Below are 72089 nucleotides of genomic sequence, written 5' to 3'. Positions count from 1 at the left end.
TTTTTATAGTTTTTTAAATAAAATTAAAATATCTTCAGGGTCCCTAGTATATTCAGTGATAACATGAAGGTTGTTGTCATTTCTTTGTTTACATATCTACCTATCTACCTATCTTTATCTTCAACTAGATATCATTTTTTACTGGTGTATTAAGAATATGCAGGTGAGTCCTCAGTTACACAATAAACTTCTTACATGTAGGAGACACTTTTGAATATATATTTAGTTCTTAAACAGTACTCATTAAGTGGGGGCCGGGCACTAACTTCCCTCATCTACCTGTTGAAATCAGATAACTTAACCTGCCATTAACTTCATGATTGTGAAGCTCTGGTGTGTTAACACTTTATTCAATTCCAAAATATGGTCCCCAGATCAGCATTACCTTGTACTATATCAGAAATGTGAATTCATGGGCTCATCTCTGGAACTATTGAATCTGAAATTCTAGGGTAGGGTTTAGCAATTCATGTTTTAGTAAGCCTTCTCATTGATTTTGATGGACACTATAGTTAGAAAAACTCTGCCTTAAGCTACACAGGTTCATGGAATTTTGGAGTCCAAAGGAAATGTAGTAACTAACTCTCTCATTTTCTAGGTGATGGCAGTAATGATTTAATGACTTGCTCAGGGAAGCTCCATAGCTAGCTGAATTTTTAAACTCCTTGTCCCATGTAAGCTCATCCAAGCATTGAAGAATCTTTAAAATTGAATACACAAACATTCACATGTGCATGCATAAAGTGTATCTAGAATTTACTTTTTAAAGGACTTTCTAAAATTTTTATTGGCCTCTTAAATGAATTAGACTTTATACTTTATAAGCAATAGTCAATGTCATTTCCTATCTTAAGAGGTAGACTTGATAAGGCTTAATAGTCCATCTGTGAATATACCATATATCTACGAAGAGCTTTGTCAGTATCAATCAAATTTATTAAATAATTTATATGTGGGAAACATTTAGGGCAGAGATAGCAAAAAATCTCTTCCGACATAAATCATTCTCAAAAGATATTTTAAAATAAAAAATTTACACTCCCACCTATATATAATTGATTAAACTTACCTATTTAAAGCAGAAACGGGTTAAAAATTTTATTCTTTCTAAAGGCTTCATTGCAATTGCAATAGTTATTTTAATGCTTATATATAACCTTTTACATAGTGTATTCAAATACAAAAGTTAGTCAGTATTCTCCTTATTTGTGTGTTTCCATGAATAGACATGCACTTCCTCAGAAATTAAATCGTTCACAGTGCAAAACCTTTGTTTCCCTAAAGAAAAGATAGAAGAAATGAATGGAGATAGAGCCCCTGTAAAAAGTTGAAGTTGTGCCAAAAGGAAATTGCATTTTCCAAAGAAGTTCTTGTTGATGTAGAAAACACAAAACACCAGCTAAACAAGTCGAAGTCCCATTTCAGTGAACCCACCTGAGTAAAACTGCATGCCCTAGATTCATTACTTTGGAAGATAAGTGAAATCCATGGGGTTTCCCAAGGAGATCAAATTTGATTTTCAGTCTTATTCTGATTATTAATATGTTTGGTCAACTAAGGAATTAAAATATCTGTTTGAAAAAGAGTCAGAAATATATATGCTATACTTAATTGGGCTTCCCTAGTGACTGAGTTGGTAAAGAATCTGACTGCAATGCAGAAGACCAGAAGACCCAGATTCGATTCCTGGGTCAGGAAGATCCCCCAGAAAAGGGAATGGCAACCCATTCCAGTATTCTTGCCTGGAGAATTCCATGAACAGGGTTACTCTCCATGGGGTTGCAAGGCGTCAGACATGAATGGGTGACTAACATTTTCATACTTAATCAGACCTATTACTACCTCCTCACCCCCACCCCCAATCCTAATAACCAAATCAATATGAACAAAATACACTGTGGTTTTGCTTAACTTGCCCATTTCATATCAAGTCACATGCTGGTAGATAGTCATGTACAATGAGTCAGATAGTTCCATAGGATTAGGTTAAATAATGCTGGATCTCCCAGTAGTAAATTAACAATTCAACTTCCCTGGGACCTAATGTGCTTTCAAAGATTGGGCTATCAGTGTAAATCTGACTGTGAAAATGTTTCTCCTTGAGGACAGTTAGGCCCTGTTACAATATTCTAGGATCCAGTGGCATCCCTTTAGTAAACAAAGATAGGAAAACTGTCTACAAATTTTCTGGAAATACGGACCTCTGTTTCCTACATGTAGCAATGCATAGGACTGTATGTATGCTATGCTTAGTGAAAATCAGTTACCTCCCACCTGTAGATCAAATCTTTATGATAATGATATACTGGTCTGATCTAGGATTATAACTTGTTATTTCTGAAATTTATGGAATATATGCTGTTATAGTCTCCCATGCAATGTAAACAAACCCAACTTTGAGGTAGTTATATCTCAAAGATAGTTTCTATCTAGTTCCTTATAGAGCTACAGATGTTTGAGTGGTGAAATAGCATTTAACTATTTACAACTGAACTCTTAGAATTTATATCATGTATTAAACGGGAAACATGTGGAAAAAAATCCCAGAGATATCTCCCTCTTCAGAATACATGTAGTAATTTAAACTTTCTCCCTGTATGCAGTCCCATAAAATTTATACAGGAAGAAATTAAATGTATAAAATGATTTATAGGTGGATTAAAAAAGCTTGCAAGTTTGGGATTTCATACATCTTCATGAAAACTGTTATAAATCTCTGTAAGCTAAATTGCTTATCCCAGTTCTACAGAAGCAGCATAAACAGAGCAAGCAATTATCTGTAATAAACTTTTTCTTTAATATTGTGGCAATCCCATTTTCTTAACACACTTGTCATAATATATCTTGTGCTCTCCTAGAGTCAAACACTGCATCCTACCATCTCCTACTTTTTGCAGCTGGGCAGATACTAAAGTTACTGTGAGTCAACATGGTAGAAACATTGATAGCAAATTATTAGGAATGAAATTTAGCTGTATCCTTTGAGGTCTAACACATTTTTCACATGCCAGAATTAAAGGTTTTGCTACTCATATGGAAACTTTCAAAGTAACATGTTCTGTTTGTTATTTTCAGAATATTTGTTAAATCCCAGATTCTATGAAGCATTACATGCAATTTGAGATATTTAATGAGTTGAACAATACCATAAACAAAAACTACTGATATAATTGTTCAATCTGTGTCAATAAAAATAATAATCCATAATTTAAAATTTGCAATTTAAACATAGTAAATCATTAAAATGTTCCTAGCTTTAATGCTGAATTTCCATTGTCCATGCTGCAGCAGAAGTTGGAAAGTGAAAGGCTAAACTCATCACAAATATTTAGTTCAAGGAGTATTTTAGTGATTTTTGAGATAATTAAAGGACATATCCAGGATATCTCTTCAAAACTTTTTACTTGTATACATTCTTTACAATTCTGTATTATTTTTTTTAAACGTTAGTACTTTATGCAGGCTTACTTAATGATAGTTGTACTGATATTCTGGGAGGAAGTAGGAAGCAGATGAGATTTATTTCTTGGATCACAGCTTGAAATTGGATAGAATGAGGTAGAACTGAATTCCCATTGAAATACTTGTTTCATTTCTTTAAGTTTAAAGAATAAACTAGCCCTATATTTTTCCTTTTATACTACGGTTTTCCCTTTAAATCTGAGACAAGGAGCACTTCTCTCACATAAAATTGCAAATTCACTTGCTCACAAGGACAAGGCAGGAAACTCATTTGAGTGGCAAGAACCAGATAAGTCAGAGAAAGGAGCAAACAAGAGAATAAAAGGGTTACCCACATGAGCAAGCTGATTTTCATCACCAACTGGGTAATGACATTTGGTAACAACTGAATTTTCCAGTAGTCCAGAGAATATAAAAATGCAAATTTAAGTAGTATCTTATGGTAACTCGGCTGGTAAAGAATCCACCTGCAATGCAGGAGACCCCAGTTTGATTCCTGGGTTGGGAAGACCTGCTGGAAAAGAGATAGGCCATCCACTCTAGTATTCTTGGGCTTTCCTGGTGGCTCAGCTGGTAAAGAATCTGCCTGCAACATGGGTGACCTGGGTTCGATCTGTGGGTTGGGAAGATCCCCTGGAGAAGGGAAAGGCTACCCACTCCTGTGTTCTGGCCTGGAGAATTCCATGGACTATACAGTCCACGGGATCACAAAGAGTTGGACATGACTGAATGACTTTCACTTTATGGTCATTAAATGTTGGTTCAATAAAATTTGAAAAATGTGCTGGCCTAACAAAATTATGTACCTCTGTTTTTCAGTCTCTGAGTTAGTCTCAATTTCTTAGTACATAAAAGTGAAGTATTTATGACATTGAAGGTTATCATGATATTCTAATGATACTTCTTGTAGTTCACTATCCCTTAGCACATTTATATTCATATTGAACCTGATCTGAATGTTCTTTTAAGAACAATAAGTACTTATGTGTGTGTGACATAATTCTTGGTGTTGTAGCTGAGAATAAAGATAGACTTAGTATCTGGCATTCAGGTCGGCATTCAAGTTTAAGATATACATGAGTCATAAATCAATTTCTATGCTTTATGATTATAAATTATACATAAAATGGACCAGTATGTGCAATAACTTTGAAATGTCTTTTTTTCTTGTTTCTTTATTGATATATTACCTTTGCTTATCAAAACACATTGTGTGATACTCTGTAATCACACAATAATATTTACTATGTACTGGCTTTGTGTGCTAGCAGCAGTATATCTATATTTGATCAAACATTTTAGTTTGCATAATGCACAGAATAAGATAGATGAAAAGCACAAAATTTGAGGTGAGCAATTTCTGTTACTGTCTCAGATTGGTGTGTGATCTTGACCCAAGCTATTCATTTCTGAGTTAAGTTATCTAAGCTCTTAGGTGAAGATCAAAATTATTCCTTTCTAACATGAGACAGTAGAGATGAACGTTTCTTTGTAAAATGTGTGAAATTATGGAAATCTTCATTACTATCTCTAATCAGTCTTCTAACAAAACCTGTAGGGGGAAAAAAAAAGAAGTGGATGTGGCCATAGACTTAAAAAAGATCTCAATCTTAATGGAGAAGCACCTCAAATATTTCTGTTCATTTTTTGATATTTAAGTAGAATTGGTTCTGTAGTCTGTCATACATCATTATTTAGGACAACTTTCTTCTCTCAGTAGATCCATAACTCTTAGAATGACTTTCTCAATATTTAGTAAATAGTTTTGTGGGGTCTTCACATTCTCTAAGCTGTTATCTAAATGTAGTTACTCTAAGTGATCATTTTTTACATTGAAGAGAAAAAAGCATTTTTCAGAGTTGAATACAGTAAATAATCCTCAGACTTTTTCCTAATATCTTTTTGTGGCAAAAAGTACTTATTTTACTGCTAAGACCATTTTTTACCTTTGTGTGGTATATGTGTTCAGATGTATGAGACCTGTTTTTAAAAGTGATAGTGTATATAATGCTACAGCTCATTCAGATTCACCAAGATGTCAACTCAAAACCATAACAATTCATATGTTGTTGAAGACCATGTTACTGATTCCTTATGGAGTTTAATAGGCCTTCACTCTTAGTCCTGAAATAACTTACATCCATCATCTCATGTTTACAACAACAACAAAAATTAAATCAAATAAATGTGTTTAGAAACATTTTTCATTCACCCAAAAGTACAACAGAATAGAAATGGTGCATGGCAAACTTTAGGTCAACAAGAATTAAAATTGATATGTGATAAATCACTGCAGAATGGAGACTTCAATAGAAAGCAGTGAAGAATTTACTATCAGATCCCACCTTTGTGAATGTAATTAGAGGAAAAACTGTTCCAAGGAGTAGATCTGGTAATTGTCAAAGTCAGTAGCTACATGACATGAGAACATCTGGAGATGATGGATTGTGTTTGTCTTTTCACTTCTAATTCAGCTATGTTAGTATCAGTTAGACAGCAATAAGAAACATTTAAAAAATATAATGAGTTCTTCAGGCTAGAATTTCCTGGGTGAATCAAATCAATATTAGCAAATTGTTCAACCTAGATGCCTCTCTACTAAGTGAATAGAAATTGCTAGGTGAAATGATATGGTAGATTTTAGCTACTCCCATCTGAAGAAAGCAGCGTGGCATGAATGAAAGGGAGTAGCCTTTAAAATCACTCTCCTGGTTTGGATTCTCAAAGCTGACATTTACCAGCTATAAAATTGTGGATAAATAATCTCTCTGATCCTAAATTTCTTCAGTTTTAAAAGAAGGAAAATACATACTTCAGTAGGTTATTTAGGATTAAAAAATTAAATTTGAAAAAAATAGTATTTTAATTGCCACTGGTTATAGGCAGTTTTCATCATCATCATCGTCATTCCCAATATAGGTCATAATTAGAAGTAGTTAAAATATGCTCTGCATCCCAGTTTATCACAATTGCTATAAGAAGCTCAGCCTTTTCAGATCATCTTTATCTTTATGTTCTGTCCATGTATCTCTTAAATTGACTCAAAACTCCATGAATGATACCCTGGCAGTAAGTGTTCCATGGTGCCCCCATGACCCATGTTCCATGTGGACCCCATGACCCATCACTGGCAAAATTTCCTATTCAGTAGGCCATGCTGTCTTTCTAGTAGTTGTATCAAACAAATATACATTGGACAAGTCAACCTTATTTTGTGCTAAATATAATGCATTTTTTAATTTAATGTTTATCTCAATTATCTATTTTTTAAAGATTTTTAAACTTATTTTATTTGAGTAATTACAGATTCACAGAAAGTCATAAACATGGTATAAAAGAGTTCTTAACCACTTGTCCTCCATGGTTACATCTGACATAAACATAATATGTATCAAATCCAAGAATATGACATTGGTATACTATGTGTACAAAGTTCTATCTCATTTCATCACCTGGAGATTCCTGTCACCAGCAAACCAGTCAAGATAAAAAATAATCACAATCAAGACTAAGATTCCTTGTGCTACTACTTTATAATAACCATCCCTTTACCACCACTCATAATCCCTGACCACCAGGGATTATGTTTTCTATCTCTATAATTTTATTATTTTAACTATATATATAAATACAATATGCTTTGATATATGGAATTTTAAAAGGTGGTAATGATAACCCTATATGCAAAACAGAAAAAGAGACACAGATATACAGAACAGACTTTTAGACTCTGTGGGAGAAAGCGAGGGTGGGATGTTCAGAGAGAACAACATTGAACAAGTATACTATCAAGGGTGAAACAGATCACCAGTCCAGGTTGGATGCATGAGACAAGTGCTCGGGGCTGGTGCACTGGGAAGACCCAGAGGGATGGGGTGGGGAGGTATATGGGAGGGGGGTTCAGGATGGGGAACACATGTAAATCCTTGGCTGATTCATGTCAATGTATGGCAAAAACCACTACAATACTGTAAGTAATTAGCCTCCAACTACTAAAAATAAATGAAAAAAAAAAAAAGAATATGCTTTGTGTGACCTTTGACCTTTTGAATTTGGCTTTATTTTCTTTAGCTTAATGCCCTTGAAATTCATCTAAGCTCCCTTGTGTATCAATAGTTCATTCATTTTTATTGCTGAGTTGTATTCCATATTTCAAATGTAATTTATAATCATCTTTTCCTCAGTATAAAGCAACAAAAGTCTAAGAAAACATGATTAAATGAACATTTTGAAAGGTAGAAGCAGATTCTAGCTAGAAAACAGTGTTCTTGTAACCAAGTCAAAATTAATAGAATTCTAATAGAGAAGTCTACACTTGGACATCACCAGATGGTCAACACCGAAATCTGATTGATTATATTCTTTGTAGTCAAAGATGGAGAAGCTCTATACAGCCAGCAAAAACAAGACCAGGAGCTGACGGTGGCTCAGATCATGAACAAATTATTGCCAAATTCAGACTTAAATTGAAGAAAGTGGGGAAATCCACTAACCATTCAGGTATGACCTAAATCAAATCCCTTATGAATATACAGTGGAAATGAGAAATAGATTTAAGGGACTATTTCTGATAGACAGTGTACCTGATGAACTATGGACGGAGGTTCGTGACATTGTACAGGAGACAGGGATCAAGATCATCCCCAAGAAAAAGAAATGCAAAAAAGCAAAATGGCTGTCAGAGAAGGCCTTACAAATAGCTTTGAAAAGAAGAGAAACAAAAAGCAAAGGAGAAAAGGAAAGATATACCCATTTGAATGCAGAATTCCAAAGAATAGCAAGGAGAGATAAGAAAGCCTTCCCTAGCAATCAATGCAAAGAAATAGAAGAAAATAGTCGAATGGGAAGGAGTAGAGATCTCTTCAAGAAAATTAGAGATACCAAGGGAACATTTCATGAAAGGATGGGCTCAATAAAGGACAGAAATGGTATGGATCTAACAGAAGCAAAAGATATTAAGAAACGGTGGCAAGAATATATAGAAGAACTGTACAAATAAAAGATCTTCATGACTCAGATAATCACGATGGTGTGATCACTCACACTCACCCAAAGCCAGACATCCTGGAATGTGAAGTCAAGTCAAGTCAATGTGCATTAGGAAGCATCATTACGAACAAAGCTAGCGGAGGTGATGGAATTCCACTTGAGCTATTTCAAATCCTAAAAGATGATGCTGCACTCAATATGTCAGAAAATTTGGAAAATTCAGCAGTGGCCACAGGACTGGAGAAGGTCAGTTTTCATTCAAATCACAAAGAAAGGCAATGCCAAAGAATGCTCAAACTACCGCACAATTGCACTCATCTCACGCTAATAAAATAATGCTCAAAATTTTCCAAGCCAGGCTTCAGCAATATGTGAACCATGAACTTCCAGATGTTCAAGCTGGTTTTAGAAAAGGCAGAGGAACCAGATATCAAATTGCCAACATCCGCTGGATCATTGAAAAAGCAAGAGAGTTGCAGAAATCATCTATTTCTGCTTTATTTACTATGCCAAAATCTTTGACTGTGTGATCACAATAAACTGTGGAAAATTCTGAAAGAGATGGGAATACCAGACCACCTGACCTGCATCTTGAGAAACCTGTATGTAGGTCAGGAAGCAAAGTTGGAAATGGACATGGAACAACAGACTGGTTCCAAATAAGAAAAGGAGTATGTCAAGGCTGTATATTGTCACTAATGAAAGTGAAAGAGGAGAGTGAAACAGTTGGCTTAAAGCTCAATATTCAGAAAACGAAGATCATGGCATCTGGTCCCATCACTTCATGGGAAATAGATGTGGAAACAGTGGCAGACTTTATTTTCTTGGGCTCCAAAATCACTGCAGATGGTGATTGCAGCCATGAAATTAAAAGATGCTTACTCCTTAGAAGGAAAGTTATGACCAACCTAGACAGCATATTAAAAAGCAGAGACGTTACTTTGTCCATAGAGGTCCATCTAGTCAAGGTTATGGTTTTCCAGTAGTCATGTATGGATATGAATGTTAGAGTTTAAAGAAAGCTGAGACCGAAGAATTGATGCTTTTGAACTGTGGTGTTGGAGAAGACACTTGAGAGTCCCTTGGACTGCAAGAAGATCCAACCAGTCCATCCTAAAGGAGATCAGTCCTGGGTGTTCATTGGAAGGACTGATATTGAAGCTGAAACTCCAATACTTTGGCGACCTGATGTGGAGAGCTGACTCATTTGAAAAGACCCTGATGCTGGGAAAGATTGAGGGCCGGAGGAGAAGGGTACAACAGAGGATGAGATGGTTGGATGGCATCACTTACTCAATGGACATGGGTTTGGGTGGACTCTGGGTGTTGGTGATGGACGGGGAGGCCTGGCGTTCTGCATTTCATGGGGTCACAAAGAGTCCAACACGACTGAAGGACTGAACTGAACTGAATAGACATTACATAGACATATTATCTTCAGAATGATCAGTAACATATTTTAGAAAGTCAAGATTAATTTTAAATAAATTAAGAGAGTGTTCAGAAATGCAAGCACACTTAAACATAAAATCAGAGCTGTCATCTGTTGAGACTCTAAATTTGCAGTTGTGCTTCCCAGGAGGTCACTGGGTGCTATCTAGAGTGAGCACATGCACACAAAAACTGTCAGATGAGCCTAGCTGTGTTGAAATGCATAGCATGGACAGTTATCTTCTGCATATGGCAGATGACCTCAGCTCAGGTTACTGTCTTGGAGAGGGAGGGCAGGGTTTTGGAAGTCTAGGCAGTGTAGGTAAAGCCGGGAGCTTCTAGAGTGCTGGGTGCTGGGGAGGGTACATATTGGACAGTATTCAGTGTGTTCAGAATAGATTGGGATGGTTTGTTTCTAGACTGGTCTTTTATGTCTGTGGTTGTTGTTGAGCCACTAAGTCATGCTCAACTCTTTGAGACCCCATGAACTGTAGCCCACCAGGCACCTACTATCCGTGGAATTTTCCAGGCAGAAATTCTGGAATGCATTGCCATTTCCTTCTCCTGGTGATCTTCCCGACCAAGGGGTCGAACCTGCATCTCCTGCGTTGGCAGGAAGATCCTTTACCACCGAGTCACCGGGGAAGCCCCTTTGTGTTTGTGTCAGTCCCTGTGGCCAGCATTGTCAGGATTGTGTGCATCAGTTTCTCCATCCTGTTATTTTGTTCAGAAAATCTGCATGCCCAGTTTTAATATATCTTCAGTGTGATGATCTGTTCAAGACCTGAGTTATCCTCTGAATGACATCATCGTGGTCCTGAATGAAGCCTTACTTCCTTTTCTAGGAGCTGAACTCCATGATGCCCACAGCCAAAATCAGGATAAGGGGTCACTGCTTGCTCTTGTTGGAGCTCAGATTGCCATTATTTCAATTCTGTCTCATTAGCCTGGCAGTAAAATTTCCCCATTGCCTATAGACTGAGAAGCTTTTTTCTCCATAGCTAACCAAACTGTAGAGTTGGCAAGCCACTACTATTAGAGGCTTAACAGATATAATCACTTAATAAGTCTTGAGTCTCAGCTTTTTCATTTGTAAAAAGAGAGCAGATTTTCTTACACATGGTAGTTCATATGTTAAATAACCTCAAGTATATGAAATATATAACCCATCATCTTCCATGGTGAAAGCATACAAAGCAGTGTTTAAAATGCATTTTATATATTTTAAAAACAGAATGCTTAGCTATGTGTCCATAAGATTCACCTGGACATATATTTTTTTACATGATCTTTAAATGCTTGCAGTTTTATTGGCATAATAATTACATAAAAACCATGCCAAAAGGCATCCTGGAGAGAGAAGAAAAACCACACTCAGCCCAATTTCAGAGAATACATACTAATTTTTTGTATGTAAAAGTTAAGATTATTATTATTGCTAGTTATGCCATAACATTGTTAAGATGTGAAAGAGTTTTTTTCATGTTCTAAATCTTATTTAAAGTCTTATTAGCATTCTGAATTAAATGTTATCTCAACCTATACACTTTAACTACCATAATTCTTAAACTATAACAGTAATTTGAAAGAGAACACAAAAAATAGATTCATAGCAGCATCAAAAAAAAAAAAAAAAAAAAACAAACAAGAGGTCCATTAGTATATTTCAGTGTTAAAAAAGTTAGAAGGTTGATGGAAGGCTGATAATAAGTGACAAAAATTGAATGAGATTATTGATATGCTAGCCAGAACACAGTGGGAGGGAGCTCCAATAAATGAACTCTAGAAGGACTTCAGTCTTGTTGTCCACAGTGATGGGTGATTGGATGAGAAAGGGGTTGGAAAAAGGGAAGGTCTTTGGAAAGCTGCCTGTGAAACAGGTGCTCTCAGGCTTTCCTCTCCTACTCTTCACATCTCTCTGCCAGTCCCTAGTTATTCACTAATAGCTACCAGCATCCTGGTGTTTTCTCCTGAGTGAAAATCAAAAGACATTACACAAAACATATTTAACAAACTGTGGAGAATTAAGACTCCCACTGTCAGCATAGACATCAAAGAATATAACTCTTTATTCTACAATTTTGAGAGTAAGTAACCGATAGATGTGAGAGTTGGACTATAAAGAAAGCTGAGTGCCCAAGAATTGATGCTTTTCAACTGTGGTGTTGGAGAAGACTCTTGAGAGTCTCTTGGGTTGCAAGCAGATCCATCCAGTCAATCAATCTTAAAGGAAATCAGTCCTGAATATTCATTAGAAGGACTGATGCTGAAGCTGAAACTCCAATACTTTGGCCACCTGATGCGAATAACTGACTCATTTGAAAAGAGCCTAATGCTGGGAAAGATTGAAGGCGGGAGGAGAAGGGGATGACAGAGGATAGGATGGTTGGATGTCATCACCAATGCGAAGGACATGAGTTTGAGTAGGCTCCAAGAGTTGATGATGGACAGGGAAGCCTGGCATGCTGCAATCCATGGGGTCGCAAAGAGTTGAACGTGACTGAGCGACTGAACTGAACTGAACTGATCCTGGTGTTTTCTCCTGAGCGAAAACCAAAAGATGTTACACTAAACATATTTAACAAACTGTAGAGAACTAAGACTTCCACTGTCAGCATAGACATCAAAGAATAAAACTCTTGATTCTACAGTTTTGAGAGTAAATAATCTGATGGCTAGTTCTCTGCCAGCTAAATTCATGCTGGTTATCAAACCCTACTCATGCTTGTGGCATTTCCCCTCTTCTTAGTAAGAGGAAGTATTTTAAAAAAGGACAAATTCTGATATTAGGGCTTCCCAGATGGCATTAGTGGTAAAGAAGCCACCTGCTAATGCAGAAGTTGTAAGAGGTACAGGTTTGATCCCTGGGTCAGAAAGATTCCCTAGAAGAGGGCGTGGCAACCCACTCCAGTATTCCTGTCTGAAAAATTCCATGGACAGAGGAGCCTAACAGGCTACAGTCCATGGGGTAGCAAAGAGACAGACATGACTGAAGTGACTCAGGAGGCAGGCACACACATTAGGGCTGATTGTCAGAGAATACTAGCATGAATAATCTTGTTCTTCATCTTACATATAAATGGATATCAAAGGTTCACAAGCAGAGTGAGAAATGCTATATAAGCAAACCAAAGAAAGAAAACAATTGACTGGGAAGGAAGGAGAGATTTTTATAGTAAATAGAAAACATTTTTTTTTTAATCCTAATTACTATCATCAAAGGGAAGGATGCTATGAAAACCAACAGAGACACAATGGAGGTGATCAACAGATTCAAGATCCAGTTTGTTAAAATGCCAATAAAAAAGTAAAAACTCTAAAAAGTTTGATCAAGAGAAACATAGGCATGGCAAAAATTTTAAATACATACATACACATAACTGTACACATATTTATATACATAGAAGTATACATACTTTGGAAATGTAAAAAAGTAGGTCAATCCCTTAAAGCTAGCACATGAAAGGAATGTGAAAATGTAAGAGTGCAATTACTTTCATCTTACATAATAGGAAGCCAAGTGATAATGTGGAAAGTAAATGGAACATGAAATACAGGTTTGATTATACAAGACCTCAGATAAACTATTTAGATGAGGAAGAAGAGGAAGGAAAAAGGAGGTAAGATATAGTATAGGTGAAATTATACCTTACATAGAGGGAGAGTTTTATCTAAATTAGGACATAGTAGTTTAAACTTGCACTTTTAAATTTCTGCAGGGGCCATCAGAGATTAAAATAGGACAGTAGTGTTGGGGTTGGTGGGAAGAATATGATGGAAGAGTAAGTGTTTATTATAAGTCATCTTGTACTATTTTTTTCACTGACATTTAAATATTTTAAAAACTAAAATAAAAACACTATTTAATCCGATAGATTTAACACAATAAAATCCATTACATTTAACATAACTTGACAAAGTGCCTAGTAATCTGATCTTTATCTCACTGATTCTGCTATTAAAGATAAAGAATAATCACATTCATAGACTGTGTAGCCATAGCTCAAAGCTGTGTCTTTATAGTACATTATGTAGTCTAATGAATATTTACTGAGTTTAGAGGATACTTTCTGTTGCAGTTCACTTAAAACATGTTATTAAAAAAGAAATGCTTGTTTATTGTAGAAACTGAAAAGAAAAAAGAACAATAACATTGCTTTTAATCCAATGGCTCATCCTTTTAAACTACTGTTTTACTTTAATACAATTATTTTCCTGAGGAAGTATTCTCAGGAGAGAATTTGGCATCTTATAGTACTGTGCATAAGCTCACACATTATTTAAAATAAAATTTATAATTTAGACATATAAGTCATTCCAGCTCTAAATTTTCAATTTTTGAATAATTTAGCCTTTTTTTGCTATGCAGTTTCAGAAGAGAAATATTAACTACAGCAATAGTTGCATAGGAGATCTAATAAAAGAAGTGAAATATTTTAAAAAAATAATAAATGCAAGTTATTTCCATTTCAGACATACATGGCTTTATTCATTTAAAAGTATAATTTCTTTTTTTTCCTTGAATATACAAAATAAGCATTAGGGAAAAATTGAAATTTAGTTCTTTGGCATTCTACTGTTAGATCACATGTCAGTTTAAGAGGCTTATGAACAATTAATCATTACTCAATGGAAATGAAAACAAAGTAATCATCATTGCAGTGGTATAATTTTGCTAATTTCTCACTGTTGATTGAGTTAGCATTTGCAACATACCTCTGTCATCATAATTCTCTTTTTATGAAAATTTGCTGTTTTTTACCATATCACTTGATTTCCAGATCATCTGGGTCTTAAAACCCATGAAATTTGATCAATCACCAACTATAAGACAAGCACACTGCTGAGTTGAAGATACCATTGTATGTAAATATAGCATCACTAGTGTAGTAGTGTAGGGAAGCTGCTCAGTCATGTCTGACTCCTAGCGACCCCATGGACTGCAGCCTACCAGGCTCCTCCGTCCATGGGATTTTCCAGGCAAGAGTACTGCATCATTCCTCAATTTAAAAGAAAGTATAAACATAAATTAATGCAGGAGTATCTGAATAAAATTCATATAGCTTTTTAGGAGAGAGGGTTTACTGAAACCTGATTCCCTACGTAAGCTTCTTAAAATACACAGGGAAGCAGAATAAAGGGTAGATGAGAACACGCTCTGAGGAGAGAAGAGCACGGGGCACAAAGTCATGAGAAGGCAGATGTATAGATTCTTTATATTTGAACTGAAAATTTTAAAGCCTGTGCTTCTCAGACTTCCATGGAAATATGAATCCCATGGCATCTGGTTAATACGCAGGCTTGAATCAGTCAGGTGGGTAGCCTGAGATTCTGTGTATGAAACAAACGTCCTTATGTGACCTATGCCACTGGTCCAGGAATCACAATTGGTTTAGTCAAGGCTGATTCCGTAGAGATTCAAAGCAAATGGTTTGAACTGTGTGTATTTACCAAAGCAATGAAGAAGGTCATGTGTAGGAAAATGATTCAGGGAAAAGCTGTTCCTCCCTCTGGACTTCTAGCGTCTCAGTTGTTTGCGTTTAACCTTCCCTAACTGACTTTCAGAGAGCAGGTTCCACTGGTCATAAGTCCTTCTTATACACGGATGCTTGCCTTTGCTCTGATCCTTACTTCTCAAAAAGCGATTCTGCCAGTTTCCAGGCAAGTATGGCTTGTTTATTTTATAAAGCGCTTGTTTATTTTACCTGTATGTACTAAAACAGACATTACTCTCCTCCTCAACTAGTTTGTGTTGTTAATTTTAACTGAGCAGAACTTCAGCTTGATGGTTCATACAGTTTTTATTTTAACTGTTTCCAGTCAGTCTATGTATCACCCATAACCTAAACCTGAAAATATGTGATCCTATATATGTGGGCACTTAGTTACAAGTTAAACACCTTTGGTGGGAAGTATTTCTCAGTATGAGAAATAAAGTGGTCTAACCACTGACTTTACCAATTATTAGTGCATAAGAAAATGATTACCTTTGAAATATTTAAAATGTAGCTTTTATTGTACTGCACTAAAAATGTAGGTTTTCTTGCTCTGCGTTCAAAGATTTATATTTGGTACCCCTGACATAAAACTGAAGAAACCGTATTTTTAATTAGCACCTAGGTGAGTCCAGTTTTGTGTGAACCTCTCCTCAGGAGTTTTCCCTTACACCACCAGGACATCAGCACAGTTGATGAGCTTGATAGAGACATCTGACAGCATCTCTGCAGGTGTTGATTCTTGAAAATGTGATGTTATCAATTGGAACCAATTGGAAAGGCTGTAATTGAGATTGCATTAATGATCTGACCATAAACATAATGAGTTATTTTGTTATTAACAAAGAAAGAAATTGACCTTCAAATTGGGTTCATTTTTGGACTGTAAGGTAGAATGTCACTCAACTAAATACTCATTATACCTGATCCTTAGATGAAAGATAGTTTTTCCCCAAAAGACATGAAAAAATGTTATGTTAATTTCACACGTTCAGCAGTGGGTAATGCTAAGATGTCAAAATGTCTCTGGAATAGCAAAGTAACTAATATGTACACTAGAAATATTGCAAATACGAGATGATTGCCACTGGGAATTTGTAAGAACCTGAATCTTAAATAGTTCTTGTCTTAAAACTGCTCTCTAAAAAAGAAGTTTGAGAACAGAGAACAGGACCTCCATGAGGTATTATACTAAATTAAACTAATTAATCATTAATTTTAGAAACACGAATCCAAGGTAAATCTCTTATTAAAGCAGTATTGAATATGGCAACTTTACGTGACTGTGTAACAATCACCAGTTTCTCTGTAAATGACCATTACCCAACTTAATGATCATTTATGCAATTTAAAATTATAATTAAGAATGTTCAAATATAGTCAATCTGACTATATTTTTATACATTAGTGATAAATTTCCAGTTTTTAAAAATATTATTAACCTTTCTTTAAATGAGGAATTAATGTCCTTACTGAGGATACTGTAAGATGAGATGAATAACTAGTATCAGATTTAAACAAAAAGGTAACACTTTTTCTCCCCCCAAGTCTACTCTAGATCTGTGTTTTACTTGTATTGATTCCTGAAGATCAGTGATATACAAATTCCAAAGTTATTATAAAATGTATTTCATATTCTAGTTGGTTGATGGATAAGAAGTTTAATGATAGCTTTGTTCATGTGGCTATTTTCAGAATTTCACAAATAAATTATTTTTAAAATAATAAAAAGTGTTCCTATGGAGAATATTGCATAATGTATGACAATTGACATTAACCACTTTTTAAAATATTGCAAATGCTTAATAACTACAAAAGCCAAAATTTCCTCTTTGAACTTAAATAAAATTACCAAAATATTCCATTTAGTTATAATGTAGACAAGGAAATTACTGTCTCTCTGAGGTACTGGGACTTTGCAGAGAAGTGATCACCAGGGAAAGAATTGCTCAGCTGGTTTCAAGGAGTTGAAAGTCAATAAAACAGGATAATAAAACAACTAGAAATAAGAATAATAATACTCATAGCTAAATGCACTGTCGTTAAAGTATCCAGCATGTAGTAGAATATTTAGTAAAATCTATAGATGAACTCTTTTCTGTATGTACTTATTCATCTGATTCCACCAACAACCCTATTATTAACCCCATTTTGCAGGTAAGATAACTAGAGTCCAAAGATATTTCATAACTTTCCCAATGTAGCTGCTAATCTGTGATAGAAACAGGTGTTGACTTCACATACATATGATATGAAAAGTTTATTCTCTAAATCACTGTAGAGGGCTACAAAAAATTTGTGAAGTCCATTTACTTTTGAATATCCTTTAACTCTTTCATAAAAGCAGGTAAAATTGGGAATCACAATACTACTTTTCAATATTCATGACCAGGCAGCACTTCTTTTGTATTGGGTTAGACCACTATTTCTAAGATGATGGGTGAGGTAGGATTTTATTGGTCTTTACCTCAAATAGAGTAGATATATTAAAATTTGAATAGTGAATCACACACTATATACCATGGCATTCACATTCTGGAAGTCACATGCAAACTGAGGCAAATTAGAATTACATGTTTACATCTCCCATCCCTTGCTCACTCTGCAACTGAATCCTCTTTGTGGGCTTTATCAGAAGCGCTAAGTATTAATAAATATATTTTTTCTCCTCTCCTTATTCTCTAAGTCCTTTTGTTCCATTTGCATGCATTTTCTGCACAGTGCAAAGCACTAGGAATAAGAATATAGGAGAAGAATTTTCTGCTGAGGCAAGGATCTAAGTTAGCCAGCCTTTGTTCACAAAAAGCTCAACAACGCATTAACCACCATCTGTAGTCTAAGTCGTGACCTAAGTACTGGTAATATAGGTAGATGGTCCATACTTTAAGCGAAATTTAGGTCAAGGGACAACCAGATGCAAAGATAATTTCAAGTTCAACCTAATGAATGCTACAATAGGAATCCATGCAGGGGACCAAGATAGCACACACAAAAAATCTCTTAGTCCAGGTGTAGAGTTCTGTCTCAACATAAGATGTTTTAGGGTCAGAGGCATGGGCTTTGTGTCTGGACAAGGACAGGTCCTAAAATTCAGTAACTGGAGATTATAGTGACAGCTCTTTAGTAGGATGGTACCTACATTGAAGCTGTGGGTAGTATAGATGTACAGAAGTTAGTTTTACATTCTGACTGAAAACATAAAAAATATTAATAAGCTGAACATGAAGATATACAAATGTGCTGTATCTATTTCCTGAAGCTTCTGGACTGGTAAACATATGCGAGTGCTGAGAGGGTGATGCTCCCCAGGCAAGACATGGGTGCTCTCCACTTCCCCCACCCCATTCATTGTCTTCTATTTGGCTGTTCTTTTTTTTTTTTTTTTTTTTTTGGTCTGTTCTTAACTTGTATCCATTATAATAAGTTGATAAAAGTAAACTAAAAACAACAGCAAAACAACAAACTTTCCATGGTACTAATCTTGTGAAAGTACTGCATATCAAATTTATTTTGATCAGAAAACACTGATATTAGTGCAGACTCAAACTACTTGCAGAAGCAGCCATAATCCTGTTCGTTGACTTTTTTGTACATTTAATTGATCATATGTGTCATTGCCTGACTCATAGCAAGGTATTATGATGCTTGGGAATGATTTAGAGTTTGAACTACTTCAGAAGAGATCATCTTTCCAAATGCTCAAAGAATACTATTATATTAATGAAATTCCCATTACAGAATTCTTGGGATGATAAAGTGGCAACAAGGATTAGCATTTCCAGGAGAAGCATTGCATTTTCATGACAACCATACTCCCCTGTGTTTCAAAAAATGGAATGGAAGGTGGTCCCCAAACAAGGAATTATTAAGACTGGAGTCAGGCTTTCACTTTGACTAATTGGATATGGTAATTTTCTGCCTCTTCTTGGATGAGATATTTTAAGATAAAGATCTCTGACTGTAATAGCAAAGTACCTTATATGTTTGTCATTTATCTGCTACTTCATGGTTACTTTTTACTATACTGTCTGGATGGTAAACTCTCTCTCCCAGGACACTAGCTGGTATACTGAGAGAACTGACTGCTGAATAATCTATTCTCGGAGAGAGTAGTCCTAGCCCAGACAAGAGGGGTGAAAAAAGAAAAGCATAGCGATAGAAATGCTTCTGTTTATTAAGGTATCAATGAGAGGGAAGTCTAACCAAAGTAAAATTTAAAACAAACAAACAGAAAAACAAAAAACACACCATAAGAACAAAAGTCTAGCTGAGGCTAAACCACAGAATTGCCTCAGTGGGTCACTGACTGGGGAAACAAATGGAAAGATAGATTTCTTCTTGGAAGTAAGTACATAATTAATGAAGTTACTTGGCTGTCTTTTCTCTATTCAAATGGTACCAAACTGGCAATTGTTTATTTTTTATATTAAATGGTTAAGTTTGATGGATGCTTTGGCTTGCTTTATTATTTCCTCTCTCCCTTCTCTATTCCTTCCAACCAAATGTTCTTTCTGATGGACTTAATATTTTATTCTATAGCTGAAATGGCAGTATTTTTCTGCCAAAAATTTAGTCAGTGGGCCCCATTGTGGACCTAAGGAGCCTTCTAACTCCAAGACTAATTAAGAATTCCGTCAGTATAGGTTTCATTCCTCCCAGAAGTGCCAGTTTCCGTCTGCACTGAGGCCAACATCTTACAGAATAAATGGTCTCTCCTCTCAATGCCTTTACAGAGTTAGAAGACAGCCCTTCCTTACCTAGACTGGTGCTGTCAACTAGAAATGTAATGTAAGCCACCTAAGAGATTAAAAAAAAAAAATTAGTTGTCAAGTAAAAAGAAGACATAGGTGACATAATTTTAATATTTTATTTAACTTAGTATATCCAAAATATTATCATTGAGACAAATAACATAAAAAATTAGATATTTTTTAGTCTTTCTTTTTTTTTTTTTACCTAAGTCTTCAAAATTCAGTGTGTATCTTATACTTCCAGCACATCTCAACACTTAGAAGCCACATCTCAGGGGCTCAGTAGCTGCATATGGGTAGTGGCTATCATATTGTACAACACAGGTTCGTAGGAAGGTAGTATTCTCAGAGAAGAGTGTTCACATGCATTTAACAAATGCATTCAATCCTGTGTCTTCAAATTGTCATCCACAAAATTAATAGGATTTAATAAAACAACAAATAAATCATATATTTGCATGCAAATATTTATGGGAATATGTACCAAAAAGAGGTATCACTTACTTCAATAAGAGAAAAAGAAAAGAAAATCAAAAACAAAATCAAAAGTGCTGTTAATTTTAAATATATCATCTAAAATATATTTCTTATAAAGCAACACAGAGAATAGTGTCATGTTATGATTTGTCAGCTTCCTCTCCTGGATATAATTACATATGATTTCTAAAGAACACATTTTTAGGTTAAAGATTACAAAGCTATGTTTACTTCTGTTAAAAATATCCTCCCTCACCTTAAATCTGTATTCTCTACCTCTCTTGACTGTAGCCCCTCTGCCACTACTACCTGTATTATTTCTTTTTCTCAGGCAGCAGTGTGGGCCTGGAAGATAAGGAAGACAAATTTGTAATTAAATCTTCTGTGAAATGGATAGCCACATTTATGACAGAGAGAGAGGGAGAAATCTTTGTAAAGGGTTGTTCATGGTAGTCAAAATAGATATTGTGTTTGCATTGGAATTCTCAGATAATTGCTTTTTAAATGCTTGTAATTGTTTTAAAGCTGCCCTGCTCCTCACTCAAGGAGAGAATCTTTAATAACTGCACAGGGTGTATGAAGCATCAAATGGCTACCCAGAACTAGGTAAAGAGATGCTTTTATAACATAAATCTGAAGGCTTTCTGTTTAAGACTCTGAAACAACTAATCTGTCACTCTCACTGACCATTCAAGTCAGTGGGGGAAAAAGGCAGTTAAATTGATTCTTTGGCTGAACAGAGTGAATGTTCATGGGCATAATTATGGCTTCAGCTGGAAAGTGACTGACAGTATTCACAGGACAGCTGCTGTAAGTATAGTGGAAAAAAAGAAATGATTAGATGGACAGTTCAGATTTATAAATGCATTTATCTAACTGTTTGGATTACTGGGTTAGTGTTCCCACTTAGTTTTGCGTGTGAAGACCCACCCTTCTATGGGTTTGGGTATAGAGTGGGGGCAGCAGGGGTGGAGAAAGTATCCCGGGAGCCATGAATTTCCTGAAATAGGAACCAAAAGTCAACAAAAGAGCAGAAAGGAAAACACATCAGCACAGAGAATGAAAGCAAACAGAAGGGACCAGAAGAGCTTAAATTGGAGGAAAGGTCAGTAGGATTGAGGTGATTCGTAGAAAAATAACACACCTGTTTCTCCACATTTTTCTCCACCTTCTTTCTCCTTTTCATGTTATTTCCTTTTCTATCTAAATTGTCCATAACGACATTTAAGGCAAATAATTCAGATGTAACCTTCAAATCAACAATTTATACTAGAGTGATTGATGTTTACCAAAATTTTAGTTTTAATTTGATAAACCTTTATCAAAAACAATTTTATAGACTAACTCAATAAATATTCACATGTAGATAGTCTATAATGATTAACACATTAGGTAGCAAAACAAAACAAAAACAGATCTAGCTAACCGATCTACCTATTTACATTTCTACTGACCTTTCTCCTCAAATGTATGTATTGGATAACAAAGCAGCCATTTCAGAGATGCTTTATTTAAGAGAAAAGAAGATCAGTCTACTTTTAATAAACTAATTCTCAGTTTTCAATGCCTTTTCAAAGTATTACTGTTGGTTTGAACAACTAACACCACCCCTCCACCATTAATCTTCTTCATCCATATTCCATTATTAATTAATATATGGCTTAAATATAAACAATCACAGTTTATTGATAATTTCATAATCTTAAATGAATTTCAGTTGCAAATCTCATTCTTTCACTAACGAATTGTAGGAACTTCAGTTCATTTCAGTCACTAAGTCATGTCCGAATCTTTGTGACCCCATGGACTGCAGCACGCCGGACCTCCCTGTCCATCACCAACTCCGGAGTTTACCCAAATTCATGTCCATTGAGTCAGTGATGCGATCCAACCATCTTCTCCTCTGTCGTCCCCTTCACCTCTAAAACTCAATCTTTCCCAACATCAGGGTCTTTTCAAATGATTCGGTTCTTCACACAGGTGGCCAAAGTATTGGCATTTCAGCTTCAATATCGGTCCTTCCAGTGAACACCCAGAACTGATTTCCCTTAGGATGGGCTGGTTTGATCTCGTTGCAGGTCAAGGTACTGTCAAGAGTCTTCTCCAACACCACAGTTCAAAAGCATCAATTTTTTGGCACTCATCTTTCTTTATAGTCTAACTCACATCCATACATGACTACTGGAAAAACCATAGCCTTGACTAGACAGACCTTTGATAGCAAAGTAAAGTCTCTGCTTTTTAATATGCTGTCTAGGTTGGTCATAACTTTCCTTCTGAGGAGTAAGTGCCTTTTAATTTCATGGCTGCAATCACCATCTGAAGTGATTTTGGAGCCCCAAAAAATAAAGTCTACCACTGTTTCCCCATCTATTTGCCATGAAGTGGTGGGACCAGTGGAATGTGAAGTCAAGTGGGCCTTAGAAAGCATCACTACGAACAAAGCTAGTGGATGTGATGGAATTCCAGTTGAGCTATTTCAAATCCTGAAAGATGATGCTGTGAAAATGCTGCACTCAATATGCCAGCAAATTTGGAAAACTCGGCAGTGGTCACAGGAATGGAAAAGGTCAGTTTTCATTCCAATCCCTAAGAAAAGCAATCCTAAAGAATGCTCAAACTACCACACAATTGCACTCATCTCAGATGCTAGTAAAATAATGCTCAAAATTATCCAAGCCAGGCTTCAGCAATACGTGACCCGAGAACTTCCAGATGTTCAAGCTGGTTTTAGAAAAGGCAGAGGAACCAGAGATCAAATTGCCTACATCTGCTGGGTCATTGAAAAAGCAAGCAAGTTTCAGAAAAATATCTATTTCTGCTTGATTGACTATACCAAAGCCTTCGACTATGTGGCTCACAATAAACTGTGGAAAATAATGAAAGAGATGGGAATACCAGACCACCTGACCTGCCTCTTGAGAAACCTGTATGCAGGTCAGGAAGTAACAGTTAGAACTGGACATGGAACAACAGACTGGTTCCAAATAGGAAAAGGAGTATATCAAGACTGTATATTGTCACCCTGCTTATTTAAATTATATGCAGAGTACCTCATGAGAAATGCTGGGCTGGAGGAAGCATAAGCCAGAATCAAGATTGCTGGGAGAAATATCAATAACCTCAGATATGCAGATGACACCACCCTTATGGTAGAAAGTGAAGAGGAATTAAAAAGCCTCCTGATGAAAGTGAAAGAGGAGAGTGAAAAAGTTGGCTTAAAGCTTAACATTCAGAAAACTAAGATCATGGCATCTGGTCCCATCATCTCATGGGAAATAGATGGGTAGACAGTGGAAACAGTGTCAGACTTTATTTTTTTGGACTCCAAAATCACCGCAGATGGTGGCTGCAGCCATGAAATTAAAAGACACTTAGTCCTTGGAAGGAAAGTTATGACCAACCTAGACAGCATATTAAAAAGCAGAGACATTAGTTTGTCCACAAAGGTCAGTCTGGTCAGGGCTATGGCTTTTTCAGTGGTCATGTATGGATGTGAGAGTTGGACTGTGAAGAAAGCTGAGAGCCAAAAAATTGATGGTTTTGAACAATGATGTTGGAGAAGACTCTCGAGAGTCCCATGGACTGCAAGGAGATCCAACCAGTCCATCCTAAAGGAGATAAGTCCTGGGTGTTCATTGGAAGAACTGATGCTGGAGCTGAAACTCCAATACTTTGGCTGCCTCATGCGAAGAGCTGACTCATTGGAAAAGACCCTGATGCTGGGAGGGATTTGGGGCAGGAGGAGAAGAGGACGACAGAGGATGAGATGGCTGGATGTCATCACCAACTCGATGGACATGAGTTTGAGTAAATTCCAGGAGTTGGTGATGGACAGGGAAGCCTGGCGTGCTGCGATTCATGGGGTCGTAAAGAGTCGGAAAGGACTGAGTGACTGAACTGAACTGAACTGATAGGACCAGATGCCATGATCTTAAGTTTTTCTGAATGTTGAGCTTTAAGCCAAATTTTTTACTATCCTGTTTCAATTTCGTCAAGAGGCTCTTTAGTTCTTTTTCACTTTCTGACATAAGGGTGGTATCTGCATATCTGAGGTTATTGATATTTCCCCCAGCAATCTTGATTCTGGCTTATGCTTCCTCCAGCCCAGCATTTCTCATGAGGTACTCTGCACATAAGTTAAATAAGCGGGGAGACAATATACAGCCTTGACGTGCCCCTTTCCTGTTTGGAACCAGTCTGTTGTTCCATGTTCAGTTCTGACTGTTACTTCCTGACCTGCATACAGGTTTCTCAAGAGGCAGGTCAGGTGATCTGGTATTCCCATCTCTTTCATTATTTTCCACATTATTTATTGTGAGCCACACAGTCGAAGGCTTTGGCATTGTCAATAAAGCAGAAATAGATGTTTTTCTGAAACTCACTTGCTTTCTTAATGATCCAGCACATGTTGGTAATTTGATCTCTGGTTCCTCTGCCTTTTCTATAACCAGTTTGAACATCTGGAAGTTCACGGTTCACATATTGCTGAACCCCGGCTTGGATAATTTTGAGCATTATTTTACTAGCCTATGAGAAGAGTGTAATTGTGCAGTAGTTTGAGCATTCTTTAGAATTGCCTTTCTTTGGGATTGGAATGAAAACTGACCTTTTCTAGTCCTGTGACCACAGCTGAGTTTAAAAATTTGCTGGCATATTGAGTGCAGCACTTTCACAGCATCATCTTTTAGGATTTGAAATAGCTCTACTGGAATTCCATTACTTCCACTAGCTTTGTTCGTAGTGATGCTTTCTAAGGTCCACCTGACTTCACATTCCAGGATGTCTGGCTCTAGGTGCATGATCACACCATCATGATTATCTGAGTCATGAAGATCTTTTCTGTACAGTTTTTCTGTGTATTCTTGCCACCTTTTCTTAATATCTTCTGCTTCTGTTAGGTCCATACCATTTCTGTCCTTTATTGAGCCCATCTTTGCATGAAATGTTCCCTTGGTATCTCTACTTTTCTTGAAGAGATCTCTAATCTTTCCCATTTGATTGTGTTCCTCTATTTCTTTCCATTGATCACTGAGGAAGGCTTTCTTATCTCTCCTTGATATTCTTTGGAAATCTGCATTGAAATGGGTATATCTTTCCTTTTCTCCTTTGCTTCTTGCTTCTCTTCTTTTCACAGCTATTTGTAAGGCCTCTTCAGACAGCCATTTTGCTTTTTTGCATTTCTTTTTCTTGGAGATGGTCTTGATTCCTGTCTCCTGTACGATGTCATGAACCTCTGTCCTCAGTTCATCAGGCACTCTATCAGATCTAGTCCCTTGAATCTATTTCTCACTTCTACTCCATAATCGTAAGGGATTGATTTAGGTTATACCTGAATGGTCTAGTGGTTTTCCTCACTTTCTTCAATATAAGTCTCAATTTGGCAATAAGGAGTTTGTGATCTGAGCCACAGTCAGCTCCCAATCTTCTTCTTGCTGACTGTCTAGAGCGTCTCCATCTTTGGCTGCAAAGAGTACAATCAATCTGATTTCAGTTTTGAGCATCTGGTGATGTCCATGTGTAGTCTTCTCTTGCGGTTTTGGAAGAGGGTGTTTTCTATGACCATTGTGTTCTCCTGGCAAAACCGTCTTAGTCTTTGCCCTGCTTCATTCTGTACTCAAGACCAAATTTGCCTGTTACTCCAGGTAGCTTTTGGCTTCCTACTTTTGCATTCCAGTTCCCTATAAAGAAAAGGACATCTTTTTTGGGCCTTAAGTTCTAAAGGTCTTGTAGGTCTTCATAGAATGGTTCAGCTTCAGCTTCTTCACCATTATTAGGGCATAGACTTGGATTATGGTGATATTGAATGGTTTGCCTTGGAAACAAACAGAGGTCATTCTGCCATTTTTGAGACTGCATCCAAGTACTGCATTTCAGACTCTTTCTTTGGCTCTGAGGACTTCTCCATTTCTTCTAAGGGATTCCTGCCCTTGAGTAGACTTTTTTCAGGCTTTCTATACCTCAGTTGCTTCATTTGTAAAATAGGGGTATTCTTTCCTGGAAAATTTCATGCACAGAGGAGCCTCGTAGGCTGTGGTCCTCGGGGTTGCAAAGAGTCAGACATGACTGAGCACACACATGCACACACATTCACAATACAGATTGGTGTGGGAACTTAATGGTACTTGGTAAAGGATAGATAAAAATGCATGAAAAAGTATTTTCTACTTTTCAGTACCCACGGGATATTCTTCACACTTATCCATTGCTATATTTATTTCTCGAGTTCCATCTTCCTTATATATTAGCTTCCAAAGGACAGAGACTGCATCTGAGTGGTCTGTATGGTCACCTTGTTGAGTAGTACCACTCTATACAACATTGCATGCATGTTCCTTCTGCCTAGAGTTGTCTTCCCTTACTTTGCACGTTAAAAACTCCTTCTCATTCAAAAATCACCTTTAGCTCCTTTTCTATGAGCCTTTGATTCCCTGAGCCTCTTTGCCCCTTGTCTATGCCCTCTTTGTATCCATCAGCGCATGTATTTTATGGATCCAATTGTCCCTTAGGAAATTCACTGAATCTTTTGAAGTTTTCTAAAAAATATTTTAATGTAATTCATTTAAGTATAAAATAAAAAACTAGTACATAGTACTTCTAAGTACTAGGTAATAGTGTAACTTCTTAACATGTTTTAAATTATTTACTCTTAAGGCAGCTTTGTGATACAAATATTATTACTGTTTCTGTTTTATAGATAAGAAACCTGAGGATCAGAAAGGTTAAGTAACCTTCCCAGACCACACTTAGAGTAAGTGATGGAGCTCAGTCCCTGGTTTTGATCAAGAGTCCTTGTTTCTTATTTCTTTAATGTGTTTCTATCTTTTATTACCTGTTACATAGAATGTTTTATAGGTTTTGGTTGAAAGAATGAATTAAAACAAGGAGTTATGTGTGCACAGGTTCAATCGGCTGAAGAAAACTCTGCCCTGATATAGTGAGAAAGTCCAATAAAATATGCTCAATATATGGTGGAAGTAAGCTTTAAAATATTCTCAATATGTGGTAGAGACAGGAGTTAGAGACTCTACATTTTTTATCGTGCCTTGCCAAACTTGTGATGGCATATTTAGGATACAATCATTATTTCTCTGCTGCTTACCAGAATTGAATCAGACAAATGGGTAGCTCAAGAATGTCAAGTTAAGGGAAGCCAGCAGTTGCACAGATAGAGGAATTCTCACTTGTTTTCATAATATTGAGTCTGACTCACCAGTGATTTCTGGTGTGTATATGTGAGTGTATGTACAAACAATGTGATTTACAACACAGAATTTCTCTTTTGCCTCTTTAGAGACATAAAAGAAGAATAATTTTGTCAAGGATTATTAATCAATTAATGTGCATTGTTGTCCTAAAGGATTTTACAGTGTAACTAGGGAGAGGATATGAAGTCATATGAATTGATTAGAAAAGAAATGAAACCTTCAGCTAATGTAATGATGGAGTCTGGTTACAAACACAAAAAGATCAGAGGAGAGGGGAGTCTTCATGGAGGAGAGACTCTTAAACTGTTTCTAAAGAACATGTCATGTTGGGTCAGGGAGAGAGGAGGCAGAGAAGGCAATAAGCGGCAGTGTTCCATGACAGGTTTCAGAAAGGAAGCAGAAGCACTCAGAAAGGCAGAATTCTGGATTTGAAGGCTACAGGTATTTGAGCCTGTGTTTGACAGTTAGTCAGTAGCCAGACTGTTTTCAGGACACATTTCACAGATGTTTATCAGAGAGAGTTGCAAAAAGGTTGTCTTTCACCACTGACAGTAATTATAATAACAATTCTTTGCAGGCTAGTGTTTTGAACCCAAGTCACTACATACAGATTTTATTTCCATCACTTTGAAACATGACCACATTTTCTATTTCTTAAACTAAGATTTTTTTTTTTTTTTTAAAGCAGATATTAAACAAGCCCAGATGGTGCAGGCAGGTTCCTTAGGACTTGTTAACTAGATGGCAATTCCTAAATCTTCTCACAATCCAGCCAGCCCAGAGAGAGGAGGAAACAGCTGATCAATAGTGACATAGCTTTACAGAGGGCTAACTAAGGAAAAAATGGACTTAAATTGTACTAAGACATTCATGTTAGACATACAAAGGAATTTCTTGACCGCTGGGAAAATTGGATACCAAAATCAGTTATCAGTGCAACTAGTGGAATCATTTTTCTGGAAAAATCATTGAACATTGAACAGACCATATGCTGAAGAGTTGTTCACTGACTTGCCTGGCTTGGATGGCAGACCCCTTAGAATCCAATCTTCTGTGGTATGACTTGATTCTTCACTTTGGCTGACAGAAGGCATTCTCTTTTACTTATCATAAGGTCTCATCTATTCTCATTTGAAGTAGCAAGATCCTTGTCTGATTGCTTTTTTTGAATAATGCTAATTCACACATATAGATGTAGATATAGACATAATGAAAAACATGTATACACACACATACACCTTTGAATGTACAAAAAAACAAAGTATTCCTAACATAATAAATCATTTTTAAATTTAAATTTAAAAGTGGTTGGCCTCCAACTAATAAAATAAAATTAAAAAAAAAAAATAAAGTCCAAAAAAAAAAAAAAATTTAAATCATTTACCGTAAAGTATAATTTCTCATATTTTGACCCTTGATTTGCATTTTAATTAATTGAATACAACTTTAATATCCACCAAGCTCTCAGACTGGGAAAAGGCCTGTTGCTAAATGAAATATGACACAGATCTTATTGTAATGAATATTTTAGATCCACACAGAGTTAAAATATGTGTAGATTGAAATTGTTAAATATTAGTGATTATCAGTTGGCTATACCTATATTGTACCACCCAATGGAGGGAAAATGAGACAACTACACCCAGAACAGTTAAATCATGGCAAAAGAGAGCACATGAGTACGTGTTGTGTTGAGTAGTAGAGACAAGAGTGCACAGAACTTCAAAGAAGGAAGAGATCAATGGAGCCTGCAGCAGTCTGGGTAATAAATGTTTATTCATCTGAATTGACTCGAATTGTTTGTCTAGTTCTGTTGAGACAAATCTTGCTTTCTGCTTTGAGGTCCTATCTCTCTCTGTTTAAGGGTCTGGATACCAATGTGAGTAATAATATGGCATCTGTAAATCCTTCAACAAAGTATTCCCATGGTAGACACTGGTGCTAAATACCTAGGGAAATATGAAAAGCAAACACGGTCTGATCTCTGCCATTGAACAGCTTACAGTTCCATTGATTAAATATGACTGAATACATGGAACAAAGTCAAGAATCATATAAATACTATTGAGCAGGATTATTCAGCAAGTCACACTAGAGTTGCCCAGGAGAGAAATCATTGTGGACTAATGTGATCAGCGAAGACTTCCCGGAAGTTTGATTTCTCTGGTCTTGAAGAATGGACATACATTTAATTGATAGAGTCAGGGGAGCAGTGCACTTGATAATTGAATGACCACAAATTTAATAATAACTCTTTTCTGGAAATAAGCTGAATATTTTCAAGCTCTAATTACTTTGGAAAATGAATGCATTTTTTTTCCTATACAAATTCCATTCAGTATTCATTCACCCAGCTGTGTTGCATAAAATTTAGTATTAAGTTCAGTCACACTATTTATTGAACTTAATTTTTTTATGGGGGGGTACAGTGCTGTGTGACAATAAAAGTTCAGTTTCCAGAGAATTAGTCTTTGATGATATGTTAAGAAGCAGTTGTATAGGGTTCTGAATAAAGGTTGGTAGTCAGTAATGAAGGAGAAGTACGTTAGGGACTACCAAAAACCAGTTTTGAAGCAGTAAAAGAAAATTGGACAACTGATTAGATCAGAAGTCATCAATCTACTGATATCTATTCAGGGCTCAAGGTTGATATTAAAAACCTGAGTAACTTGTTAACATCTATTATTTCAAAAGGATTCTGTAATTGCCTATGTGTCATTGAGATTAGTCAGAACTCCAGTGAGACTTAAATATTTTATTACATGATGGAACAAAATTCCAATTAAAAAACATATTTCGTATCAAGTAAGAAATTCAAAGATCAGAAAGTTGGTCAGAGGTGAGACCATGTTCTCTATTGAGGCAAGTCAGCAGTCCTGCAGTCCTATTCAATACTGGTTATGTTGCCTAAATGAGCCTTGGTAACTGGTTTCCCAAGGGAGTTCTACTCACCTTGGTTTCAATTATAAAACTTTAAAGCAGTTACATTTCAATAACTAAGTTTGTATGCTTTCAGTTTCATTTTTCAATTTGCCTCCTTTTTCTGTACTTTTTCCATCTTCTTTCCAACCATCCAAATTTTTTTATAAACCCATGTTATAGACAGACTACTCTTTCAGGAAATACTTAGAGACAAGGCCCCAAATAATGAACTTATACTTGTATCTATAATCATGGAAATTATTTTTTGTTAAACCAAGTACAAAACAGTCAGCCTAAGATGTGCACGAACGTCTGTTGGATATAAAGTACACACATGTGTCTGTTGGATACAAGGTGCCCATGTGTGTCTATTGGATACCCTTGCTTATTTTATATTAGAGCACAGCTGCATTAGTGTTTCTAAACAGGATAAATTTACCTTCCTGTTCGTTAGAAAGCACATGTAGTTTAGAAATACCAGACCTTTAATAAGAGGAATATCTTTATTAAAGAGTAAGAATTAAGACTCTCCCAATTTTTAAGGGTGAAAGAAAGAAATATGCTCCAACAATGGTCTGAGTCCAACAGCATCAATATATTCCCACACTGTATAATTAAAGAGCCTCAGGACTAGATGTCAAAGTACAGACTCATAGTCAGACTGCCTGGAGTTGTACCTGGCATCTCCACTTATTGGCTTTGCCTTGTCACAGTTGCTAATCCTTTATGAGATTTTTATCTATTATCCGTAAGGTGGGCTTAACAGTTATACTATCCATTTTATATGGTTACTAAATGAAGATAAATATTTAGATAGTGATGACAGTGCAGTAAATACTCAAAAGTTATTATCAGTTTCATTCAAAGTATTGTTACTGTTCTTATCAACTAGTTCCTCAAGGTTTTCAGAGCCTTCTCAAAATGGGAGACTTGAGGATGAGGCTTTGTAAGGTGATAAAGTGATAGAGACTGGAAAAATCTTTTGAGATGACTGGCTAGCAATGAATAAAAAAGGGCTTGTGTTACAGTACAGTTTGCACCTCTCAGCATCTCTTGGGTCTGAGCCTAGAAAGGAGCAGTGATGTATAATAATGCTATTCAGTTCCACAGTGCTCGATTCTCTTTTTCCTAAGGAATTTGTCCATTTTTCCACATGAAAAACTTCTGTAGAAATAATAAACAGGACTTGCTTAGTACTTACTATTAACAGTGTAATTCTAAATATGTTACTTCCTTAGCATCTAATCTGTAATAATAAATGAGATATAAATTGGAGAATGTCTGTCATCATGCTGATTACTAAGTTCACTCTCAATGTAATGATAGTTTCCTGCCTTCCTTTCTAATTGAAAGTAAGAACCCTGAGCTCACACGAAGGTATTTCATAGAATGTTACATGTGGAAGAAGGATGTTATATCCAAATTTGGGGCTTTGTAGACATTTAAAGTCTCAGATGAATACCATAAGCTTATTTTTTTTAATTCAAAGAATTGAAATTTAAATTTCCTTTTATAAATACTCCAATATGGTTTTTTTCTATAAGCAACTCCAAACTGAATTTGAAACTGGTACCTCGTATATGCAGCCATCACATTATTTTTCCAGTTTATAGGTGAAAACTATGGTCCCAGAGGGACCCCAGTAAAGATTAAAAGTTATTGTCATGAGTTATTTGTGTATTCAAACTATTCTGGTTAATTTCTGATAAATCAAAATAATTGTTCTTCAAGATATACTGTGTACCTATATGTGCAAAACCCCTGTACTTTGGGGGATATTAGTAAGGAATCAATATCCCAGAATGCAGTAGCTCAGCACAATTCTTAATACCTCCATCTACAAGGAAAATCTATCCTTTCTAAGCATGATTTCTGAGTGGTTATCAGCAACAGACATAAACATTTGTGTATATATATATCATAGAAAAAATAATTTTTAGTTATTAATCATCTTTTTAATGTATTTGCTATTCCAAAACACTATCTCCAGCAGACCTACTATCATAGGATGTATTACACTTGTGCCTTCTTTTCTCAAAATGTAATTGGAATTCTTGATTCTTGAAATGTGTTTGTGCATTCATTCATTCAATTCACGGTCTTTGACAGTTCACCCTATACTAGGCACCATGTCATTTTTTTTTTAAATGTTTGGTTATCAGGTCAGAGCCTTTAAAGTCCTATTTCAGTGAAGTTATTTCACAGAATAAATTTGTTCACTGCTATTTGCTAGAGAGTGTTTGCCAGTAATATCAGTGCTTATCAACTCAGTGCCCAAACTTACATATCACAGCACACCCATATCTCATAGTAAGTAATGACATGCTGACCTTTCTCTGCTAAGATTTCCTGAGGCCCCTTGCTGAAATAAATTGTAGCTTTGGATACACCTTTCCTTTAGGCAAAACGAAACCTAGAAACAGATCTAAGTCTGTGGAGGCATAAAAGAGAAAATAACTTGAAAATAGAGGTCAAAGAATGGATGAAATATCATAAGAAATACCTGACAGAGTTGCAAAAGCTGAAGCCGACCTGTGTTTCTTTAAGACCTGACCCCTGGTTGGATAGATTTTTGAAGCTTGGGGTATCTCTAAAACAACTATGAAAAAATTAGAGGGGTCATTTTCCACTCTCTCATAAGATTTTACTACAATGTTCAAATTTAGAACTACAGGAGGAAATCATGCTGTTACTACACTCAGCAATTGTTCAAATCCTCTTCATATACAAAAAGGGAAAGGGTAGGATTAATTATATGTCCTGTTCATTCCACAAAGATGTATGACTAAGCAGTGATTCTCAAAAGTTAATGTGCATCAGAGGACTTGTTACACATTGATTTTTGAGTCCATTTCTAAGAATTTCTGATTCAGTAGGTCTGGGACAAACAGAGAATTTTACTTTCTAACAAGTTCATGAGCGATGCTGATACTGCTCGTTCAGGGGCGACACTTTGAGAACCACCAGATTCTGTGAATCTTCCTGAGGGCCATTCACAAGGTGACAAATTGATTTCATTTTATTTTGGCAGTAAGTTAGAAATCAGTTTTGAAAGGTTGGAAAGATCATTTGTTCTTGAAGCCAGAAAAAAACATCCACTATATTTCTGGTTTCCTTTTTCTCTGCCCTTGACCTCAGAGAACTACAATTATCTCACTGCAAATTAAGATTATAGCATCTAACATCAAGGGCTATTGAGGTTTCACAAAGCATTGTATACAAAGTACCTGAAATGTGCCAATTGCTTAATACATAGTAGTTAATGATTATACTATTGGTGGTTGTGATGATATTATTTTTATAAAATACCTGCGTGTCAACCAGTTGTGAAAATAAATGGATCTTTAGTAAATTTACCAAGAATAACTGTGCCCTTGGTTACAGTGGCTGGGCGGAACACAGTTTCCACACTGGCTGTTACTTGCCTACCCACCGCAGGTTGTTGTTTGTAATACTTTTGCAATCTCCAAACACCTTTAGTGGAGCATCTCCCCAGGTGGTGCAGTGATAAAGAATCTGCCTGTGATGCAGGAGACCTGGGTTTGATCCCTGATCTGGGAAGATCCCCTGGAGGAAGGAATGGCAACCACTCCAGTATTCTTGCCTGAAGAATCCCATGAACATAGGAGCTTGGCAGGCTACAGTCCATGGGGTCTCAGAGAGTCGGACATGACTGAAATAGCTGTGCACACAACACCTTTAGTCTAGAGGGTTAAATCTGAGTCAGAATGAAATCTTGTCTTTTCTTGCTTTTACTAAAAGTTGAGGTCTGAGATCTGTTGCATTATTAATAACCAACATCTCCTTTCACCCCATCTTTGCGCAAAGCCCAAGCTTCCTAGATCTTCAGTCCTCTAGGACTGAACAACAGACATCTATCTTCAACAGACATCTATTCCCATATGGCAACAAGCATATTCTACTAAGCCTCATCTCCTATTCTCAGTTCTTTTCCCCAAATGCTTTTTGATACTATGTCCTATGGAATTCAGGATCTGTGGTCAATAGACTTTACATCCTTAAATTCATCTCCAAAAATCTCTTTTCTAACTAATGGGACCATCTTCTGAGGTCCTGGCTTCCCTTGGTTTTGGTTACCTCCCACACTCACTTCATGCACCTTCAGGCTGTAAGCATAAGGGGTTGTATGTTCCCAGTTTTCACATTGAAATAAATTCTCCTTCTCCCATTTTCACAAATTCTAATTTCTTTGGAACATATCACCAGATTTTACTAGTGTTACTCCTTGTTGATTTTGCTGTATCTTCTCCCTCATTCACCTGATAAATGTTTCTTTTCCACACAAGCCTGCCATCATTCTTAGGGATTTCAGCACTGAAGCAAATTATCTCACAAGTAGAAGATCTCTTGGCCTCCCTAGAAATAAGAATTATTTCTTCCATAGGGATTATTTCCTTCAAGCCATCCACCTGCTCACACAATCTGGGTCTCATTGTCATCAACACTAACACCACAGGCAGACATTTTTTTTTTCCCCCTAAATTTTGACCAACCCCTGCTCATCCCTTCTCCTCTGCCCTTTTCATTCACTGTCACTCCTACACAGGATTGACGTTCTCTAAAAATAATTAAAAAAAAACAAAACCTGATGCTTTCTGAAGATAGAGCCTATTCCATCTTCGTCATTAATGTTCTCTGAAGCATCAATGGCAGGAATTTCATAGATAAAGGATTCAATTAACATGTAGACCTGACCTCACACAACTTCTTAGGGTTTGATGGAAGAGGATTGAAAGCCAGAAAACTTGTTTACCTTTGAACTACAGAAATTAGGAAATTAGATAGTTTAGTTCCTGGTTGTATATCCCTGTAAAAGAAAGCTAGTCAATTTCATAATTTCTAGGAGAAAACAAGAAAGGTGAATATCATCAATTACTTCTTTCTCTCTACTCCTCCATCCTACCACCATCCTCACAGTGATAGGCCCTGGTTGAAATGGAATACAAATATCCATCACATAGATAACCAATAACGCAAATAAAAAGTAAATATTTTAGTTTCTTGAATTTCCACAACTTACTTTTTTAAACAAAACTCAGAAGACTTGAATGATGGATGATGGAAATCTTTTCCATTTTAACTTAGCAATTAGCTCTTTAAATCATATAATTCCTTCACTTCAGTAACTAATTTGAACCAGTTCCACACATGGGAATAAGTTTAAGGGCTCATGAAGAAGATGATCCTCCCCTGCTGCTTGTGCCAAGTACAAGATTATAGCCATGTGCTAAAATACGTGGTCACAAAAATTTCCCAAAGGAACTTACAATGATGTTTCCTTTGTTTGAGATCTTCCCTCATTGCTCAGCGGTAAAGAATATGCCTGCCAATGCAGGAGACTCGGGTTGGATCCCTTGGTCTGGAAGATCCCCTTGAGAAGGAAATGACAACCCACTGCAGTATTCTTGCCTGGGAAATCCCATGTACAGAGGAACCTGTCAGGCTATAGTCCATGGGATCACAGAAGACTTAGACAAGACCTAGCGACTAAACAACAACAATACATTTCTTTGTTTGTACCATGTGGTTAGATTACCCCATGTGGTGAATGACCAAAGAAGAGGTCAGAACTGTTTCTGAATTTGATGTGAATTTGATCCAGAAGGGTGATTAATGACAATACCACAACCTCCCTCATTATCATCTAACCCCTTTCCACTTTTTGGCAAGAGAACAAACAAGAACAAAAGGTGAAGGCTATAGAAAACTACCTTGACATGACAGATAGAGTCTGTTAATGTTTTGGAGCTGTTTAGTTTTCTCAGCAAAGATTACTGGAAAAGATATTTTTAAAGCTTCTTCTCCTTTATATAATACAGAGGGGATAGGTCAGGGAGAATTAAAAGTGTCCTCAAAGAAACGCCTAGGAAGACAGATGCTTGATGATCAGATTCTATTTGTTGGATAATAGATTTTCCAGGTGTACACTAGGGATAGAAGCTGGAACTCCCTGCTGCTCAGTAACTATCAAAGGCTTCATTGGATTGAGGAAATAATACTTATGAAGAATTGCTTGAATGTATCATAGTCTATCCATTCCCTTACATCCTCTAAGATAACCCATCCTTGAATTTGGCAGAGACCAACAGACAGCTTCTCATCTTAAAAACAAGGCATTACTTCTGCACCCTCCCTCCCACCTCCCCCTCCAACAGCACAAGGCTGGCTGATCAGCCATTTGCCGAATCATGCTCTGGTACACTGCCGTTGGTCTGTGTTGAAGAACTTGATAAAATGCAAGCCAAGGAAACATAGAATAATATGCTGTGAGGACATTGTTCACAAGGCTCATTATGAATTCATTGGGAAATAAAAATCTTAGGATTAAGAAAGAAGTTTTGCTTGTATTGATTCACTATTTTTTATATTTTAGATATGATTGATCATGCAATGATTTATGCTTCCCCTTTTTCACTGCCTGGTTAAAAAACTTAGAATTAACTTTCATGCCTACCTATAACAAGCGTAATGTAATTGCCTTACTTATTTGAAACATTTATTTTTTGTTGTCCATAAGGTGATTCTGGTGCAGTGCCTCTAGTACTTAGTTGCTCAATTGTGTCTGACTCTTTGCGACCACATGGACTGCATCCCACCAGGCTCCTCTGTCCATGGACATTCTCCAGGCAAGAATACTGGAGGGGCTTATCATGCCCTCCTCCAGGGGATCTTCCAAACCCAGGGGTCAAACCCAGGTCTCCTGCATTGCAGGCAGATTTTTTGCCATCTGAGCCACCAGGGAAGCCCACTTATGGTACAAATGAAAATAAAATATATAAAATATTTAAGAGAAGATAAATGGCTTATGTTGATAAGGGAAGTGACCCAGGGTGCTATGAAACTAGGTGATGCAACTCACCATTTCCTAACAGCAGCTTTTTCCCTGTGCTGGTTACCTGTACCACAGCACCACAGGAGGTGCTCTGGCATGAAATAGTTAAGAAATATACCTGGAATTGGATAGGCTATTTTAAAAATTCAATTTATTTATTTTTAATTGGAGGATAATTGCTATACAATATTGTGTTGGTTTCTGCCATACATCAGCATGAATGAGCCATGGGTATACATATGTCCCCTCCCTCTTGGACCTCCCTCCATCCCTCCACCCTGGGTTGTGGCAGACCACTAGTTTGAGCTCCCTGAAGCAAATTCCCACTGGCTATCTAACTTCATATAGAGTAATGTATATGTTTCAATGCTCCACTTCAGTTCATCCCACCCTCTCCTTCCCCCACTGTGTCCACAGGTCTGTTTTCTCTGCCTGTGTCTCATTTTCTGCTCTGCAAACAGGTTCATCAGTACCATCTTTCTAAATTCCATATATGCATGTTAATGTACAATATTTGTTTACTCTTTCTGACTTACTTCACTCTGTTTAATAGGCTCTAGGTTCATCCACCTCATTAAAACTGACTCAAATGCATTCCTTCTTCTGACTAATATTCCATTCTGTGTGTGTGTGTGTGTGTGTGTGTGTGTGTGTGTGTGTACACATCTCCCATGTCCCGGCTATTGTAAATAGTGCTGCAGTGAACATTGAGATACATGTGTCTTTTTCAGTTATGGTTTCCTCAGAGTATATTCTCCATGATGGGATTGTTGGGTCATATGCTAGTTTTGTTCCACGTTTTTAAAGGAGTCTCCATACTGTTCTCCATAGTGACTGTATCAGTTCTCATTCCTGCCAACAGTGCAAGTGGGTACTCTTTTATCCACACCCTCTCCAGCATTTATTGTTTGCAGATTTTCTGATGATGGCCATTCTGATGGCCATTCTGATGGCCATTCTGATGATGGTGTGAAGTTATACCTCATTGTAGTTTGGATTTGCATTTCTCTAATAATGAGTGATGTTGAGCATCTTTTTCAAGTGTTTATTAGCCATCTATATGTCTTTGGAGAAATGTCTGTTTAGGTCATTTGTTGATTTGGTTGTTTCTCTGGTATTGAGCTGCTTGAGATGCTTATATATTTTGGTGATTAATTCTTTGTCAGTTGTTTCCTTTGCTGTTATTTTCTCCCATTTTGAGGGCTATCTTTTCACCTTGTTCATAGTTTCCTTTGCTGTGCTAAAGCTTTTAAGTTTAGTTTGGTCCCACTTGTTTATTTTTGTTTTTACTTCCATTACTCTGAAAAGTGGGTCATAGAGACTCTTATTGTGATTTATGTCAAAGAGTGTTCTGCCTACGTTTTCCTATATGAGTTTTATAGTTTCTGGTCTTACATTTAGGTCTTTAATTCATTTTGAGTTTATCTTTGTGTATGGTGTTAGGGATCATTCTGGATAAGATTTTAATTTTTGGATTCTTGATATTTTAATTGAATTATTTTATATTTGTGACCTAATCTCTCTGAGTCAAAGTTTCTCTTTCTATACAGTGAAGATTATAATTATGCCTACTTTATGATTGAATGAGAATTTGATGCAATAGGATGTTTAACAGAAATATTTACTATCCCCTTCATTTATAAATGTACCTAACACAATGACACATATGACAATATACATAATTATGTATATATTTATATATATAAATTATAAGATAGTATAGGATAATATCTACTTTCACTTTATTGACTATGCCAAAACCTTTGACTGTGTGGATCACAACAAACTGTGGAAAATTCTTCAAGGGATGGGAATACCAGACCACCTGACCTGCCTTCTGAGAAATCTGTATGCAGGTCAAGAAGCAACAGTTAGAAATGGACATGAAACAACAGACTGGTTCTAAATTGGGAAAGAAATATGGCAAGGCTGTGTATTGTCACCCTGCTTATTTAGCTTATATGCATAGTATATCATGCAAAATGCCAGACTGGATGAAGTACAAGCTGGAATCAAGATTGCTGGGAGAAATATCAACAACCTCAGATATGCAGATGACACCATCCTTATGGCAGAAAGCAAAGAAGAACTAAAGAGCCTCTTGATGAAACTGAAAGAAGAGAGTGAAAAAGTTAAAAGGCTTAAAGCTCAACATTCAGAAAACTAAGATTATGGCATCTGGTCCCATCACTTCATGACAAATACATGGGGAAATAATGGAAACACTGACAGACTTTATTTCTGGAGGCTCCAAAGTCACTGCAGATGGTGACTTCAGCCATGAAATTGAAAGACACTTGCTCCTTGGAAGAAAAACTATGACCAACGTAGACAGCTTATTAAAAAGCAGATACATTACTTTGCCAACAAAGGTCAATCTAGTCAAAGCTATGATTTTTCCAGTAGTCATTTATGAATGTGAGAGTTAGGCTATAAAGAAAGCTGAGCACCAAAGAATTGATGCTTTTGAACTGTGGTGTTGGAGAAGACTCTTGAGAGTCCCTTAGACTACAAGGAGATACAACCAGTCAGTCCTAAAGGAAATCAGTTGTGAATATTCATTGGAAGGACTGGTGCTGAAGCTGAAACTACAATACTTTGGCCACCTGATGTGAAGAACCAACTCATTGGAAAAGACCCTAATGCTGAGAAAGATTGAAGATGGGAGGAAGAGGGGACAACAGAGGATGAGATGGTTGGATGGCATCACCAACACGATGGACATGAATTTGAGTAACCTCTGGGAGTTGGTGATGGACTGGGAAGCCTGGCATGCTGCAGTCCATGGGGTCGCAAAGAGTTGAACACAACTGAGTGATTGAGCTAAACTGATAGGATGATATATTAATTATTTAATAAATGTCAGTTTTAGCATATTATGCTTCTTCATTACAGTTGTTGCTTTTCACACATGAGCTCTGGGTGGCATTGTATGCATTCAGTTCATCTCCACCTCCTCCAGATGGAGCCCCTGCCCCCAAAGGTGACTTCACTGATGGCAATTTTATATACCATGTGATAGGAGTTTTATGGGGAAGCATGGGTTTTAAGATCAGTTAATTTTGTAAAGCATAAAATGCAAACTTTAACAAATTTGTCACACTTAAAAGTCTCTCCAGAAACTTTCAGAGGACTAGATTTCTGGAGAATCAATTTTGGGAAATGCTGCAGCATGCTAAAATTCCTTTTCTAGTGACCTCCTAAGGTGCTTGCAATTCTCACTTCTTTATGATAAATCATTCCTTGAAGAGGAACTGAAAAAGCATGCCTCCTCACATCAAAAGTTTTAGGCCTCAAAGTGTAATTATATGAGCAGTTGACAGGCTCCAACGCAGGATTACAAAAAGGACTGAGATGATGGAAACAAGGCATGTTATCCAGCAGTATGGGTCATGTTCAAGAGAGCAAATCCAGATGGAGGGGCTATGGAAGTTGAGGCATAGCCTGGGGTTACAGTGGGGAGGAAGTGGAAAGGGCAGGAGCTCTGGAAGAAAAGTAGGTAGGAGTGCCTTGGACAGACTCTACGAGCTGCATAATAATAGGTCATGGACAGATGTGAAAGCTACTTCTTGTTCACTTGCTAAGTTTTGTCTCTTTGCAACCCCATGTATGATACCCCACCAGGCTTCTCTGTCCATAGAATCTCCCAAGCTAGATTATTGGGGTGGGTTGCCATTTCCTTCTCCAGGGCATCTCCAGACCCACAGTTAGAACCCACATTGCCTGCACTGGCAGGCGGATTCTGTACCACTAAGCCACCAGTGAAGCCCGAGGCTACCTGCCACATAGTATATTAGGTGGTAATGGAAGGGTTAAACATCTATCCGTGATCTTTTAAGAATTGTTTTTGCACAGAAGAGCATGTGTAGTTAGTTTTAACTACAGTGGAGAAAATAAAAGATGCCAGTATGTCAGCTAATGTTTCTCATTCCATGTTGCACATGCACAGGGCCCAGGGCACTCTGTAAGAGAACCAAGGCCTGGCTCCAATTCAAACCAATTAAATCAGGATCTACAAGGTTGAGGCCAGGACACAAGTAATTTTTTAAGCTTCTTTAGAAATTCTAACGTGCATCCATGATTTGATCCACTGCCTTAGAGAGAAAACCATTGAAGAAATAGTGAGGATTCATAAATCTGATGATTTATGATTTATGATAATAAAGGGCAGGACTTCCCTAGTGGCTCAGATGGTAAAGCATCTGCCTACAATGCGGGAGACCCAAGTTTGATCCCTGGGTGGGGAAGATCCTCTGGAGAAGGAAATGGCAACCCACTCCAGTACGCTTGCCTGGAAAATCCCATGGGAGAAGCCTGGTAGGCTACAGTCCATGGGGTCACAAAGAGTCAGACACGACTGAGCAACTTTACTTCACTTCAATAAAAGTCAGAGATAATTGTGAATTTTTTTGAATTTATTTCATGAGTATTTGTCTGGTCTACCTTTCCTTTATTCACTTACTAAATTGCCAAAGGGAAAATACTCTGTGGATATGAACTATCTCTGAGTCCCACACTTCACAGTTTAGAATCTTGTTTATTCTGAGAAGAGGTAATGGATTGCAGATGAAATTTCCCTCAAGTTCTGTCATTCTATTTTCATGAATCATCTTTTTTTTTTTTTTTAATCCAGCTGATTATGAAATAGCATCAATTTTATTTTAAGATTTTTGTATATGTTATCTTTGTCTCTTCAGCTAATATTCAGGTTTCAACTGAAAGCACCTGGAAAAAATGATGAATTTGGCGATATTATTTAAGTGATGGTGACTTAAGGTAGGAGACACATCAAAAGGGAAAAGGAACATCTGTCAAGCATAGGACCTTTCTTTAAAGTGTACTGGGGCTCTCACAATGACTGATTTCATGATGGTGATGTATTTTAATGAGATTTACATGACTGAATTTCTTTGCCTCCTGGAATATTGATTCTTCTTTGTAACTTCATCTTCCTCCAATGAACTTTCTGCACTGAAATGGTTGCTTTGCTTCTTAAACAATCCAAGGAGAAAGGAAAAACATATCTGATAACTGAAGGCAATTTGTTAGTCTGTACCTTGGTAATAGTCCTATACCTATTGTCTAGATGAATTTTGATATGACAGGGAAGAAAAGAAAAAAGAAAAAGCTTTTCAAGATTTTTGTTTTTTAGCCAGTTGTAGTTGTCATTATTTTTTTTTTCCATTGTGTGAAACATAGCAAAGAGACATACCTATGAGAGACCTGTTACTAAGTTCTGAATAAGAGAAGCTTTTTTTTTTTCCATTTAAGAGAGTCATGAATGGGATTAACATGTAGACATTACTACATATATAACAAATAATGAGAACCTACTGTAGAGCCCAGGGAGCTCTACTCAGTGCTCTGTGGCGACCTAAATGGGGAGGAAACGTAGAAAGGAGGGATATACGTACACATATAACTGATTCACTTTGTTGTGCAGCAGCTGACAGCACTGTAAAGCACCTATATACTCCAATAAAAATTAATTTAAAAAAACCTTTATCTCCACAAAAATCAATCAATCAATCAAAGAGTCATGAAAACTTTTGAGGGGCAAAATGTAATTATCACAATATGTATCAATCCACATCACTGAAATTTTACACCATGCCATTTTATTCTTCTGACTTATTCCAACATGGTAAGTATTATTCCTTGGAAAATAGTGGGAAAATGGAAAGAATGTCAGTATAAATACTGTATTCATTAAGATTAAAAACATTTATAGTTGGTATTAGCATGACAATAAAGCACAGAATGGCTCCTTTGGTAACTGCCAAATACCCATAATAACACAGAAGCTCTAGTGATTTGTTTTTACCCATTAGAATTATCTCCACATCTTCATCATTTATGCGTACGACCTCCCAAGGCTGTATGAGGCAAAGTGGCATGTTCTATATTAAGATGATTCCAACCAACCTGATTTATTAGTCTTTGTTCAAACAATTAAAATAGCATTTCTCTCTGTGTTCCTCATTTTTATATTCTATCTTAGCACAAGCATCCATTTTATCTAACAGTATAAATCCACCTTTTAACTAGCTGTTATTGTAAGTAATAAACCCTTCTGTTTCTGTTAACAAAAAGACAAAAGGAGAGAGAAGCATATTGACCCAATTGTATTCTCATCTTTCATTATAAAGCACTAAAAGTGTGTACATTCATTCAGAAATATTTACTAAGACTTGGTACCATTTTAAGTCCTGGTTCCAAAACAGTAAACAAAGTTGAACTAAAACACCTTCCCTCATGAAACCTACATTCTAATATTGTCTTTTTAAATGGGAGATGATGAAGTTGAAGACAGCAAGTCTCAAGTGAGCTGTTAAAATTAAACAGTATAAAGGTAGAATCCCACATCATAGAAAATAATAGTAGTCTCAGTAGTAGTCGATCCAAACTATGGGCCATGAATTTTTCATTAGAGCTTTTTATTTAATGATCACAACCTGCTATGAATGTGATACTTTTAAATTCCCATTTTATAGTTCTGAAAACTGAGAAAGTTTTAGTAACTTACCCATGGGCACAAAATTAAGAAGGACTCAAACTCATACGGACTGAACTTTAGATCTGTGCTCTTCACCCCTTCACTTCGTGGCTCCCTGTGTACAAGGACCCAAACTAAGGTAACAAACTAAGTGTTTTCATATGAACCGAGTATTTCATTGGCAGTGTCAGGTACTATTTATTTTAAATATTAACAGAAAAATTAATTCTTCTTAAAAATCTTATAACAGATAAGGACATGGACAGTTAGACATAAGGCCCATATCTTCAACTCTTCAATGTCAAAGAATTGTCCCACTCATTATCATTATTTTATAGAGTTCAATAAAAAACACAAGGGCTTTGTTTTTACAAAGTTTTTACACAACTCAGTATCATATGAAATAAGGCTACTGTGTTTTTCCATTATTTTGCTACTTATTATTCAAATATTAATTGAGACTCTGATCAAAATTTGATTAGTATTTATATTTCCAGTTTGTACCTTTCAATTAAGATTGTTTCACGACCTGAATTGTGTTCTCTCTTCCTGCCATTGACTTACAAAGTGAAGTGAGGGGAAATTTGTAGAATAATTATGATTCATGTTATAAATGACCTCTACTGGGCAGCCCTGGTGTTAGCCAGTTCTAGCGTTTATCTCAAATTAAACCCCATTCCTTCCTTCCTAGTGGGAAATCCAAACATGTACCATGTTTCTTTAGTACCCAGTGTAACTCCTGCCATTGCTGTTCTCCGCGAATAGCATTAATTGAAGTCATTTAACACCAATTCCTTCAATCACAGTAAATTTACTTTGAAAACATTTCTGTATTTTTTAAACATGTCATCTTGCATCCTCCTTTCTTTGACACTACATTCTAACTTTTTTCAACTAGTTCCTCCATGTTCCTTGAATTATTCTTTTTTTTTTTTTAATTCTTTTATTTTGCTTTTTTCCCCCTGATAGTAAACAGATATCAGTGGAGCTACATCTTTAAGGTAAGGACAAGTCTCAGAGCTTTGCTTCTTGAACACTTTCTCCAAAACCTTCTTGGTCAGTTCCTTTAAGCTTCATTGATTTGGTGTATAACAAATACTTTTTGTAAGTTAAAAAAAAAAAAAAACAACTTGGAACTTTTCATACTAACCGCATGTCCCTGAACCACCGCTGTGGAGAACCCTCAAGTACCGTGGTACACAGTTTGAACAGCACTGCATCAGACCATGTGTATAGTGTTATTTGCTCGGTTATCTCCGACTCTTTAGGACCCATGACTGTAGCCCTCAGGCTCTTCTGTCCATGTAATTCTAAAGGCAAGAATACCAGAGTGGGTAGCCATTCCCTTCTCCAGGGGATGTTCCTGACCCAGGGTTCAAACCCAGGTCTTCTGCATTGCATGCAGATTCTTTACTGACTGAGACACTAAGGAATTATCAGACCATACCGAGATGTAATCTAATAACCTTGCTTTAACTCCTCATGGGAGATCACAGTATGCAGTGCTACAGTGGCAGACTCTGGGGTTGACCAGCAAGCCGAGCCAATTACCCAGGACAGATCACCCTAAAACATTCTCATTGACAGAACTAATCTATCTGTTTCTTTACCATGTGCCATTTGCTTTTTAGAACTAAAATTCTGCATGGTTCTTCTCTGTAAGATTATTTCAAAAACAAGTGCCCTCAAAAGTAGCTGGTCTGGAAATGGTATATATAAACACAGGAAGGAGAGGAACCATTTGGTTTATAAATTTGCTTCTTGATCTTTTTCCTGAATTTTCCTGAAAACTTGATTGCTGTATTGCCCTGCATTTGTATGGATCATTTCAGTTAATGAACTGGATTTTCATCACAGAGAAGGAAATCAAGGTGAGGTTGGTAAATGTTGCAGAAAGAACTTAAACCCAGGGTTCTCTGTTTTATTCAGCTCAGTGGTTTTGCCTCCACAAGAAAGAATTGTTTTATTGGCATTTGCCCACCTCCACAGTGATGCTTCTCTTGCTTGTCTCACTTTTATCAAATACTGTTGTACATCACTGATGATTTCAAAATGACACATAAGTCACAAGAAAAGATAAAATTTATCATTCTTGTGTTCTCAAAGAAGGGAAAGTTATATGATACATATTTTAGAAAGTAGCTAAATATTTAGCTTTTCAGGAAGAAAGCTCTGTACCTTGAAATTCACATCTAGGAATCTCTTTATTGTTTCTAATAGCATGTAAATGAATTATATATTTCTGTATTGATAATTAATGAGTTGTCATTTACTATTTGCCTACTATTCATGAAGATAGACATCAACCACCAAGCCTGACAGTAACTCTAGAATTAAGTGTTAATATTTTGATTGACAGATGGAGCTTGTATTTTTCTTGATGTTTTTCTGCAAACTTTTCTCTCTCTCTTTTTTCCCTGTAGTTTATTCTTTAGCTTATTCTAAGCTCTTTACTTTTTGCCTGAGACACTAAACCTTCTGGAATCTGATTTCTCTCTGCTGAAATCCTCCTTTTCCTGATTTAACTGCCCTTCCAAACTGCCTTCTCTTCATTTCTAGTATCACAAAACAAGAGTATCTGTTCCACCATGGTTTAATAATACACTTGGCTACACCACACCATCTGGCTTCCCACAGTTCTACTCAGCTGCTCTCTTGGAAATAACTGGTAGCCTTCTAATTGATAGCTTCATGACTTTAGTTTATAAAATTATTGAACACCACTTTCTATCTTTTTAAAATACTTGTACTCATCTAATTTTTCCTACTTCTATAAATGTAGATGCCTTTGTAGCTTCCTCCTCCAATTGCTTAAGTGTTAAGTTCATCCTTTATTTGAATATAAACCTTGTCTATTTTTACCACACACTTTGCCCTTGAAAGTATCATCTACCTTCAGAGTTTAACTTTTATTTTTAAATTCATGACCCTCAAGACCATATCATCAAGCTTGATTCTTAGCTGATACCTATAATCTCAGTGTAACCATGCTGGCAGCTCCACAGTCACAACCCTGAAGTGACGTCATTATCTCCATTTCTAAACCCTCTTGTTTCCTTTTAGTCAGTTTTGAGTCACATCAGCTTTATTCTCTGATCCACTTGTTAAACTCTGTCACTTCTCTCTTAACCATGCCATTTGTTTCAATGATCTCTCATCTCTTCCCAATGCTACTGAACTGCATGCCAGCACTATTATAATAGTTTCCTAATTGGTGTATTGATTTCCAGTCTCTTGTGTTTTCAATCTATGATTTATATCACCATCACATTTCTCTTCTTAAACAAGGAGTAGAGACAACAATTTCTCTTATCAAAAGCCTACACTGTTCTCTTCTACATATATAACTGAGTCACCGTTCACCTGAGACTAGCCCAGTGTTGTTAATCAGATATACTGCAATATAAAATTAAAAGGTTTTTTAAAAGCCTACACTATCTCCTATTACATACAGAATTGAATCAGACTATTTGGTCTTCCTTTTAAAACTCTGTCTTACCAGATCACCAAAATCTTCCCTCCCCACCTAACTTCAGTCATCAGAGTCTTCAGTTACTAGCCCTAACGTTGTACCAACTCTCCTACCTCACTGATTTCAACTATATTCTCTTTTAAAGTATGATTTTATTCCCTTAGCCTTTCTCATCATTATCTAGCTCACCTTCCTCACCTTCTAAGACCTAGTTAAATCTCTTTCTGATATTCACATATTTCATCCCTGGCCTAGTGCATATTGTGTTGAGTGAAATTGAATAAAATAATTTTTTTTTTCCTTGTGTACATTTTGAACAGTTGGAAAAAAAAAAATTTGTCTGTCAGAGTGACAAAGACCAACTCTAGTAATTAGTTGCCATTGGAGTAGTTGTGATTTTAAAAGCCCTTTAAGGAAGCTATAGTTAATATCCACCTGGAACCTTACAATATTACAGTTAATTTGTTTAGTTGCTCAGTCATGTCTGACTCTTTACAACCTCATGGACCATAGCCCACCAGGCTCCTCTGTCCATGGGATTCCTCAGGCAAGAATACTGGAGTGGGTTGCCATTTCCTTCTCTAGAGGATCTTCCTGATCCAGGGATCAGATCTGAGTCTGCTGCATTGGCAGGCAGATTCTTTACCACTGAGTCACCTGGGAAGCCGCTAAAATGAATAGTTCATCACAAGTGTATTTTTCAAATGTTTCAGTTTTGAGATACTGATGAGGAAATTTCAGAGATTGAAACTTAAAGATACACACAAGACACACACACACACACATTTTTGTCTATATCCTTAATATAATTGAGATTAACAGTAAAATTGCCTGATTACACAACCTAATTTATATATTAAAAAGAAGGTTGTTTTGCACATTTTAGAGCTGAGTTTGAAGTTTTAAAATGGTAGGAAATATGCATATATTCTGTATGCAATAGAATATGCTCTGACAGAGTAAAGTTTTGTCTTGCCATGAAAACTCAGTCTCAAGTTTCAGTAGCTAATTCTGCTATATTTATATTCCACATTAAACACAGAAATGCATACATATCCTCATTACTAAAATAGTAAATAGATATCACAAATTATAATTAGGTAAAAATAATATGCACAATTGGAAATTTCCTCACTGGCCATCCTTTCTCCCCTCATTAGATAGTTAAAACTGATGATACCAAATAAATGATTCCTTCCCCTAAATTTTAAGTCCATGGATAAAGATTCTCCATTTACCACTTGACTTACTTCTTTCTGCCGTGCATTCCTTTAATGCATGTATAATAGCATTATCTTTTTACTTAGCAGAGCAAGAGAGAGAAAGGGAACAGCAATGAGAAATTTGTGGTTAAAAGTAAAGTCGTTTTGAAAGAAGAAAACTAACCAACTAAATTAGAAACGCCTATGTAACAAGAAGCATCTATTAGATAGTCTTATACTCTAATATTGTTAGATGGTATTATATACAGTTACACAATGGCATTCTCAAGCAATTCTTCCATCATACCTATCCATAGCTCATCATCTTCATACAATTTGGCAAATGACCATTTTACACATAACACTGGTCACAGTGGGACTGGGCGGGTTCTGGAAGTTGAGTTCCATTTCTCATTTGCTTTCCACAGAAACCACAACCCACTGATTTTGTGAAGCAGATTCTCTTTATTGTCTGGATTGAAAAAGACTGATTCTGGGAAAGATTGAGGGCAGGAGGAGAAGGGGATGCCAGAGGATGAGATGGTTGGATGACATCACCAACTGGAGGGACATGAGTTTGAGCAAGCTCCGGGAGTTGGTGATGGACAGGGAAGCCTGGCATGCTGCAGTCCGTGGTGTCGCCAAGAGCTGGACACGATTAAGCAGCTGAACTGAACTGGTAAGTAACATAAGGGTTAGCTGACTCTGAGCAGCGCTCTGTGTGATGCCCACACTCAGTATAAAGTTGAAAGAGGTAGAAAATAATCACTGTATAAGCCATATTTTCTGGAAATTAAATTAAGACATTTATTAGTATTTTAATGCCAGATGCATGTTTCTATTTGTCTTTGCACTTCTAGTCTCATTTACAGGAAGTTTAATAGTTTCAAACACTGTCACTTTCAAGGCACATTTCAGCACCCTCCTATGCCATTTCTCCTCCTCCTCTCTTTATTTTTTCTATTTCTCATTACAGAGATCTTTGATGCTGTAATGGAGCCATAACCCATATCTCCAGTGGGGAGTTGGGAGTTGAGGATGGATAAAGTGAAGCTAAGAGACTTAGGAACTCATTCCTCATTCCTCTAATTTATACAATTAAAACCACTTCTTCCATCAGTTGTAATGTCATTAGGGCTCTATACCCAGGGTTAGAGCTTTTGTTTTCTACCACAGAGTCATCTGAATTCCCTCCTAGTTGTGTGCATTAACTTCTAGCATTCTTCCATCCCAATTCCCTGAGACTGTGTTGAATGTTGTCTGAGCCCTGTGCTGTCACTGCTTTGTGATCCAGTTCCTGGCTAACAGCAGAGGACCACCCTTTTTATTCTCAGTTAAGACCCATCTCTACCCTTTCTTAGTGACTCATCTCTGTCTATCTTCATGAACCCCATAAAACTCACAGAGGATCCCCTTGGTTACCTGCCTCTCTAAATCACAGGCCCCCTTCTTTCTTTATTTTTTTTAGATATTCCTCATTAATGAATGTTTTTTTTCTATTACACTAGTCTGAATAGAATAATCTCCTCAGTTGTCCAGTGCAGCATTTTACAACTGCAGCAAAGTTTAAAAAAAAAAAAAAAAAAAAGAGGAAGAAGATTGTCTAAAACAAACATGCAGTGAAAACAATCTTTGTCTATTTTCTTCATGGAATTTATGAGGCTGCTCTAATGGCATAAAGTAATATTTCACTGACTGAAACATATAGCAATATGAAAACATATTTTTGTATATGTGTTTGTGGCATTAGATGTTAAAAGATAAGTAGATGAGAAAGAAAACAAACTTAAGGAATTTAACATATTAAAATAGTGCATGTAGTTTGGAAAACTTATGCCCTTTTTTCCCCCCTGAAATTAATGAGCTCTAGCAAATTTTAATGCACCTTGAACAGGAAAATTGGATGAAAATCTTGCTAACTATAGGGGGTTTATGACTTCTTACCAAACTGCTTTATAAGTTTCTGAAATGCATCATTAATATGCATGTTTATTGGACATTTTTTGAAATCTAATGTGGAAGAGATGATTCTATATTTAAAGTATGTATCATTAATACTTGACATAAGGTAAGTGGTTAATTAGATTGAAACAACAAAGTACTGTAGAAATCCATTAATTTCAGTGAAAGTCAAGAATTGTATAAGGTTCTCATCTCCCATCTTAAAAAAAGTATATCTAATTTGTCCCATAAGAATAACCACCTGAGAACAAATTGTGTTTGGAAATGGCCTCAGTGGAATTATAAAATTACTAACAAAATTAAATCTCATATATCATTTTAGAACCTGACTGATATAATGAAAAGAGCCAGTGATTAAAGATATCTAGAAATTCCAATAGATTTGATACTAACAGTAGGTAATAATTTTTAGCTGAATTGTTCCTTACATTGTTTTTGGCCACCCATTATGTTCCAGTTCACTTTATAAAATCCTGGGGACACCAAGAAAAAATAAATAAATCCTTGTTCTTCAGGGATTATTTTAAACATCTGAGACAATATTGGTGAAAAGATAAGTAACAGAGAAGAGTAAGATAGAGCAATTACCAAGTGATTGGTAATAGAAAGCATTTGAGAAAATGGAGTGACACATGATTTAGTATGTTCAGAGCTAACCAAAGTGCTGGCATGAATGGTCAATATATGGTATCTAGGCACATCATATTTAAATCCTAGGAAGACAATCCAGAGAAAAGGAGCTTAAATGCTTCTTGACTAAAAAGTAATTTGACTCAGATAAACTAAGAGGAAGTACCAGAGGACAATATCCTAAATAGTAACAACATAAATAACAAAGGTATTGAGGAACAATATCTGTAACATGAAAGTTTAGAGGTTCTTAACTACATCTATGTCCTTCATTGTATTTTAAGGATAGATGTACACTTAATTCACACACAGGAAAACTGATTCAGATTCACCAAGGGGTGCTTGGGTTTGAGATGAACTTTGCAGAGAGGGCGTGCAGTTTGAAAATTTACCCTAGAAATTGTTCTAGTCCTTTACTCTTGAAATTCACAGATTTGGTAAACCATTTGCAGGAATTTTATTGTTCAGTTGCAAAGTCATGTCCGGCTCTTTGCAATCTCATGGACTATAGCATGCCAGACTTCTCTGTCCTCCACTATCTCCCAGAGTTTGTTCAGATTCATGTCCACTGAGTCAGTGTTGCTATCTTACCATCTTATTCTCTGCTGTCCCCTTCTTCTTTTGCCTTCAATCTTCCCCAGCATCAGGGTCTTTTTTGATTAATTGGCTCTGCACATCAAGTGGCCAAAGTATTGGAGCTTCAGCATCAGTCCTTCCAGTAAGTATTCAGGGTTGATTTTCTTTAGAATTGACTGGTTTGATCTCCTTGTTGTCCAAGGGACTCTCAAGAGTCTTCTCCCACACCACAGTTCAAAAGCATCAATTCTTCAGTGCTCAGCCATCTTTATGGTCCAACTCTCACATCCGTACATGACTTTTGGAGACACCATGACTTTGACTATATGAACCTTTGTCAGCAAAGTGACATCTCTGTTTTTTAATATGCTTTCTAATTTTGTCATAGCTTTTCATTGAAGTAGCAAGAGTCTTTTAATTTTATGGTTGCAGTCACCATCCAAAGTGATTTTGGAACCCAAGAAAATAAAATCTGTCACTGCTTCTAGTTTTTCCCCTTCTATTTGACATGAGGTTTTAGGACCAGATGCCATAATCTTAATATTTTTTTAATGTTGACTTTCAAGCTAGTTTTTCCTTCTCCTCTTTCACTTTCATCAAGAGGCTCTTTAGTTCCCCTTAGCTTTCTACCATTACAGTGGTATTATCTGCATATATAAGGCTATTGATATTTCTCCTGGCAGTCTTGATTTCAGCTTGTGATTCATCCAGCCCAACATTTCGCATGATGTACTATGTATATAAGTTAAGTAAGTAGGGTGACAATATAAAGCTTTGCCATATTCCTTTCCCAGTTTTGAACCAGTCACTTGTTCCATGTCCAGTTCTAACTCTTACTTCTTGACCTGCATACAAGTTTCTTAGGAAACAGGTAAAGTGGTTTGGTGGTTAAGAATTTTCCACAATTTTTGTGATCATTTGTAGGAATAGTTGGAAGTAAATGTGTATATGTAAGTGTAAATCAATGCTGAATATTCATTGAAAGGACTGATGCTGAAGTCGAAGCTCCAATACTTTGGCCCCCTGATGCAAAGTTGACTCAATGGAAAAGATCATAATGCTGGAAAAGATTGAAAGCAAAAAGAGAAGAGGACAACAGAGGATGAGATGATTAAATAGCATCACTGACTCAATGGACATAAATCTGAGTAAATTCCAGGAAATGGTGGAGGACAGGGAAACCTGGCATGTTGTAGTCCATGGGGTCATGACTAAAGAGTTGGGCATGACTTAGCGACTGAACAACAACAGTGTGTAAGTGACAGGGAATAATGGTCAGTAAATACCCATCTAAGGAGTGCAGACTACAGGCAAAGGGGAGAAGGGATATATCTGAGGGGAAGTGGAGGTACACAGCGACAGAGTAGGGATGTATATGCCTATAGTCCATGCTCCTTAGCGACTTAGCATGCACACACATGCAACTGGGTTGGACAGAGGGAGGAAAGAGTCAAAGCAAGAAACTTTATTAAGACTCAGAATACTGAAAGTATGTAAAGCTAAATGTACTGGCGTTCCCTGGTAGTACAATGGGTGAAATCTGCCTGCCAATGCAGGGGACATGGGTTCAATCCAAGTCCAGATAGATCTACAGGCTGTGAAGCAGCTAAGTCGGAGTACCACTACCAAGTCTGTGCTCTGGAGCTTGAGAGCCACATTTACTGAGCCCACGTGCCACAACTACTGAAACCTGCGTTCCCCAGAACCCTGTGCTCTGCAACAAGAGAAGTCGCTGCAATGAGAAGCCCTTGCACCACGAGAAAGAATAGCCCTCATTTGCGGCAACTGAGGAAAGCCCACGTGTAGCTAGCTACAAAGAACCCGTGCAGCCAAAAATAAATAAATAAAACTAAACATGCTCACCTGAATATCTTGACAGTTTATAACTGGCAGTGCTACTGCAATTTATAACCCTCCTCTGGTGTTCCAGTTGTCAATTGCAGAATAACAAACTAACCCACGACTTATCCTTAGTGATTCGGTGGGTCAGATAACCCAGAAGGACACAGTGGGGCCTCAACTGAGATGATCTGAATGTCTGGGGTAATTCAACACCTAGGAACTGAAATTATTTAGAGGTTTTTTACTCTTTCTGGCTCCTGGGCTAGAATGACTGGAAGGGTAACCTCAGCTAGGACTTCTAGACTCTAGACTCTAGACTCAGCTAGACTTTCATGCCGCTTAGACTTCTCAGAGTGTGGGGTCCTGTGCAGAGGGGTCCCATGGTGGGAAGCTGAGCATTCTGAGACACCCAGGCCAAAGCTTTAGTGTTCCTTCTGATTTGTCTTGAAGTCAAATGATGTCAATGTGACGTCACTTCCTCTGAATTATATTAGTCAAAACAATCACCCAGATTCACTGGAAATGGGAATAGACATCACCTATAAATGATAGAAATATCTGATAATTTGATACCATGCCTTAAAACTGCCACATATATATATAACATAAAAATGTGTATAATGTGAAACAAGCAGTGTTAGCAAATGTGTTCAAAGAACCAATTTAAAATGGCATATTACTTATTTTTTACGTCACTTGTACCATTCTATGATCCTCAAAGTTAGGAGGAATATAAAGGACGGGAGACATTAGCAATGCTAATAGAACAGAATTGTTAATTGACAATTAAAACCAATATTTCTAATTCAAAATGATCGAATTAGAAGCTCAAGAATTAAAAAAGGTACCATTTAAAAGACTGAAATTTCTTAGAAATGCATGTTTGAAAATATGGCTGGCCTTCCGATGCAAAAACCATGCAGATTAGAAATGACGCAATCAATTATCCAGATGTTTCAAATGCCAGTGTTTGTTACTACTTCCACAGTATCTCCCAGTGCTGGGTTCGCATTTTTCTTTACATTTAGGGGTTCAGAGTTGCAGATTTAGTGGGATTATGTGACTCACCCTTAAGAGAGCCCATCACCATATGTTTTGTTTGGGCATGAAAAATGAGAATCATCCAAACCTTTGCACGCAGACAGGTAAAGGGTTCCCGTCAATGAGCATTAAGTCTGAGTAATGGGGTTTTAAAGAGACAACTTGTAGCGTTACTCCTTAGGTACCTCAACAGCGATTGTGCTTTAGCTGCAGGTCCCAGGATCCGCCACCCGTGTAAACACTGGCTCCACTCAACCTCTGGCCCGTGTCACCACTGTTTGAACCCCCTCTGTGGTGTACATCTGTTACCAGTTCTCTTTCAGAGAGCATCTGCTGCCAGAAGAGGCGAGCTTTTAATATGTTGATTTATCATTGTCAGATACAGGGCTTTATGGTTTGCATTTGAATATTGTATTTAAGGTGCTTTTGTGATTACAGATGTTTTACATATAAATTGCTTTATATTAGAAATATCTTTTTTTTTCAGCATTTTTAAAGAAACTTCACATTCATGTGTTTTACATTTTAATATCTTCTTCTGCATTGCTGAGTGCGCGTGAATTGCTTTCCGTCTGTAATGGCAGTCAGTATGAGCAACAGCATCTGTGACTGTTGCTGCTTCAGAGGAGAAAATTAAATGTGGGTATAGCTCTTCTTTTCTAGAAAGCCAGAATTATTAATTATGATGGGAAGCTTTGATGGTTATTTTATCCCCCAAAGGGACAGAACAGGTCACTACATAAAAATAGCTTCCCACTCCATAACCTTTGTAAACTAGAAAACGATGTCAAGCCTTCACACTTTTCCCCACTTGTTTCTATAGTCTTAAAATAATTTGGAAGTCTTTGGGACTGTATGGTCTTTGAAATAATAGCACCATCTACTGTCTGATCATGAATTCATTCATCATGTAAAGGAAAAAAATGAAGATGGAGGAGGTGCTCTGAGTCTTTTAATAATATAGCTCTAGGGATATAATATGTAATTGAAAAATGGGAAAATTCTCACTTAAAATCAGAAAATAAGACTTGTGGAGCTAGTCACATAAATAAAATTGTGAAATACTTTTTTTTCAAGAAAAGCCATAATATTGTATTAAGATTTATAGATAAGGTAATGTCATTATTATCATCACAATCATTATAGTTTTAGTCTGCCAGTTCCTTTAAGCTTACTTTACATTCATTTAGATGACGGTGAGGGATGTGAGAGGTGGATTTATAAAGAAAATATCTTAAAGAAATCCCTACCTCTCAGCTTTGCATCACGATGTAAGCATGATTACTTCCCTTCTGCTTGGAGAGCCAGCCAGCGCCAAAGCTCTCATTGTGGGAGTTGCTTGTGGGCCTGATGTTCTATCCTCACATCCTTTCCCCAAAGGAGTAATGTTATTTCATTAAAGAAACTCAACTGTCTGGATAAATGATCAGTGAAAGTGTGTCTCAGGGCTCTCATAAAGATAAGCCACTGGCTATTGAAGAACATAGTGTGAAGCTCACGACATTCTCCAAACCTCCTTCATGCTGATTTCTTTCAATGAGCAGGAGGTCAGCTGTCACTCTGCCTCCTGCGCAGTTATTTCCGTAACCTCATAGCTCCCAGAGGGCTGTTTGGCCTCCCACACTTTATTGCAGACTGTCTATGGTTCTTCCTGCCTCTGAAATTGGCATCAAGTCATTCCATCTACAGCAGGACTTTTATGCTTTCTGTCCAGTTTATTATCTCTTTTCTAAATCCATCCAAAAGGTTTATTTTCTCTGTGTGGCCTCCTGCTCCCTTTCTTCCCACTTTGATTCCACTTTATTGTTGTTTTGCTTTTTTTTTCCAAAATGGAGCCTGAATTAAAATTCTTCACTTAAAAAAATTTCGGCATGGTTTTTAATAAGTCTTTTCATAAAATATGGAGAAAAATATATATATTCATGATTGATATTTCTTATTCTGGTCTATTTTTTGAAATTCCACCAAATGTTATAAGTAAGAAGTAAGCAGTGACATCATTAAAATGCCAGCCATGATGCTATACTTATTTACCAAATGTATGTTATCTGTCTGCTCTCTGCCAAAATATATAAAACACAGTCTATGCCTTCAGAGGGACTTGCAATCAGCTATTTCTTTATCCTCTTTTTTTTTTTAAAGACTTTATTTTCTGTTGATCATTGTAGCAGTTAGATACTGGCCAATTACTCAGTTTTCTACCTAATGTAACCTTATCTCAATTATTATAACTATAGTAAGATAATATTTTCAGATATTGACTATGTTTTTATTCACTGGGAAAATATCATGGTTTTATTTATGCAGTATGTATAGGAAGAGTGACATAAATGGATAACAATAATAGTAATAATAACAATAAAAATAATAAAAAATTCAACTGAGTTGCCAAATATTTATATTTTTTTTTTACCTCACAGAGGAAAACAAGAATCATGAAGGGCAATATATGGAAATCACAGAGCTAGGGCTTTTCTTTTTCTTTTTTGTCTTCTAAATGAGGAAAAGGCATTTAAGAGTCAAAAATTTAAGATCCAAAAACAGCAGAGCTATAAGATCATCAATAACAAGTGTACATAATGATGATACATGAAAATTTAAGTGCTAGTTTCCCATTCAAGGGCTTCCCTGGTGCCTCGCCCGGTAAAGCGTCTGCCTGCAATGTGGGAGACCCGGGTTTGATCCCTGGGTTGGGAAGATCCCATGGAGAAGGAAATGGCAACCCACTCCAGAACTCTTGCCTGAAAAATCTCATGGACAGAGGAGCCTGGTAGGCTACAGTCCATGGGGTCGCAAAGAGTCGGACACGACTGAGCGACTTGACTTTCCCACTCAAATGAGTAATTGATCGCTGGCTGTGGGAAGGAAAGACAAAACTGGAAGAGATAATATGGCTGGGAATAAAGTACACCCTCTCCTAGGGTGCAAAATTTGAGAGGTCACCAAAAATCATTAATCAAGATAACTTATATTTTAATGTAATTTTTAAAAATATAAATGCAAAAAATTAATCATGAACAAAATAGAAAAAAATCTAAATAAAGACAAAAACCCTGGGTTTGGTGGGGCGGGGTGGGGAGGCGGGGGAGGAGGTGTGGCGAACATCTCTGAAGCGACCACAAAGCATGACACTATGCTAAGTGAATCTCAGGGAAAGGATGAAACCATGGATGGGATTAGAGTGAACTGGGAGCAGTAAACTTTTGCCTCATTTTCATTTCAGACTGGGGTATGCTAAAGGTTTTGGAGAAGCCACACCTACATACAATACTAGCTTGTTGATTTTAAGGAAAGCTTCCTCAAGTTGCTAATTTAGTTCAGTTCAGTCACTCAGTCGTGTCCGACTCTTTGCGACCCCATGAACTACAGCACGCCAGGCCTCCCTGTCCATCACCAACTCCCGGAGTGCACCCAAACCCATATTCATTGAGCCGGTGATGCTATCCAACTATCACATCCTCTGTCGTCCCCTTCTCCTCCTGCCCTCAATCTTTCCCAGCATCAGGGTCTTTTCAAATGAGTCAGCTGTGCACATCAGGTGGCCAAATTATTGGAGTATTAGCTTCAACATCATTCCTTCCAATGAACACCCAGGTCTGATTTCCTTTAGGATGAACTGATTGGATCTCCTTGCAGTCCAAGGGACTCTCAAGAGTCTTCTCCAGTACCACAGTTCAAAAACATCAATTCTTTGGTGCTCAGCTTTCCTTATAGTCCAACTCTCACATCCATACATGACTACTGAAAAACCATAGCCTTGACTAGATGGACTTTTGTTGACAAAGTAATGTATCTGCTTTTTAACGTGCTGTCTAGGTTGGTCATAACTTTCCTTCCAAGGAGTAAATGTCTTTTAATTTCATGGCTGCAGTCCCCATCTGCAGTGATTTTGGAGCCCAGAAAATAAAGGACAGAAATGGTAGGGACCTAACAGAAGCAGAAGATATTAAGAAGAGGTGGCAAATATACACAGAAGAACTGTGCAAAAAAGATCTTCACGACCCAGATAATCACGATGGTGTGATAACTCACCTAGAGCCAGACATCCTAGAATGTGAAGTCAAGTGGGCCTTAGAAAGCATCACTAGGAACAAAGCTAGTGGAGGTGATGGAATTCCACTTGAGCTATTTCAAATCCTAAAAGATGATGCTATGAAAGCGCAGCCCTCAATATGCCAGCAAATTTGGAAAAGTCAGTAGTGGCCACAGGACTAGAAAAGGTCAGTTTTCATTCCAGTCCCAAAGAAAGCCAATGTCAAAGAATGCTCAAACTATGGCAAAATTGCACTCATCTCACACGCTAGTAAAGTGATGCTTAGAATTCTCCAACCAGGCTTCAGCAATACGTGAACTTCCAGATGTTCAAGCTGGTTTTAGAAAAGGCAGAGGAACCAGAGATCAAGTTGCCAACATCCGCTGGATCATCGAAAAAGCAAGAGTTCCAGAAAAACATCTATTTCCGCTTTATTGACTATGCCAAAGTCTTCCACTGTGTGGATCACAATAAACTGTGGAAAATTCTTCAAGAGATTGGCATACCAGACCACCTGACCTGCCTCTTGAGAAACCTGTATGCAATTCAGGAAGCAACAGTTAGAACTGGACATGGAACAAGAGACTATTTCCAAATAGGAAAAGGAGTACATCAAGGCTGTATATTGTCACCCTGCTTATTTAACTTATATGCAGAGTACATCACGAGAAATGCTTGGCTGGAGGAAGCACAAGATGGAATCAAGGTTGCCAGGATAAATATCAATAACCTCAGATATATAGATGACACCACCCTTTTGGCAGAAAGTGAAGAACTAAAGAGCCTCTTGATGAAAGTGAAAGAGGAGAGTTAAAAATTTGGCTTAAAGCTCAACATTCAGAAAATTAAGATCATGGCATCCGGTCCCATCACTTCATGGCAAATAGATGGGGAAACAGTTGGAAAAGTTGCTAACTACATCATCAGAAAGAATAAGCAGCATGGAGTATTTTATGAGGTTCAGAAGGGCTAAGACATGCCAGATGAATCAAGCGTTCTGGAACTGGTATAAGAAGGAATTAGATGGAATGGCTGAAGAAACTGGCTGAGTTGCGAGACCACAGACTCAGACTTGGCAGCGTAAGCCTAAACTGATGAAGACACAATGGAAGAAAATCAGACATCAGTGAATGCCAGCAGGGTAAGACAGAAAGGCATGCCAACAATAGCTACAATACACATACATTTCCCCCGCACCTCAGAAGTAAGACTACCCTGACAAAGTGGAAGGGAAGGGGAGCCACGCATTTGACTCTGTTGCTACTGTCAGGTGGTAGAACTGCTGCTCCAAGAAATGCCTCTTTGATATACGGCTATTTGGGGGAGGCATATTCTGCTACCTTTTATTTGAAAGTGACCACAACATCCGGACAGAATGTCACACAATATATATCAAAAGCAGAGGAGAGAATAGTTAAAACTTCTTTTTATCCCTTGTGAGAGAAGAGGACAATCTATGGGTTATGGAACCTGTGGCCACTGAGAGACCCCTGATCTGATTCTCTTGGTGAAAGTGAAAGTCGCTCAGTCGTGTCCGACTCTTTGCGGCCCCATGGACTGTCCATGGAATTCTCCAGACCAGAATCCTGGAGTGGGTAGCCTTTCCCTTCTCTAGGGGATCTTCCCAACCCAGGTCTCCCGCAGTGCGGACAGATTCTTTACCAGCTGAGCCACAAGTGTTCACAATTCCCACAGATCAGAGGAACAGGCACTTGAATTATATAATCAAAACACCAAGCCTTTTTATCAGATCTCTTAAATTTTTCAGAGACACTCTAAAGTGGTGGACTCCTTTCTTTAAAAAAGAAAAAGTATTTTTCTTATGCTACACAGCTGATTTTCACACTCACATGTGAAAAGCACTATATTACATCAGCAACCTAGTTTAATACCCAAATTCAGGTAACAAATATAAATCTCACAGTCCAGTCATCCTTCTTACTTGACCCCTGGGAGGTTTCCAGTGACATCAGTTAGGCAGTGACCTAGGACTAGGTCAACAAACTTTTTGTGAAGGGCCAAACAGTAAATATTTTAGGCCACACCGTCTGTTTTACAATTACTCAACTGTGCTCCTGCAGTACAGAAATACCCATGGGAGTGAGCACAGTTGTGTTCCAATAAAACTTTATTTAGAACAACAGATAGCTTTGGCCATAGTTTTCCAAATCTTGTTCCCGAATGTCCTATGGAATTGTTGTTCCAAATATAAGGCAGTGGTAACTAATGAACAGAGTTGTCTCTTCTCTAGAATCACTTCTTTGCAATCCTTAAATCCTTTGGCAGTCTTTTGGCACATGGCCTCTACCACGAGTCACTTATCTGCTGGTTGTGCGGTCTTAGCTCACACAAACAAGGACATGGTTTTTCTCTTCTCGACTCTAGGTTATAACACATTAAAACATTTAAAGTAACCTTTTACTTTTCTGATAATAAAAGTCCTTGCTGTTAGTTTCTTACATGTTACAGATGGATGTGTGGCATCTTTAAAATCAATATAGAAATATTTATATGAGTAAAATGTGCCAGTAGAATACTTGAAAAGTAAGAGCTTAATGAAGTTAAATAATAAAGTAACAGTAGCAGTATCTTTTGAATATATAATGATTTTATATCTCTCCTTTGCTCTTTTGATTGTTAAACAATTGAGCCTAGTAGATAGGGAAAATATTTCTGGGGTGTTGAAAAGTTAAATGAGATGCTCAAGGTCACCAAGCAAATAAAAGTTGGACGTTCGCTCAAACTCTTGTTCCTACTTCCTATTCTAGTCCTTTTTTCACAACAGCATAATGTCTTCAACTAGTAATAGGACTATATATTTATGTGGTTGATAAAATCTGTAGTTAAAATCCACAATAGTCTAATAGAAATGTCCTCAAATTCATTAGTAACCTAGATAGAACTGTTACGTGTGTTTCTATTTTCTTTTATCTCACCCTATCTCATAGTGCATTTCCTCTTGACAGAAAAATTACAATTTGTTTTCAAGGATCTGTTATGCACACTTTATTTTTATGAAAATATAACAGATTATCAATTGGTCAGTAAGCATCTCCCTTTAAGCAAGTTATATTCTTTGAGATAGACACAAATGAGTAAATTTATCCAGGGAAGTTGAGAACAAATATTAGCCATGCACATCTTTTAAAGATGTATTTGATCTCCCACATTTTCACCCACCTATTGGAGATCATCTGCCCTAATTTCCTGCTTCTTCTCTGAGCAAATATTAATTGCACCTGAAAGTACATATTATTTAGCTTTAAATTCCATTAGGAGGGTCTACATTTTTATCTGTGTTCTCTTTCTCTTTCCTTTACTGCCCTATATATCTTTGGAATATATTTAATGAATTTAAGAGACAGAGACTTAAAATCTTGGCATGGTAAACTTCCTTCAGGAATTGGAAAATCTTTCAGGCACAGTGGTAAATATGGATAAGGTATGCAAAGAATGCTAGAGGTCTCTCTTTTTACTTTGGTTCCTTCTCCTCAAAATGCTCTCAGTTCTTTTAGAAAAAGAACTTGTAGGTACTGAAAAATGACATTATAATGAAATTCTTTCTTGTTAGCACTAGTGCGATTCTTTTGATACTTGCATATAAAAGTCTCCCAACATGTTCTTGCTGTAATGAATGGAAATGTATTCCCTCAAAAGCTTTTTAACTTTCTACTTAATAGGGAGATTCGAAAGGAAAGTGAAAACTGAAAAAGGCTGGAAACAGTAAACTAGAATTACAGACATAGGTACACAGTTCGTATGTGTATAATGGACTTAGGTTGTGTGTCTGAAATGATTCAAGTTCTCTGTATTGACTACTCATTTTTTTTTCTCTATGTGTTTTTGCCTTGTCTCAGAAAAGATTTGAGTCATCTAACAATCAGAACATGAATAATAAAATGTTGGCAAAAATGAATAAGAAGAAAGAATCAGAAACAAGGGGAAAATAAATAGAAGCAGATAGTTATCACTGGGTAGAATTGATAAGAGGAAGGTGGAAGAAAAAGGAGTGGCAGAGAACTAACTAAATACATGTCCTGAGGCTCGGTGGTCCACATGCTCGCGATCATTGAAACTGGAGGCAGACTCATGTTTACTAAAAACTAAAGAAAAAAGCAATGTAACTGTGGTTATTGTAAAACACAACTACATCATTCTGTAGGTGTTCAAAGCTGCATTATGATAGAAACATCTAAAAGCAAAAACAAGTTACCTCAATATTTGGACTGCATTGTATCCCCCCAAGTCCATATATTGAAGTCCTAACACCCAGTGTGTTATTTGAAGATAGAAACTTTAAAGAGATCACTAAGATTAAATGAGGTCATAGGGGTGGAACCCTAATCCAGTAGGCTTTTTTTTGTCCTTTTAAGGACAGTGAAAGAGGAGAGTGAAAAAACTGGCTTAAAACTCAACATTCAAAAAATGGAGTTCATGGCATCTGGTCCCATCCCTTCATGGCAAATAGATAGAGAAACAGTGGAAACAGTGACAGACTTTATTTTGGGGGGCTCCAAAATCACTGCAGATGGTGACTGTAGCCATGAAATTTAAAGACACTTGCTCCTTGGAAGAAAAGCTCTGAACAACCTAGACGGCATATTAAAAAGCAGAGACATTACTTTGCCACCAAAGGTCCGTCTAGTCAAAGCTATGGTTTTTCCAGTAGTCATGTATGGATGTGAGAGTTGGACTATAAAGAAAGCTGAGCACCGAAGAATTAATGTTTTTGAACTGTGGTGTTGGAGAAGAGTCTTGAGAGTCCCTTGGACTTCAAGGAGATCCAACCAGTCCATCCTAAAGGAAATCAGTCCTGAATATTCATTAGAAGGACTGATGTTGAAGCTGAAACTCCAATATTTTGGCCACCTGATACAAAGAACTGACTCATTTGAAAAGACCCTGATGCTGGGAAAGATTGAGGGCAGGAGGAGAAGGGGACAACAGAGGATGAGATTGTTGGATGGCATCACCGACTTAATGGACATGAGTTTGAGCAAGCTTCAGAAGTTGGTGATGGACAGGGAGGCCTGGTATGCTGCAGTCCATGGGATCACAAAGAGTTGGACATGACCGAATGACTGAACTGATGAACCGATGAAGGAGAGTGTGAGAGACACCAGGAGTGCTTGAGCACAGAAAGAAGGCCATTGAAGATGAAACCGAGCAGGACCCTATGGGGCCGTCCTGAGTACAAAAGCCTTTCCATTTCCTTTGTTTCTTGTTTTTTTTGGAAAAATACTTCACCACCTAGAGCTTCCCTGAATTCCATACAGCAAATTCAAACACTTGCTAATTAGGGAAGTGAGGGAATGCAGAAACAAAGGAAAGGCAATCAAGAAACTATAGTACAGTGATGGGACAGGGTCATGGTGGGGGTATGAATAGCAGTTTTCACATAATGAAAAGTGAGGGCCCCCCCACTCAGGTTCAGTTCAGTTCAGTTGCTCAATCATGTGCAACTCTGCGACCCCATGGACTACAACACGTCAGGATTCCCTGTCCATCACCAACTCCCGAAGCTTGCTCAAACTCCTGTCCATTGAGTCGGTGATGCCATCCAATCATCTCATCCTTTGTTGTTCCCTTCTCCTCCCTCCTTCAATCTTTCCCAACAGGGGGGTCTTTTCCAGTGAATCAGTTCTTCGCATCAGGTGGCCAAAGTATTGGAGTTTCAGCTTCATCATCAATCCTTCAAATGAATATTCAGGACTGATTTCCTTTAGGATTCACTGGTTTGGTCTCCTTGCAGTCCAAAGGACTCTCAAGAGTCTTCTCTAACACCACAGCTCAAAAGCATCAATTCTTTGGTGCTCAGCTTTCTTTATAGTCCAACTCTCACATCCATACATGACTGCTGGAAAAACCATAGCTTTGACTAGTGGACCTTTGTTGACAAAGTAATGTCTCTGCTTTTTAATATGCTATCTAGTTTGGTCATAACTTTCTTTCCAAGGAGTAAATGTCTTTTAATTTCATGGCTACAATCACCATCTGCACTGATTTTGGAGCCAAAAAGAAAATAAAGTCAGCCACTGTTTCCCCATCTATTTGCCATGAAGTGATGGGAGTGGATGCCATGATCTTAGTTTTCTGAAGGTTGAGCTATTTAGGACAGGGGAAAAAAGGGAAAACGAGAGAGGGGATAATTTGACAAAACAAAGCAGCATATAACTAAATGGGAAAGACTTGATTTGCTGAAGATCAGCAACTCTATGCATGACTACTGGAAAAACTGTAGCTTTCACTGGATAGAACTTTGTTGGCCAAGTAATGTCTCTGATTTTTAATACACTGTCTAAGTTGGTCATAGCTTTTCTTCCAAGGAGCAAGTGTCTTTTAATTTCTTGGCTGCAGTCACCATCTACAGTGATTTTGGAATTAAAAAAAAAAAAAAAAAAAGTTCTTCACTGTTTCCATTGTTTCCCCCTATATTTGCCATGAAGTGATGGGACCGGATGCCATGAACTTAGTTTTTTGAATGTTGAGTTTTAAGCCAACTTTTTCACTCTTCTCTTTTACTTTCATCAAGAGACTCTTTGGTTCTTCTTTGCTTTCTGCCATAAGGGTGATGTCATCTGTATGTCTGAGGTAAGGATGGCCTTTGACTTCGGACTGCTCAGAGCCAGAAGGCTGATGACTGAGATTCCTGGAATACCATCCTCTTACCTCTCCATCAACCAATCCGAAGAAAACCACGCATCCAGCTGCTCCTCTCCCATGTTTGCCTTTAAAAGCTCTTTTCTGACACCCATTGAGTTTAGGGGGTTATAAGCATGAGCCACCCATTCTCCTTGCTTAGTCCTTGTACTAAACATTTTCCTGCTCCAAACTCTAGTGTTTTGGTTTGTTTGGCCTCACTGTGTTTTGGACACACAAGCTTGGGTTTTACAGCAGTGACACTGGGAGAATGTAACTGCCTATGAGGCAAGGAGAGAGTCTTGATCAGAAGCCAACTCTGCCTGCACCTTCTTCTTAGACTTTGGCCTCAGAACTGGGAGTAAATAAACTTCTAATGTTTAACACACCCAGTCTGTGGTATTCTATTACGACAGCCCTGATTGACTAATATACTTAGAGACAGCAACATGAGCAATGCAATAAATGAGTTCTCAGTAAGCATTTCTACACATCAAATGTTGATAGTGTAATATTTTTCAAGTGGCAGATTACTGGGATTCTTTTATAAAAACAAAGGATAACACATTAAAAGACTACTTTTAGGAGACAGTTTTGCATAAATCCAAGTAAATATAATCTCTTATAGGGTGTTATTGATCTAACTTAACCTAGAAGTTAGTTGAAAAGAATCCACCTGAAATCTAGGAGATACCAGTTTGATTCCTGGGTCAGGAAGATTCCTTGGAGAAGAGATAGGCTACCCACTCCTGTATTCTTGGACTTCCTTTGTGGCTCAGCTGGTAAAGCATCTGCCTGCAATGCGGGAGACCTGGGTTCGATCCCTGGGTTGGGAAGATCCCCTGGAGAAGGAAAAGGTTACCCACTTCAGTATTCTGGCCTGGAGAATTCCATGGATTGTATAATCCATGAGGTCGCAAAAAGTCGGACACAACTGAGTGACTTTCACTCACTCACTCACTCAACTTCACCTACGTGTCAACTGAAAAAATGTGTATAATCTCAAAGTTGAAATTTATGTTTACTTGGTGAAAAATTGTAGAACTTCATTCAGGAGAAAGCATCTCCTGGGAGAACTGTTTCCCTGGAGGTGGAGGGAGGAATCAGGTTACCAAGAAGTTTGCAGCAAGGGGCAGTTAGTCTGAATAACAAAAGATTATTGTTAATTAAGGAAAGCCAGATGTCACAAATAAAGGAATTTAGTGTTCTTCTATGTATGGAAAGAGCAAACATCTGGGCTCCCTGAATTCATTCTTTTCATATGAATCTGAGTTATCTGGTGCCAAATCCTGCTTCTTGATTATTTACATCCTTAATTCCTCACATGGAATGGTGGGATGTGGCCAATGGTTGCCTCTTGCACTTTCTTGAATCCCCAGGCTTCTCAGAGCTTACTGGGGAAGTGACTGATGGCTACCAGATAGACATTATTGTTTTCCCTGGGCTCAGAAATTTACATTTGGAAGACTGGAACCCCTGATGGCTGTGACATCCTCATTTACAAATATGGCAGTAAATAATCCATTTCATATAAGGCTAGAATTTAGAGAAAAAGAAAAGTATTTATGTACATAACCCCCAGATAGGGAGGGAGGGAGGGAGGGAGGTAAGTAAGTAAATAGATACTAGACGGATGGATAGATTTAAAAATGTAAATTTTCTTGATTAGCTTTGCAAATATAGAGTTTTGTTTTTATATCACTTAAAATGACATTTGTTATTTAAATAATATTATATAATGTATTAATAAAAATATTTTAACATTTAATAATGTTAAAATATTTTTATTGTCAGTCTTTTGTGTACTTTTGGAGGAACTACTAAACCCTTTTCCAAAGTGACTGCATCATTTTAAATTCCCATCAGTAATGTGTGAAGGTCCCAATTTTAATTTCACTCCTCAATATTTACACAAGAAAAATGAAAAACTAAGTTCAAACCAAGACTTGTACATGAGTGGTCATAGCAGCATTATTCATCATAGCCAAAAAGTGGGAAACTTAAATGTCTATCAATTAAGTGGGAAAACAAAATATAATATGTCCATAAATGGAATATTATTTATTAATAAAAAGAATGGAGTACTGATCCATGATCCAATGTGGATGAACCTTAAAAACTTTATGCTAAGTAAAAGAAACTAGAGAAAACTCCACCTCTTATATTTGAAATATCCAGGTTTAAGGCACATTTATGGAGACAGAGTGAAGATTAGTGACTATTTAGGACTGGAACAGAGGTAGGGAAACACAGAATTAACCTCTTATGGGACAGAGTTCCTTTGGGGGCAGCAAGAAGGACAGGCAAACCTATTCTGAAATTGAGATGATGGTTGCATGACGCTATAAGCATACTAAACAACATAGAGTTATAAATTTTTAAATTTTATGGTATGTGAATTATATCTCAGTAAAACTTAAAAATCTTTCTATTTTTTCAATTTGTACATTTTCCACCCTTCTATCAGTACAGTCTTGTTAAAGGCTCCCAGGTCCCTCAAACAACCCACAGGTTCCATGGAGTGCACTATGCCTTCTTTGGGGATTGAGCTTTCTATGGATTAAATCTCTCATTTCTTCATTCCTTTCCCCTTTCTGTCAGTCAAAGCTTGCTCTTCTTTTGACGTATATTTGAAGGGGTCATCTCTCAGCAACTTGTCTTGCTGAAAAGTGCTCTGACATTAAACTGATTCACACAACATGTTGACCTTTGGGTCATTTCCCTGAAACCAAGAAAAAAGATTTTTAGAGTGTAATCTCACTGCACTTAACTATGTGGAAGGAGGTAATTTTCCAGATTTGTAACTAATATCTATGTGGCTTATATCTTATAATGCTGTTTAGCTGTACATTAATCTTGCAGCCATAATAGCAACTATTTATTGAGTATGAAAATATAATAATGTGAGTATGATAACAATTGAGTATTATTTAATTGATATTCAACATATTAGTGATTACTTATTCTGTGTTAGCCATTAGACTAAACCCTTCATACTTACCTCATATAAAGTTCAAGTCAACTCTGGAAGATAAGTAGTCTTTACCTCCACATTATAGAAGCTATGGTCTGTAGAGATTAAATCTCTGTAATTCACATAGTTGATACGTGGCGGAACACGCTCTATCGTGTCTGACTCTGTGACCCCATGGACTTCAGCCCACAAGGCTTCTCTGTCCATGGGATTATCCTGGCAAGAATACTAGAGCAGGTTGCCATTACTTCCTCCAGGGGATCTTCCTGACTCAGAGATCAAACCTGAGTCTCCTGTGTCTCCTGGATTGGCAGGAGGGTTCTTTACCACTTGCGCCACCTGAGAAATCCGCTAAATAGCAGAACTGTTATTTAAATTGGAGCCTTTCTGACTCCAAGACCTATAAAAGTACCACCCTGATCTTAAGGAATCTTTGGCCAACCCACCAAGCAAGAGCAACAAACTCATTGCCAGGCCTCTGCACTTGGAATGTGTGACGCTCTCTCATGAAAATACTGGCAGATGTGTATTTTCCCCCAGCAATAGTCCGAATTTGTTTGATTTCCCTCACAGCTTGTCCTAGTCTGTTGGCAAGGGGAGGTTTTGTTTACAGGCTAGACATTTCCACCCATGCATCCCTGTGGCTGTGACATTAGTCAGGGTTGGCTGGAGCTCATTTTATATAATTTGCTGCAGAGCTGGTTCACCCTTTCCACTTATTTAAGGTCACTGATTATAGTAAATTTTCATCAATCTACAGTTGTGTAGCTCTTAATTTAAAAAAAAAGAGAGAAAATAGCAAGTCTGCTTCTAGAGATCATTGAAAGCTGTATTACATCTTTTTCATAAGCAATTACCTATGATTAAGAGTAGTTTTAATTGTACATGCAAATTTTTAGTAAGTGATTTGTTGTCTATAAATCTATGTGGCCCAAGTTTGCTAGTTTCACATAAATTTTCTTAAGTTTTTTTGATCATTAATGCTATTTTGTTTTTCTGAGTTTTGCTTTGTTTTGATATTGGTTTTGGGGCAGGAATGCTAAATTCTAAAGCTCATATCTGTTTTTTCCCCCTTGCAATTATGTTTTATGTTTTAAAAGATTGGTTTTTATCTGTTTAATCTTTTTTTTTTCCTATTCTGAAGGCAAAGTCACTATTATATCTCTCATGAGTTTATGTACCGCTTTCTAAAATCCTCTGAATTCTCAGATCTCTGGAGGGAAGTTTACAATTCTAATCTCTGGGCCAGACCCATTTTCCTCAAAGTATGGAAATCTCTACTCTGATTTCTTCATTGCATTAGGTAGGGTCAGGGCAAAAGGAAAATGTGTAATTCCATGTTCAAAAAGCTAGGGGAGGAGGAAGTGCCACTGACGATACTAAAATATAAGCTTTTTTCCTCTCCTGTCAATATGTCATGATGCTTTTTATTGGCCATTTAATTGTTCTAATTAAAGACAAATTAAACATTTAAATTATTAGCATGAATTTTATTGTTCATATTGTGCAATGCCAGTGTTAAATACAAATATAAGTGTTTATCTCATAAATAGAAATGTCAAAATCACAATTCATATCTCTTAGGTCACACTTTGTATTTCATTCTCATCAAAAACAGTGGAAATTCTATACAAAACTAACTCAGTTGTCTTTTATTTTACTTTTTGCTACATGCATATTTTACTAATACTGTCTTCTACTTACTGAAGAGTAAGGAAAAACTAAAAGGGAAAGGAACTATGGGTTGTCATTTTTTCTTTCCTTCTATGTCATCTTTTTCAGCAAGAGTGGTTGACTAGCAGGCAACTAATATGATTAAAAAGGATATGATAAGACACGTTGGTCATTGGTGTTAGTTAGAACACTATTGCCTTCTTTCTATGTTTAAAGCAAGATCTTATTCAAATGACATGTTTGGCCTCTAAATATTGTTAGTGCCTCTTCTCACTTGCATAGACTTACTTGTACTCTTGAGCCTTACTGGGCAACCACGAGTCATGCATCCACTGGAATTCTGTGCTTACACGGCAGCATGTCCACATATGCAAGTGGGGCAAAAACATGCATATTGCATATAACACCTTTGCTCTGTGCATGCTCCATTGCTGTGCTTCATTTACACAATACAAGAGCAAAAGATAAGATTATTAAGAATTTCAATATGGTGGAAGCCCAGCATTGTTTGGGAGTGCAAGACCCTTCTGAATGCAGGTGCTGTGCAAATATATGTCTTGACACAGTCCACCTAGCCACAGTGGCAAACTTTTACTGACTGCTTCTGTGCCTATGTCTGTTCTGACCTTAACTCCATCTTGTTTAATTCTGCTCTTAAGACACTCTTTTGCAAAACCCAAATGACACCTTTGTGAAACTAGAAAAAGTTACCTCCTTCTCTAGGCAGACCAAGACCCATGATAAGGCAAGTGACTAATTCATTCCCCATGGCACACCATTGCTGTGGGCTGCCCCTGGTGGCTCAGATGCTAAAGAGTCTGCCTGCAGTGCAGGAGATCCTGGTTCGATCCCTGGGTTGGGAAACTCCCCTGGAGAAGGAAATGGCAATCCATTCCAGTATTCTTGCCTTGAGACTCCCATGGATGGAGAAGTCTGGCAGGCTACAGTCCATGGGGTAAAAAAGAGTCAGACACGACTGAGCCACTTCACTTTCACTTTCTTTCTTTCTTTTCATTAGTTGTACACTTGTATACATCAGCCTTACTATTTTCAACTAGCCTCTGTAGACTGTTAAGCCAGGGATTAACATAAGGAGCAGGTCTTATCACTGTTTTGCTGCCATCTTGCATCCTCTTTTGCAGAAACTTCCTCTTCCCTTCTGCTGCCCTGCCCCCTATAAGACATCTAACTGCATAGTTCCTGGTCTTTGTGACCTGTAAACAATTAAGGTATCTTCTAATGTTGTTGTTTGTTGTCCAGTTATTCAGTCATGTCATGCCCAACTCTTTGCAGCCCCATGGACTGCAACATGCCAGGCTTCCCTGGCCTTCACTGCCTCCTAGAATTCACTCGAACTCATGTCCATTGAGTCGATGATGCCATCCAACCATCTCATCCTCTGTCACCCCATGCTCCTCCTGCCCTCAATCTTTCACAGCATCAAGGGTCTTTTCCAGTGAGCTGGCTCTTCATATCAGGTGGCCAAAGTATTGGAGTTTCAGTTTCAGCATCAGTCCTTCCAATGAATATTCCAGTGAATATGCTGTTACTGTCAGTTGAACTGGCTTTGGAGCCCTCTAGAATTCACTACCACAATCCCTACCTCCTCTGCTGCCCATCGTTATTGGAACAGAACTATTGTTGAAGGCTTCCTTCTGTTAGCACTGCTGGTCTATGTGAATTCCTCCTTGTCTGGAACTTTCCTAACTTTGCCTGTCTGACATGAACACTCTCCCCTTGTCTGAGTTATTGTGGTCGCTGCTGCTGTCTTAAATGCATTGTTAACACCAGCATCATTGGAATTTAGAATGTGACCTGCTTCGGGGACATGCAGCTCCTACCTCAGTCAAAGGGAAATTCAGAGCCAAAATAATTATAAAAGTGAAGGAAAAGTTTACTTGCAAAAATGTAAGAGAGTCAGTTATTAAAAAAGAGTGGCTTACCAACTCAAGAAACCAGG

Source organism: Muntiacus reevesi, chromosome 3 (assembly GCF_963930625.1).
Source record: "Muntiacus reevesi chromosome 3, mMunRee1.1, whole genome shotgun sequence".
In the NCBI taxonomy this organism is placed as follows: domain Eukaryota; kingdom Metazoa; phylum Chordata; class Mammalia; order Artiodactyla; family Cervidae; genus Muntiacus; species Muntiacus reevesi.
The sequence above is the reverse complement of the archived record's forward strand: the minus strand, read 5'-3'. Positions refer to the sequence as shown.